General features: G+C 38.4%; 2 protein-coding genes across 2 annotated transcripts; one reads left to right on the plus strand and one right to left on the minus strand.

Moving 5' to 3' along the window:
• Positions 1-14,532: 14,532 nt before the first annotated feature.
• LOC104118693 (U-box domain-containing protein 40-like) lies at positions 14,533-16,456 on the minus strand. The gene has a single exon (XM_009629997.3). It carries the CDS (start codon positions 16,257-16,259, stop codon positions 14,817-14,819), a length of 1,443 nt encoding a protein of 480 aa, XP_009628292.1. The 5' UTR covers positions 16,260-16,456; the 3' UTR covers positions 14,533-14,816.
• Positions 16,457-18,962: 2,506 nt separating this feature from the next.
• On the plus strand, positions 18,963-20,475 carry LOC138898990 (uncharacterized). The gene is made up of 3 exons (XM_070185100.1): positions 18,963-19,059; positions 19,210-19,302; positions 19,988-20,475. The coding sequence occupies exons 1-3, from the start codon at positions 18,963-18,965 to the stop codon at positions 20,473-20,475; spliced, it is 678 nt and encodes a 225-aa protein (XP_070041201.1).
• Positions 20,476-72,089: the final 51,614 nt, after the last annotated feature.

Below are 72,089 nucleotides of genomic sequence, written 5' to 3' on the forward strand. Positions count from 1 at the left end.
TATGTGGATCGGAAGGTTCGCGACGTTGCATTCATGGTTGGGGAGCGGGTCTTGCTCCGGGTTTCGCCCATGAAAGGTGTTATGAGGTTTAGAAAGAAGGGCAAGTTGATCCCTAGATATATCGGGACTTTTGTCATACTTGAGAGGGTTGGAGAGGTGGCTTATAGACTTGCACTACCACCTAGTCTCTCTGCAGTTCATCTAGTGTTCCATGTTTCCATGCTCCGGAAGTATCACAGCTATCCATCTCATGTGTTAGACTTCGGCTAAGTCCAATTGGACAAGGACCTATGTTATGTTAAGGAGCCAGTGGCCATTTTGGACAGGCAGGTTCAAAAGTTGAGGTCCAAGAACATCGCTTCAGTGAATGTTCAGTGGAGGGGTCATCCAGTTGAGGAGGCGACTTGGGAGACCGAGCATGATATGCGCAGTTGTTATCCTTATCTTTTCACCACTTCAGGTATGTCTCTATACTCATTCGAGGATGAACGTTTGTTTTAAGAGGACGAGGATGTAACGACCCAACCGGTCGTTTAGAGAGTATTAGCCCCGATCCCTTAAACCGGGGTGCTTGGTGTCGGGTTTGGGACAGTTTCAAAGTGGAAATGGGACACATAGTCCTTAAAAATGGAATTTTACGTTGTAGGAGTCGATCGTAGTTTGATTTGTGTCAAGAAGGCTTCGGAATGGAGTTTCGATGGTTTTAATAGCTCTGTAGGGTGATTTTGGTCTTAGGAGCGTGTCCGGATGTTGATTTGGAGGTTCGTAGGTCACTTTGATGTTAATTGGAAAAAGTTGGGAAGTTGTATGATTTTTGGAAAGTTTGACCGGGAGTGGACTTTTTGATATCGGGGTCAAATTCCGATTTTGGAATTTGGAGTAGGTTCGTAATGTCAATTGTGACTTGTGTCTAAAATTAGAGGTCAATCAGACTTGATTTGATAGGTTTCCGCATCGGATGTAGAAGTTAGAAGCTCTAAGGTTCATTAGGCTTGAATTGATATGCAATTCATATTTTTTGCATTGTTTGATGTGATTTGAAGGGTCGATTAAGTTTGCATGATGTTTTAGGGCTTGTTGGCATATTCAGACAGGGGACCCAGTGTGATTCGGATTGAATCCGGAACAAATTTTGGACTTGTGAAAATGCTAAAGCTCCCAGTTCTGGTGTCATCGCACCTACAGAGTGATTGGCCGCAGGTGCGAACTCACATGTGTGAGCAATGGAGAGCAGAAGTGGAAATGGGAAGTCGAGGCAGGACTCGTAGGTGCGGAACAGTTTCTGCAGAAGAGGCTTCGCTTCTGCGGTGGGGAGATATGCAAAAGCGACTGGGTCGCAGGTGCGACACATTTTGCTGCAGGTGCGCACGCGAAGTGCGGCTCTATTCTCGCAGAAGCGGACCCAGGGGACTTAAGTGAAGTCCGCACCTGCGATGGAAATTCTACAGGTGCGGAGCCGCAGATGTGGTTGTAGGTTCGCAGATGCGTAATCGCTGGGCAGAAAAGGGCTAAGTTCAAGGGTTTGATTTCATTATCCATTTTTGGACCTAGAGAACTCGGTTTGTGGCGCTTTTTCGAGGGTTTTGCAAGGAATTCGGTTAGGTAAGGATTCTTAAGTCATTTTTGATTAATTCCCACGAATCTATTGTTATTTCCTTCAATTAATTAGTGTTTCTAGTTGGAAATTTGGAGAAAAATTTGGAAAACTTCTTTGGCTAAAATTTGGGGATCTGGAAGGTGATTTGAGGTCGGATTTGAGTAAGTCTTATATGGTTGGACTCGATATCGAATGAGTGTTCAGATTTTATAATTTTGGTCGGGTTCCCAGATGCGGGCCCAGGTCTACTTTTTGGGGCGATTTTTTAATCCTTTGCTAAAGTCGTAGTTTCATTATTTAAATTAGTTTCTTATTGTTATTTTTATATTATGTAATTATTTTGGATAGATTCGAGCCGATCGGAGTTGGAAAATTGAGGAAAAGGCCTTCTTATTGATTGATTAAGCGAGGTTTGAGGTAAGTGACTTGTCTAACCTTGTGTGGGGGAAATTCCCATTAAGATTTGGTTGAGATTATTGTTTGGTTGTGGCACGAGGTTTCTGCCGTGCACAGTGTTATTGAGGCACGAGGTTTCTGCCATGCGGAGTGTTATTGTGGCACGAGATTTTTGCCGTGCGGAGTGTTATTGTGGCATGAGGTTTATGTCGTGCAGAGTGTTATTGTGGCACGAGGTTTCTGCCGTGTGGAGTGTTATTATGGCACGAGGTTTTTGTCGTGCGGTTATCATTGTTTGCACGAGGTTTTTGCCTTGCTGTTGTGAGATATTTACTTTTGGGACTATGAGGTGGTACCTCGGGATTGCCCATGTTGTTTACCTCTATTTGCTGCATTGTTGTTGTTGTTGTTGTTGCTGCTGTTGTTGTTCCTTAACTTGTAAGATTGTGCTTCCTTACGTGTTGTAATTGCCCTCTTTGATTTCGGGTTGTTATATTCTATGAATTTCTATTGTTACATATCTCTGTCATTTCATTACATCATTATAACTTTCACTGCAACTGATGAGGCTCACACCATACATCAAACTAACCTATCAACAGAAAGAACCGAGGTTGACGTATGGCAGCTGTTGGAACAAAGTCCGATATGGATATGAATGAGTCGAATGACTTAACCCTCGGTCTATCTTCTGCCTTGTTTTTCCTATTATTTCCAGTAAAGCCCTGACCTGACCTCGCCACAACCCTACCGAGGTTAGGCTTGGAACTTACTGGGTACCGTTGTGGTGTACTCATACTGCTCTTCTGCACATCTTTTTGTGCAGATCCAGGTTCTTCCTACCTGACCAGATATCAGTGAGCTAGCCCGTGTGTGGAGACTTCAAGGTATATCTGCCAGTGTCCGTAGACCTCGAAGTCCCCCTATATCCTTATTATGTTGTCTTCCTTATTCTTTTTAGACTCTGATGTATAGAGATATTTAGCATTTCTCTTTAGAGCTTGTGAGTTATTTCTACCGGGTTTTGGGAGTTGCAACTATTTTGAATTACAATTTTTATTTATTTCGGATGATGAGGTTTGAGTTTCAGCTTTATATTCAGTTATTTCGCATAATTTTTAGGCTTATCTAGTTTTAGAGACTAGATGCCGTCACGACATCCTACCGAAAAAAATTGGGGTCGTGACGCTTATTTGTAATTAGCTAATCATTACTTTCTTCCTACAATCATTACCAATTATTATTAATTCTTCTCTCCAATTTTCTGAACTTGCTGGATTTAATATAAATTTTGCTGATTCTTGTATCCTCTAAATAAATAGAGGTAGGCTTGTTTAATTTTGGAAAAATATTTCACATTGATGAAATAGTTTCTTAGGATAGTGCCTAGCACGACTATTGGTATATTTTTGCTCACAAATATTATTGCAGTATTATTGTTATTTTCCCATGTTATTTCCCAACATTCTAATCGAAATGTGTACTCATGACTTTTGCTCTAACAAATGTATACACGAAAGACATAAACTCACATACACATATCAATATTATAAGTATAGCATCTGATCACATTTTAGATCAATAATGCCCACCTACTTTAAAAGGAAGATGTAACATGTAAATGAAAAGATTCAGAAATACCTGTTATTTGTGAAAACCAGTTTCATGATGACTCCAAGTAGAACTATTATATCTGTCATGATCCAAAACCCACTATAGGCAAGCCAACAATGAATTATTACCTTAATTATTCATTTTATTATTTTTAAAATCATAAGTCTTATTAAGTAAAGGATTCAATGCATTTAAAAATCACAAATACTTAAAATATTAGTAAGATATAAAATAACAGATGACAATAGTAAGCCAAACCATAACAATCACGGGAGTATCCCAAAACCCGGTATCACAAGTGCATGAGCATTTACTAAGGAGTACAATAATAACACAACATCTATCCGAAATATAAATAAGACAGGATAGAGTAGATAGTACGATGGAGACTCTGTGGGTTGCGATGCGTAGCCTGGAATACAGTTCACCAAAAGTCTCCTCGGCAACTGCACCTATGCGACAAGATGGCCACCAAATGAACATGTCAGATCCTTCACATTTAGTGCAGAAGTGTAGCATGAGTACGTAAATCAACGGGTACCCAGTAAGTATCTAGCCTAACCCCGAAGAAGTAGTGACGAGGGGTCGACATCGACACTTACTAGAGGTCTAATAAAGCAGTATGATAAATCATAAACAGATATGAAGCACAACTGTAATAATGTGGTAAGACTGTAATTTACATAATCTTCCAAAATTTCTTTTAAAGATATAAAATTTTCAATCTCATATTCTATCTCAACAGCTCAGATATATAAAGTGTCAGTATCGAACGGATAAGGAATACCATATAAAATGCCAGGCATCGGTAGAAGAAAAATCTCGTAAATATTTGGACTGCTAGCGATATAACGCACGATTATGCCGAGGTTATACGGCCCAATCCAGAGTGGTGTGTACACTGCCGAGAGTCGACCGACACGAATCAGAGATGCATCTCAATATACTGCCGGGGCGTTCGGCCCGCTCTACAAGAAAGGAAGAAACTTATCGAATTACGAGTCACGTGCTTACAATACAAGTACATGAGCATAAAGTGGATATACCCTTTACCGTTTATCAAATAATTTGCCAACAACTAATATATATTCCTAAATTAATTTCAATTATAAATTCACTTAATTAAGCTAGCAAAATGAGTTCAAATAATTAAAATATTACATGATAAAGTCCTAAGTCTACCCGGACATAAACATGCTTTAGCTACGTACGGACTCTCGTCACCTCGTGCGTACGTAACACCCACAACTAGTAGCACATAACAATTACATCACCTAGGGGGTAGTTTTCCCCTCACAAGGTTAGACAGGAGACTTACCTCTCTCCAAAATTTTATAACCGGCTCCAATGCCTCTCTAACTCTTTAATTCAAAGCCAAACGATTCAAAACTAGTCAAAAAATGTGTAAATCAATCAAAATATACTCCAGAGCATATAATTTAACAATTTATAATAATTCTCAACTCCGCTTGACAAGTCAACCCTCGGGTTCACGTGTCCGGATTTCGAAAATTCTTGAAGATAATCATTACCCATAACGCCACGAACCCAAATATATAATTTATTCCTAATTCCATGTCCAATTTCGTGGTCAAAATTCAAAAATACCAAATTCTAGGTTTTCTACCAAAACTCCCATAATTTCTACCCATATCCATGTTTAAATCCATATATAACTCATGTACTTAGCTCACAATGTGTAGAAGTTCCTTACCTCAAGGTAGATGATGAAGTTGGCTCCTCCAAATAACCCCAAAAATCGCTCAAGCAAGAGAGGAATGAGTGAAATGAACAAACACCCCGATTGAGCAACACATATTCTGTCCAAGCGTCTTCGCACCTGAGGGCACCCCAGCCGCATCTGTGACTCTGCTTATGAGGAAAAATGTCCGCTCCTGCGGAAGTCACATAGGCCTCGACAAGCCGCACCTGCGGCCCAAAGCTCGCACCTGCGAGGATGCTTTTGCGGCCCTCCCCTCGTTTCTGCGCATCCGCGCCTGGGTGATCCCATCTGCTTCTGCGAAGCCATCCATGCCTCTCCAACTCCGCATGTGCGGGCTCGCAGTTGCGAAAATCTTCCTCGCACCTACGACCATTGCCCAACTAACCCAGAACCGCTTCTCTGACCCCTTGGCCGCTTTTGCGGTCTCGCACCTGCGGCCATAAACCTCGCAGGTGCGATCACACCAGAAGCCTTAAGCTTCAGTAATTCCTTAAGTCCAAAACTCAACCTGATTCCAATCCGATTCGCACCCGAGGCCCCCGGGACCCTATCCAACTATACCAACGCATCCTAAAATATGGCACGAACTTAGTCAAAGCCTCAAATCACGCCAAACAACATCAAAATTATGAATTGACGATCGAAACCTTTCTTTGAACTTTCAAACTTTAAACTTCGCCGAACGCTTCCGAATTATACTTAAACATCCTGGAATGACGCCAAACTTTACGTGGAAGTCATAAATCATGATGCGAACTAATTCCAAGGCTTGAAACCCAAAACAGACATCGATAACACCAAAGTTTACTTCAAACCAAACTTAGGAAATTCTAAAACCTTCAAAATGCTAATTTTTCATATTAAGCACTGAAATGCTCCCGTATCACCTGATACTCAACTCGAACATACGCCCAAGTCCGAAATCATCATACGAACCTATTGGAACCTTCAAATCCCGATTCCGAGGTCGTTTACTCAAAATTCAAACCTTAGTCAACTCTTCCAACTTAAAGCATCCGAATTAGAGTTTCTATCCGAATCAACTCTGAGCTTCCTGAAATTTAATTCTGACCACACGTACAAGTCATAATACCTGAAGTGAAGTTACTCAAGGCCTCAAACTGCCGAACGACGTGCTAGAGCTCAAAACGACCGGTTAGGTCATTACATTTTCCCCCACTTAAACATACGTTCGTCCTCGAACGTGCCAAGAACCGTTCCGGAGTTGTCCAAAATCACTGTTTAACACCTCCTGCAGCTACCCGTGCCACCACAACCCATGTGAGCAAACTAGCTTGAGCCAAACAAAATATCCTACCTATAACCTTAGCTAACAAGCCTTAGAACCAAATTATAACATCCGAAATTCTCCACGAGACCCGAATCTAACATACAAACACCGCATCAATCACTACACACTATTCCAAAACATGATCATACACCTATGCTGAAATCACACCATGCACCACATAAGTCTTTTGCCCATAATAACATCCTCCGATCACAATAGCTGAAATTGGACGAATCTGATGCCCGCAATACATCTCATAATACATATAAGCCCCGTTCCAACTCTTGCAATACTGCCATGACGAAAGAGATGTGTAGAAACATATACCCACCTGCCAAATCCATAAATCATGGAGTCTCCACCTGACAAGAACCTTTACCTCATTCTGAACTTAATAACGATATTTTCTCTTTGATATACCCTACATAAATCTGATCGCACTAATCTCAGGTCAATAACCTCGTCTCACCCAGTACAAGCTGCTCGAGCAATAAGCTACCTCAAACACCGTCTAAAATCTCATACAATGCCATCAAAGCTCCAACAAGCTACAACTCGAATGTGACCCATAGGGAGGAACGAACTCTGGCAAAGAACCATCTAGCCCGCATAACGAATAAAATGGCCAAACCAATGTTATGGCTCTATCTTAGAGATGAGAAATAAGGCACACAAAATAAGTATAAGGAACCGTACTTAACATCTTACTATTGCGGCGTGCAACACGATCCAACTATGACACTATTGCGGCGTACGACCTGATACAAACATGACACTGTTACGGCGTGCAACCCGATCCGAATATAACATTATTGTAGGGCGCAACCCGATCCACACAACATACCCGTGGTGGCGTGCCACCCAATCCAAACAATATACCCGTGGCGGCGTGCCACTCGATCCACACAACAATCAATAAGGAAACACCAATCAAGCCATAATGCTTATACTTACGAAATGCCCGAATATCGACCACAAGCACGCCAAGTGCATAATACAACCCTGGGGAGATGGATAGTGCCATAAGCTACAAAAACCCAAGCACGACTAAGGTGCAATAAATGACCTGCATCTCGAGGGCCATCTTGCTCATATAACACCACAAGCTTTACGGGATCACAACACATGTGCGGATAATCAAGCCGTCTCACAACCCACCTAGCACAATAGAGTATTACATGGAATAGCTGATGACGGGAATAACATCCAACGCCCGAAGACTCCTCCATAAGCAACACTACACTGAATGAACACATCTAGCCTGATGTAGAGCACACATTCACATTAGACCCACCAACGGACCTCAAGCTGATTCCGATCATCCCATATTGGGCCAACAACATTTCAAGGATGCACAATAGCCCTATTATTGATACACACGAGCAGTCGTCCAATCTGGAACAAACTCCCATAGTCCACAACCAAAGAAATAGAGCGCCTTTCAGGCATAAACTCTCACATTAGCGATAGTACAAGAATCTTTATACTTGGTTTTAAATCCTTAACAATTAAGTGACTAACATGTCAAGCTCATACGATCTTCCCGTGGGTTATATTCCCATGACCTTCCGCACCACGTAGCAAAGCCTGCACATCCATACCTCCAACCGTACAAGTCATGTAAAGCAATTTAAGAATCCGCAAATCAATACACAATGCCTCTCACACAAGACATCGTTCTCAGGCGACACTATGATGGCGTCGGCAAACTCTGAACATCTGAAATCCTCCCTGCTCATCCGAGCCCGTGACATTCTTATCAACACCCAACCATAACCTTGATCCTCAACTTACTATTTCCATACCGCTCACTGCACCTAACGCGTTGCTACGCGAGAATCCAAGAATTCATCATAACCCCTGAACTACTAGTAGAATAAACACTTTATTGGCTAAAAACCTTTCACTTAACTCATTTCAGAAGAACCATTGTAACACACAACTGAATTCCTACGACCGCAGAAAATACAAACCTCAAGTCATGGTCTAAACTGCCATAACTCTTCCGGGATCCATTTACACAACAAGGCCATAGGAATCGAATACCTCCCAAATCAAGCAAATTATGGTGGCTGTCAAGACCGCACATACAACCACAAACCACCTGTATAACTTAACACGCCGAAGGAACTGATCATTGCCATAATCATGATGATTCAAACCATTACTAACCGATCCCACTTCTTCCAATTTACTCTTGATTTGCCTTATAAATAATAATAGCTCCATTCAAAACATAATGAAACCCAACAACACTCATCCTGAATGACCCAATTCACGAGACCACATCATCCCAATACCCACGAACCATCTCATACCCTCTCCATGCATCCAATAGCATCTCCAACTGGTACACCAATTCTGAAAGATCCTCTAAGAATCCGAAGCCATTTTCTCCCATGTCTCTAACATCGTACCGCAGACCCCTGGTGATAACATAGAAACACTCCAAGTCCCTTTTATAACCCACTGCAAAACTCAATCCTTAACCACACAATGGACCAACAAAATCCTTAGACATCGCGCTTACATTCTTGAACCCATTAGAACCACTGTTGAGAGTAACCCACTCTGACTTGGTCCCAAATATATAACCCAACTCTAGTGTGCTGATAGTACATGAACACTCCCAAAGAAGCAACCAGATGAATTATTTTCCTCGTACATCGCATCCACAATAAGCACAAACTCTGAGTCTTTCCAAAAACCTGCATATGAATCGATAAGGCAAAATATAGCACACATTCATCAAGTTCTTTGCTCGAATTACGCTTGATGTTTTCTTTCCTTAGTCATAAATAATCCACCAATGCACCGATAACAAGAAACCGCACAAGCAGACAACCACGCGATCCAATTGTAGACGGTAGGCTCCCCCACTTAGCTTTAAGCTACAAGGAAATAAATCTAGAAAGATTCCTCCTTCCCAATTGCCATGATCTCGCATCATTAACCCGCCAAATCTCTCAAAATCTCTTGTTAAACTTTTCATAAAACATCCCGAATTATCAGCCACAATTGCCTATTCGACCTCCCGCTGGGTAGTAAGTAGAACTTCTCGTAGAAGCTTCATCATAAATCACGCAATTGCTGACCTCCTCGTAGAAGCTTCATCAGAAATCATGCAACCGCTGACCTGCTCACAGGAGATAGCCCACCTGTGAAATTCCATACCGACATCTTCCAACGATGCTGCACCGGGTACAACTACCACGAAATTAGTAAACCCTCCTAAACCCATGCTCGCCCGCCAGCTGTAAGAGTCTGTTCATTCCCCATTGACATCAACTGAAAGTCCGACAATACATTCCAAACTTGAAGTCACATCGTATCCCATAACGATAATCAAGCTCTTACTCCCCTCTTCATTCCAAGTAAACTCCTTTCCGTCATATTCAACCTTCCTTGGCATACCACCATTCCAAATGAAATGTATAGGCTTAGTCATTTCCCACCATGATCTCCAAATCGCTCTAAACTTCCTCAAAACATGTGGCTATCCTACCACAGAATCAGTACGCTACTCTACCATTCCCACTTCGCTAAACTCATCCCCTTAAGCAACTTCTCGACCTCTGTTGTTCATACTTGACCTGCTAGCAATTTAACCCCCGTAAGACACCTCCTACCATGTCCTTCCTCTTCCTTTGCTGCCAAAATATTGCCTCAAATGATAATCCATCTTTGTAGCACTCGAACGGGTAAATTGCCACCAACTCTGAGACTCCATAAAGATCATCTCCCCCGAGCCATCAATATTAGAAGTGCCAATTAGATTTTGAAGCTAACATACACCGCCATATCTGATAGCCGCTGCTTAGGCACCATTCTACAACACCCAGCCCCGAAGCCAAATCAAAGAAGACCATAACATCGAAGAGCCTTAATGTGTTCAAACAAGGACGACGACACCACATCACAAAGGAGAATTTTCACCAAGTTCGAAAATATCCGATCTCGCTACTCCGTCAACCGAGGCATGAACATCCATAGTCCAATTGCTTTTTCTCCACTAGAGCTAAATGTCGAACCCCTAAACCATACACTGAGAAATTCTCCTTTCGAGTCATTCACTGCCTCGACACATAAACAAGCACCCTACTATTACACTAACACTATGCGATAACAACGCATGAACATCATAATAATCTATGTATAGCCTCGAAACCATAGGAAATACTAATATTGGGCTGAAACGATAGTTCCGCAAGGCGACGATAATAGCCTGACCGAATACGTAGGGAGAAAGATCATACACCACGTCTGCAGTACCACTACAAATTCTCGATGCCCAATTTATAACAAGTGCTCCACGTCGCATAAGATTGAGTAGGAAGGAAATGAAGGCATAAGCTTCAATGGAATCAAATCGCACGACAATGAATCAAAAAGGGAGATGCTCCTAATAGCCTTGTAGCCTCTTGAAGATAAGTATAGATATCTCTGTACCGATCCGCAAGACTCTACTAGACTTGCTCATGACTCGTGAGACCCAAGTGAACCTAGAGCTCTGATACCAAGTTGTCACGACCCAAAACCCACTATAGGTCGTGATGGCACCCAACATCGATGTTAGGCAAGCCAACGGTGAACTATTAGCTTAAATATTTATTTTATTATTTTTAAAATCATAAGTATTATTAAGTAAAGGATTCAATGCATTTAAAAATCATGGATACTTAAAATATTAGTAAGATATAAAATAAAAGATGACAATATTAAGACGAACCATAACAATCATGGGAGTATCCCCAAAACCCGGTGTCACAAGTGCATGGGCATTTACTAAGGAATATAATAATAATACAACATTTGTCTGAAATATAAATAAGGCAGGATAGAGTAAATAGTACGATAGAGACTCTGTGGGTTGCGATGCATAGCCTGGAATATAGCTCACTAAATGTCTCCTCAGCAAATGCGCCTACGCGCCAAGATGACCACCAAATGAACATGTCAGATCTTGCACATTTAGTGCAGAAGTGTATCATGAATATGTAAATAAACACGTACCCAATAAGTATCTAGCCTAACCCCAGACAAGTAGTGACGATGGGTCGACATCAACACTTACTAGAGGTCCAATAAAGTAGTATGATAAATCATAAACGGATATGAAGCACAACAGTAATAATGGGGTAAGACTGTAATTTACATAATCTTCAAAAATTTCTTTTAAAGATATAAATTTCTCAATCTCATATTCTATGTCAACAGCTCAGATATATCAAGTGTCAATATCAAACAGATAAGGAATACCATATAAAATGCTAGGCATCAGTAGAAGGAAAATCTGGTGAATATTCAGACTGTTAGCGATATAACGCACGATTATGCTGAGGTCGTATGGCTCGATCCAAAGTGGTATGTACACTGCCGACGGTCAACCGGCATGAACCAGAGATTCATCTCAATATACTGCCGAGGCGTTTGGCCCACTCCACAAGAAAGGAAAGAACTTATCGAATTACGAGTCACATGCTTACAATACAAGTACATGAGCATAAAGTAGATACACCCTTTACCGTTTATCAAATATTTTGCCAACAACTAATATATATTCCTAAATCAATTTCAATAATAAATTCACTTAATTAACCTAGCTAAATGAGTTCAAATATTACATGATAAAGTCCTAAGTCTACCCAAACATAACATACTTTAGCTACGTACGGACTCTTATCACCTCGTGCGTACATAGCACCCAACCCTAGTAGCACATAATAATTACACCATCTAGAGGGTAGTTTCCATCTCACAAGCTTAGACAGGAGACTTACCTCACTCCGAAGTTCCATAACCGGCTCCAATGCCTCTCTAACTCTTCAATTCAAAGTCAAACGATCCGAAACTAGTCAAACAATGTATAAATCAATCAAAATATACTCCAATACGTATAATTTAACAATTTATAATAATTCTCAACTTCGCTCGAAAAGTCAACAAAGTCAACCCTCGGGCTCACGTGCCCGGATTCCGAAAATTCTTGAAGATAATCATTACCAATAACGCCACGAACCCAAATATATAATTTATTCCTAATTCCATGTCCAATTTCGTGGTCAAAATCCAAAAATACTAAATTTTAGGTTTTTTACCAAAAATCCTACAATTTCTACCCATATCCATATTTAAATTCATATATAACTCGTGTACTTAGCTCACCATGTGTAAAAGTTCCTTACCTCAAGGTAGATGATGAAGTTGGCTCCTCCAAATTGCCGTACAAATTGCCCAACCAAGAGAGGAATGAGTAAAATGAGCAAAATTCTCGATTGAGCAACATATATTCTGCCCATGCGTCTTTGCACCTGCGGGCACCCTAGACGCACCTACGGCTCCGCTTCTGCGGAAAAATGTCCGCTCCTGCGGAAGTCACTTAGTCCCCGACCAGCTGCACTTGCGGCCCAAAGCTCGCACCTGCGAGGGCGCTTCTGCGCCTGCGTGATCCCATCCGCTTCTGCGAAGCCAGCCACGCCTCTCCTACTCCGCATCTGCGGGCTCGCAGATGCGGAAATCCTACTCGCACTTGCGACCACTGCTTAGCTAACCCAGAATCGCTTCTCCGACCCCTTGGCTGCTTTTGCGGTTTCGTACCTACGACCATAAACTTCGCAGGTGAGATCACACCAGAAGCCTTAAGCTTCAGCAATTCTTTAAGTCCAAAACTCAACCTGATTCCAATCTGATTCGCACCCGAGGCCCCCGAGACCCATCCAACCATACCAACGCATCCTAAAAGATGATACAAACTTAGTTGAAATCTCAAATCACGCCAAACAACATCAAAATTATGAATCGACGATCGAAACCTTTCTTTGAACTTTCAAACTTTAAGCTTCGCCGAACGCGTCCGAATTACACTTAAACATTTCAGAATGATGCCAAACTTCACGAGTAAGTCATAAATCACGATGCTAATCTTTTCCAAGGCTCGGAACCCAAAACGGACATCGATAACACCATAGTCCAATTCAAACCCGACGTAGGAAATTCTAAAATCTTCAAAATGCCAACTTTCCATATTAAGCGCCAAAATACCCCCGGATCACCCGATACTCAATCCGAACATACGCCCAAGTCCGAAATCATCTTACGAACCTATTGAAACCTTCAAATTCCGATTCTGAGGTCGTTTACTCAAAAATCAAACCTTAGTCAACTCTTCCAACTTAAAGCTTCCGAACTAGAATTTCTATTCGAATCGACTGAGCTTCCCGAAATTCAATTCCGACCACACGTACAAGTCATAATACCTGAAGTGAAGCTACTCAAAGTCTCAAACCGCCGAACGACACGCTAGAGCTCAAAACGACCAGTCGGGTTGTTACAATATCTATTGCAGCAATATAAGCACTATAAGATCTTTTTCAATTGGCATCGTCTGCAAAGAGTCACCATTATTAATTTGCATTCACAAGGGGGAAAAGAAAAAGAAAAAGAAAGAGGTAAACACATTTCAGAAGTATCACAATAGTAGCTGCAGCAAGCTCTTGAGAGAAGTACAAAATGCTAGAGTACTCTATTCCTAGTAAAGCTTAAGATTAAGTCGTAATAAGCAAACCTCCATAGAAGTACCGAATAGCAGCTTCTCGGTGTAGCTTCAATGTCTAGTAACAACAAGTCAAAAAAAAATACTCCTTTCAAGTAGTTAGATAGTGGGAAGGCTTTGCTCTATTCTTTTTCTCTTTCATTGTTGAACCACCAGGATGATTGAATCTAAACATACGTGAAATTCAGGAGTTCATTTTGCCTCTAGTTAGCAGTAAATACATACTATTACAGACCCTTCAAGAAACTAACAAAGAGAAAAGAGCATTATATGTTCCATTTTTTCACAACCAGAGGAAAGCTGATCAACTCAACAACAAGCACAGCTAACAAAACAGAGCGGACGTAAACCACAAAAGATTCACAGAATAAGCCTTATTCACACAAGAATGAAGAACACAATCTGGTATTCAAGGATGGCCAAACAATAGTAGAAGATAATGGGCACATGTTACAAACATTTTCCGAAAACCATAACACACTGTTCAAAATCTTTTCTTTACACTTTCAACAATCAAGAAACTGTTATTTACTTTGTCAAATCGACACATTGTCTCAAAAGACACCACAAGCAAACCTAAAATCCACTATGTGAATAGACAAACTTCATGTCCAGAAAAAAGCACCCAATTAAGGGAAAAGAACTATGCAGAACTTGTATCACCATGAGAATTAAGCAACTCCTCCCAGTCAATTTCTTCCTCCTCTTCGTCTTTCTCCCTCAACGCCTCCAATATCTTCCTAACTTTATCCTTGGCTTTCTCACTTTCCAAAATTTCCTCAAGTGTTATCAACAAGTCCTCTGCAGCAGCCTCTTTTGCCAATCCTTTAAACCTAAGTCCACCATGACTTAGTCCATATAATGCAGTAACACAACTCTCACGAATAGATTCTGCATCAAACTCTCCCTTTCTCAACATACCCACAAAACACTCCACAGCACCCCCATCAAGCATAGATCCTCTCCCCTCTAAACTCGCTGCCATGTTACATAAAATTGACAGAATTCGACCCGTCATATGACCCGTTCTCACCATGCCTAATAGCGATTGAACCGCCCCAAGTTTCACCAACTTAGCCCTGTTACTCTGAACCAAAGAAAGATGATACAGTGCCAAAGCCGAATCATGCCGCATCCGTTCCGACTCAGAACGGAGAGAGTGAAGCAGAGGAGGCAGTGCCCCCAAAACACCAATTGCAGTTTTGTTCTGATCATCCAAAGCTAAACTGAAAAGTGCACCTGCAGCATGTTCTTGTGATTCAGGGAATCCTCCTTTTAACACGTCAATTAACGGCGGAACAATTCCAGAACGAACAATCTTCACCTTGTTTCCATTTTCTAAGGAGAGGTTCACTAGCGCTGCTATGGAGTTCACCTGTACTGAAGCATATCTCGAGGAGATGAGAGAACGAAGAGCTGAGAGCAAACGAGGAGTGCAGAGCTGAAAACGGGTTTCTTCCCGGGTCCGGGTCAGCTTTCTAAGTGAGATCACAGCTTCTTCTTGTTCAAACACTTGGGAGCTCTTCAGTTTGACGATGAGTTCATCTTCTTCACAAGAGTTAGGGTTTGTGGGGTCCATTTCGGAGGAGGACGCTGAAGAGTAACAGCAGGGTCGAGTTAGAGGACTTGTAGGAGTCACGGACTCCTCAGAAGTAGTAGAAATTTGACGATTCAACTGTGCCGACACAGACTCGATGAACCGGTTCATAACATCACAATTCTTGCTATTATTGGTGTTTTGGGTAGCCATTAATGTACGGACGAGATTCTCAGTAGAGATGAAATCGAGGGGTATAGGAGGATGGATATGGGAAGAAGAGCACCAGTTGAGAATGGTGGATTTGAGGGCGAGATTAGGGATGATAGTGGAGAAATTGGGGATAGACTTATCAGGTAAAATGGGTGTGAAAGAGAGGGATTTACAGGCAAGAACAGAGTGACGTTCGAAGGTATGGCCTGAAGAGACAATTATAGGATCAGCCATGAGAGAACCAGAAATTGGACAGATGAATTCCTTTGGAGGGTGTTTTACTTTTATTGGAGATTTGTGGAAGGAGATTCTCCATCTTTGCTTTCCACTTCCCATTTTGATGTTGCAGCAATGGACTCGTTAATGAAATTTTAGTGTAACTGAAGAATTGATGTGTTTGAGTTTGAGGAGAAAAGGAAACATGATATGAAATTTCAGTATGGTAGAATAGTCAGGGGAAAAGGAATTGAAGACTCAAGCTGCTAATCATTCAACTAAAGTGCCAATTCTTAACTTGATTACTTTGTAGGAGTAATTTTTATTTCTCTTCTATTTCTTCTTATTATTTTATTTTAACAACTTTATTTCATTTTCAACAGGGAAGGCTCTTAAAGGGTTGTACCATGGAGTACCTAATTGCACCACAATGATAAGACTGAAAATGGCCAAATATACTCTTCTACTATTACAGAAGGTTTAAATGTATCACTCATTATACTTTGAGTCCAAACATACTCATGTCGTTATATAATATACCAATTTTTCGTTAAGTTTGTCCAAAGTGGATATCCAATCCTACGTGACACTGACATTTGATGAGGTAGATGTTACATGGCTTGTCACCTTAGCGCTCCTAACCCATTTTACCCCTTCCTTCTATTTTTTTCCGCCACTAAAATTTTTTTTTCCTCCACCACTATTGCCACCATTACCGCTATCATAAAAAATATTGTATTTCAAATGTTAGTCTTTTATATATGGATTAGGGGCGTTGAGGGTGGATGCCATGTGGCATCCACCTCATCAAATATCAGTGTCACGTAGGATTGGATGTCCACCTTAGACAAGCTTAATAGAAGACTATAGTATTACAACAAGGATATATTTGGACCCAAAATATAACAAATGGTATATTTAAATCTTTTCTCATAGTACATGAGTATATTTGGCCCTTTGCCGATGAAAAAAGTTTATCCCTCGCTCACAATTTAGGTGATGCATTTATCTATTTAGTAAAATTTAACCATTAATAAGATGATTTGCAACTTACTATTATATTATAGATCACAAAGTTTAACAATGTCTTTTTCTTTCTTAAATTTTTGTACTAAGTCAAATAATATGAAATAAAATGGGACAAAACGAACACAACAAAGAAATAATTTAAATATATGTTTATCATGAAAAGAAGAAATATTTGTAAAATTGACATTGATTAGCCCTCCCTGCAATTCTTGGGAATTTTTACATAAATAGTCGGCCATATTAATTATTTACGTTTTAGCCATATATATAAATTATACATTGATTATATACAATTATACATAATTCATAAGCTATTTTTAGTATAAGTGTTAGATTGGGCGACTATTTGAGTTAATTCTTCCAATTCAATTCTTTAGCTAAAAAACTTGATCTAGAGTATTTGGGATTTTATTATTTCCGGAACGCCCTTTAATATTCAAATTGATATTCTTTCACGTACTCCCTATATCATTAATGTCGCAAAAAGAGAGTGAAAGAGAAGGTACACCAAATTAATCCCCTTTTGGCCAATAAATTAAGATTATGAAGGACCTTGCATATATTACTGAAACTGCACATAGATTTGTGATATTAAAATCTGAAGTTGATGCAAAAGGGACTCAGACACCCTAGCAATGAGTCTTCAGCACTCGTTCAAGCAAATGTAACACAATCATTGTTCTCTTCTTTAAAGGCCTCTTAACTTAATTGCTAAGCTTCTTTCTTCCTTTTCTTGCCTGCACTCCACTTTGAAATCTTCCATAGACAAAATCCTCTTCTTCTTTTTTTCTTTTTTTTTTTCGCATTTTTAGGTTTAGAGTAATTAAGACGAACAAAATCAAAAATAATTGAGGAATGTATAATTATATTCATGTACATTATGCATATAACTGTATATAATTAATATATAATCTACGTATACTGTCTAAAAAAAGTAAAAAATATCAAATTATCTAGCTAGCTATTTGTATAAAAAATTCTTTAATTAATATTCGAAGTTCACTAACATGTTTAATTCGGATTAATGCGAAATTGGTCTACTAAGAAAGATAAAGCACTCCTATCAAAAGTTTTTTATTTTTAAGACTTGAACCCGGGATCTCGGAGTACAGAGAGATCTAAACTATCACACAACACAATTTGATCATTTGGTATACTCATAGGCTCGACTAATCTAAAATATTTAAAAGATAAATGAATGGTTCAATAATATAAATCTTTCGGGGATCGTTTGGTTCGATGTATTCAGATAAATAATCATTGTATAAAAGAGTTGTAATAGTGATATAATGTTCGGTTTATATTTTCTATTGATATGTAGTTAATCTTATATAAAGTTAAAAACCAATTTGGTGTATTATCTTATACAACCACCAACGTGGAATCCATGTATATAAGTTTTGTATGAATAAAGCAACAAAAAGACAATACTATCTTTGGTCTTTTCCTAGAAAGCTGTGAAGGTCAAGTCTCCGAGGTTATAACTGTAATCTCATTATCTTTTAGTTTAAAACATAAACAAATAATTTAAATGGTATCTTGTTTATCCAAGTTTAGTACAATGAACCAATATCGAAATGAATAATTTTGTATTGCTAATTTCAATATTACCAGTCCCTACATTACTAATCTTGTACTATAATCCACATATAACTTCTTGGAACCAATCTTTTCTGAATTTGGCTGCTCAATGAGGCAAAACAAAAGGAAAAGAGAGGGCGAGAAAACAAAGAATAATGAAAACTATAATTGTAATAATACCCTCTACATTGTTATGAAAATATTATATTGGGAATGTCTATTCATTACTCTACTATAGATAATTTTGATGAAGAAGATTATCCATTTAGTACTCTGTTGAAGTTTATCTACAAGCAGCTGATGCAGGCAGGTTGCAAGCAACTCAATGAAATAATTTGCAGCACCTTCTTATTCAACAGACAGGTTGCAAGAAGCTCATGCAGACAACTTACAAGCAGCTCATGCAGGCAGGTTGCAAGCAACTCAATGAAATGATTTGCATCAACTTCTTATTAAACAGGCAGGTTACAAGCAGCTTATGCAAACAACTTACAAGCAGCTAAAGAAAAGCCTTGCAACTGCTTCATTTCTTCTATAAATAGAGGAGTTTTCAGTTCATTATGAACATAAGTTTAAAAGTTGAATAATATATCAGTTTCTCTCAATACTTGTCTCTACTTTACAGTCTTTATTTATAACACGTTATCAGCACGAGATTCTTCCATCTCGAGGAAATACTTTGAAAGTATCAGAGGTACGAACTTTCTTTTTCTAAATAATGTCAAATCTTTCTAAACTTGAATTTGTAGCCCTGGATATATCGGGCAAAAGCTACATGTCTTGGGTGCTTGATGCCGAAATTCATCTTGATGCGATGGGTCTAGCAGACACTATCAAGGACAAAAATCAGGTATCAAACCAAGACCGTGCCAAAGCAATGATATTCCTGCGTCGTCACCTTGATGAGGGACTAAAATTGGAATATCTTACTGTTAAAGATCCAGTCATACTGTGGAATAATTTGAAAGATAGATATGACCACCTGAAGATGGTCGTTCTTCCACAGGCACAATATGATTGGACTCATTTAAGGCTACAAGATTTTAAATCTATCAGTGAGTATAACTCTGTTATGTTCAGAATTATTTCTCAATTAAAATTATGTGGTGATAATAATAGTGATCATGATATGTTGGAGAAAACTTTTACCACTTTTCATGTCTCGAATATGCTCCTGCAGCAATATCGAGAGATGGGATTCAAAAAGTATTCTGAACTTATCTCACATCTTCTTGTAGCCGAGCAACATAATGGGCTATTAATAAAAAATCATGAAAGTCGACCAACTGGTTCTCATCCATTCCCTGAAGTGAATAAGATGAACTTTCACCAAGCTAAGCGTGGAAGAGGCCGTGGCCCCAGTCGTGGTCATGGTCATGGTCGGAAAAGAAACTCTAATCATGGTAATAATGATGCACCAAAGAACCCTCCTCACCACCAGCAGTGGAAAGGGAAGGAACAAAAGCATGAAGCGGTGCAAGCAGCAAAGCCAGAAAATATATGTTATAGATGTGGAGGAAAAGGGCATTGGTCACGTACCTATCGTACACCAAAGCACCTGGTTGAGCTTTATCAAGCCTCCCTGAAGAAGGCAGAGAAAAATGCTGAAGCAAATTTTATTTCTGAAGATAATTTAGACTTCATGCATTTGGATGTTGCTGATTACTTTTCACTTCCAGAAGGAGAAATAAGTCATATGATCGGTGGTGAATCTGTAGAAATATAAATATTTTAATTCTGGTTATTTGTAATAGATAGTATGATTATGTAATTGTTGTACATAAATAAAAGTTATGCTTTGATAATGATGTTTACTATAACATATTTTATTTACGTCATTTTGAAGAATATAGATAATCCTCAAATTATGTTTGGATCAAAGACCAATCATGAAGATATTTGTGTAATTGATAGTGGAATAACTCATGCCATATTCAAGGATCAGAAATACTTTTCTTATTTGCATAAGGAAAAAGCAAATATTTCAACAATTTCTGGTAATATAAGTTTGATTGAAGGCTCTAGAAGAGCAATTATATTTCTGTCTAAGGGAACAAAACTTATAATAAACAATGCATTATTCTCCTCCAAGTCCCGAAGAAACTTGTTGAGTTTTATAGATATCCGTCGAAATGGGTATCATGTTGAGACGACAAATGAAATTAATATAGAATATCTTTGTATTACAAAGAATGTTTCTGGCCAGAAGTGCATTGTAGAAAAGTTACCAACTTTATCTTCTGGCTTATACTATTCAAAGATTAGTACAGTTGAAGCACACTCTATCATAAACCAGAAGTTTACTGATTCAAATATTTTTGTGCTTTGGCATGGCCGTTTGGGACATTCTGGATCAATAATGATGAGACGAATTACTGAAAATTCGATTGGGCATCCATTAAAGAACCTGAAGATTCTTACAAATAATAAATTTTCTTGTGATGTTTGTTATCAAGGCAAAATGATCACTAGACCATCACCAATGAAGGTTGGCATTGAATCCCCTGCCTTTTTAGAACGTATACATGGGGATATATGTGGACCTATTCACCCACCAAGTGGGCTGTTTATATATTTTATGGTCCTAATAGATGCAAGATGGTCTCATGTGTGCCTACTATCATCTCGCAACCTGGTGTTTGCAAAGCTATTAGCCCAAATAATTCGATTAAGGGCACAATTCCCAGGTTATCCTATAAAGGCTATTCGCCTTGATAATGCTGGAGAATTCTCATCTCAAGATTTTGATGATTACTGCCTATCAGTTGGGATAAAAATTGAACATCATGTAGCTTATGTTCATACTCAAAATGGCATTGCAGAGTCATTTATTAAACGCCTGCAATTGATAGCAAGACCACTACTTATGAAAACAAAATTGCCCACTACTATTTGGGGCCATGCTATCTTGCATGCAGCATCACTTATCCGTCTTAGACCGACACATTACAATAAATGTTCTCCGTCACAATTAGTTTTTGGTCATGAACCAGATATTGCCCATATACGAATTTTTGGATGTGCTGTATATGTGCCAGTAACACCACCACATCACAGTAAGATGGGTCCACAGAGAAGGATAGGAATATATGTTGGGTTTGAATCACCCTCTATTATTCGCTATCTTAAACCATTGATGGAAGATTTATTTACTGTTCGATTTGCAGATTGTCGGTTTGATAAAACAAATTTCCCACAATTAGGGGGAGAGATAAAGGAAATCAAAAGAAATATTGTGTGGAAAATTTTATCATTATCTCATTTTGATCCACGTACCCCTATATGTAATTAAGAGGTCCATAAGGTCATTCATTTATAAAATATAGCAAATTAAATGCCAGACGCATTTACTTATTTGAAAAGGATAACTAAGTCACATATCCTTGCAGAGAATGTGCCTATACGAATTGATGTCCCAACATGACCATCTACTAGCATGAGAACTAGTGAACCTAAAGCATGCCTGAAGCGTGGTAGGCCTTTGGGTTCTAAGTATCGAAATCCTCGAAAAAGAAAATCGACAAATGATCAAAACAATACTATAAAGGGATCTCCTGAAGAGACCCAAGATCTGATTAGTTATGAGATTCCTGAAGAAATCACTAAACCCGAGACTCAAGTGAGCAAGGAACTTTTAATAAGTTCTACTGGTAATGGGATTAATTTAAATCGATCTTAAATAGTGGTGGATAATATTTTTTCTTATAATGTTGCACTTAACATTATGCAAGATAGTGAGGATTTTGAACCCCGATCTGTCGAAGGATGTCGACAAAGATCTGATTGGCCAAAATGGTAAGGGGCAATTCAATCAGAATTGAACGCACTTTCTAAAAGAGAAGTCTTTAGACCGTTAGTCCAAACACCTGCTGGTATAAAACCAGTTGGTCATAAATGGGTTTTTGTGCGAAAAAGGAATGACAAAAATGAAGTTGAAAGATACAAGGCTCGCCTTGTCGCACAAGGATTCTCACAACGACCTGGAGTCGATTATGAAGAAACATATTTACCCGTTATGGATGCCATAACATTTTGATATCTCATCAGTTTAGCCTTACCTGAAATGGTTGAAATACATATGATGGATGTGGTTACAGCTTATCTGTACGGGTCACTTCATAATGATATTTACATGAAAATCCCTGAAGGATTTAAAATACTTGAAGCAAATTCAAAATCTCGGGAAATGTATTCAATCAGATTACAAATATCTTTGTACGGTTTAAATCAATCTGGGTGCATGTGGTATAATCACCTTAGTGAATATTTGTTGAAAAAGGGTTACATAAATGATGTTATTTGTCCATGTATTTTTATAAAAAAAAATGGCATCAAAATTTGTTATACTTGTTGTTTATGTTGATGACATAAATCTTATTGGAACTCCAGAAGAGCTCCAAAAGGCAATTGAATATCTTAAGAAAGAATTTGAGATGAAAGATCTTGGAAAGATAATGTTTTGACTTGGACTGCAAATTGAACATTTAGCAGACGGGATCTTTATGCATCAATCTGCCTATATAGAAAGGGTCTTAAAATGCTTTTACATGGACAAAGTGCACCCATTGAGTACACCAATGGTTGTTCGATCACTTGAAGTGAATAAGGACCCGTTCCGACCTCCAGAAGAGGATGGGGAACTCATTGGTCCTGAAACACCCTATCTCAGTACAATTGTTGCACTTATGTATCTTGCTAATGCTACAAGGCCTTACATAGCATTTTATATTAATTTACTAGCAAGATATAACTCTTCTCCTACACAGAGACATTGGAATGGGATTAAGCATATTTTGCGATATTTAAAGGGAACTCTTGACATGAGTTTGTTTTATGCTAACAAAGGTAGTGTAGATCTTGTTGGTTATACAGATGCATGTTATTTATCTGATCCCCATAAAGCTCGATCTCAAACCAGGTACGTGTTTATATGTGGAGGTACTGTCATATCATGGCTCTCCACAAAGCAATTAATTGTTGCTACCTTTTCAAATCATGCTGAGATAATAGCTATTCATGAAGCAAGTAGGAAATGCGTATGGTTGAGATCAGTGATTCATTTTATTCCCGAAAAGTATGATTTGGAATGTGATAAAAGATCCACAATTTTATACGAAGACAATGTTGCATGCATAGCCCAACTAAAGGGAGGATTTATAAAAGGAGATAGAACGAAGCACATTTCGCCAAAATTATTCTACACACATGATCTTCAGAAAAATGATGACATCGATGTGCAACAAATCCGTTCAAGTGACAATCCAACAGATTTGTTCACTAAATCTTTGCCAACTTCAACTTTTGAGAAGATGGTATACAAGATTGGAATACGGAGACTCAAATATTTGAAAGAAGGTTTTCATCAGGGGGAGTGAAATACGCTATGTACTCTTTTTTCCTTACTAAGCTTTTTTCCATAGGGTTTTTCTTGTAAGGTTTTTAATGAGGCATCTAAAAATGCGTATTACTAAATATGTGTACTCTTTTTCCTTCACTAGGATTTTTCCCACTGGTTTTTTCTAGTAAGATTTTAACGAGGCACATTATCTTTTAATGAACATCCAAGGGGGAGTGTTATGAAAATATTATATTGTGGATGTCCATTCATTACTCCGCTATAGATAATCTTCCTGAAGAAGATTATCCATTTAGTACTCTGTTGAAGTTTATCTACAAGCAGCTGATGCAGGCAGGTTGCAATCAACTCAATGAAATGATTTGCAGCGGCTTCTTATTAAACAGGCAGGTTGCAAGCAACTCATGCAGACAACTTATAAGCAGCTGATGCAGGCAGGTTGCAAGCAACTCAATGAAATGATTTGCAGCAGCTTCTTATTAAACAGGTAGGTTGCAAGCAGCTCATGCAGACAGCTTACAAGCAGCTAAAGAAAAGCCTTGCAGCTGCTTCCTGAAAAGCCTCGCAGCTGCTTCCTTTCTTTTATAAATAGAGAAGTTTTTTGAAAATTATGTTTTGGAAATTAAATGATTTTCTTAATTATTTTTTGGTGTTAAATTAGGTAGCATAAAATATTTTAAAAAATATATATAATTTAGACAAAAACTATAAGAAACAAAATAGGTAAAGGCGGAGGAGGGTAGTAGGTCGAGGTCTAGGAGCCAGAGTGGGGGTGGCGATATTGGGAGGGAGGGGCGGGGGTAGCATGGGAGAGGGGAGGGGGTAGGTGGGTTAGGGGTAGGGGCAGTGGCTTAGCTACCCTACGCCAAGGGTGGTCAAGCACACACCCTTTGCGGAACAAATATATTGTGTATATAAGTTAAATACTACTTTATATGGTTATATATTATAGTTTGAACACCCTTAACACAGTTGAATAAGGCAATCTAGTGGTTCAAGATGTTCAAAGTGACATAGTGTTCACGGGTTCAAAGTTCTGCTCATTTTGTTTGCCAAAACTAAACGGAGACCACGATGTGTGGTCTATTTGATTCTTTTTCAATCTAAAATTTTTTCTAATAAAATAACTCTTAAAACTTAAAAATTATGTAGAGATAAAAAATTAATCTTAAAAGTATTTTTTTTTACTAAAAGTTATTTCTTAAATAAATTTTATTTAAAAGTCAAGCTCTACAAAAAATTTCTCAACAAAAGCTCTCTGCGAACTACAAATCCTCTTATCTATCTCTTTCCTTTGGTTTTATACTTACTTTTATTAGGAAAATTTTTAGTATTGTCTTTTTGTTATTTTAATGTTGATTTATAAACTATAGTTCTATTAAAAGCTTTTTTTATCGTTTAGCTAAATGTTGCATAGTTTGATTTAAAAAATATGGTACACCATTCATCGACAAAAAAAATTATTGACTTGTTTAAAGTCTGAACACTCTTGGTAAAATTTCTGGCTATGCTACTATCACAGTCTACTAGTCAACTGTATTTTAATCTTTATGCAATAGGGAGATAAATTGCAGATATAAAGTACGAGAAAATATATTTTTGAAATTGGACATATCTTCTTGAAATCCAAGTAAAAATTCAATATGAAATAAAAATGAATACAGTTTGGGTTTTTTCAGTTTTCGTGTGTAGAACTAAAAAAAAAATGAATTCAGTTAAACATGTTATGAAGTTTGAACAAAAAATATTGAATTTTAGGATACACTGTCTTAAAGTTTGAACCCACAGTTCGAACTTCAAAACATAGTGTAGTGAAGTCTCAATTGTGGAGTTGGATATTCGAACTTCAGGACACTGGAGAGGAAGCGCAGAAAAAGTGGGACTCTACTGCTTTTTTCAAGTTGTGGCTATGTTTTAAATTCATTGTAAACACTAGCTACATTTTCCGTTAGCTAAAACTTTGCGGTCCCCACATCAACTTAAACTCTGCTGGACTTCTTTACTTGTTCTGCAGCCGCAGAGGGAATTCTGCGGTTCACACTTTCTTCCGTGGCCGCAGAAATACCTCTGCGACTGCACATCTTATGTTCTGCGCCCCTTTTTGCCTTATGAGTCGGAACACTCCTTTTAAAGTCAGATTTCATCATGGGATCCCAAACTTCCAATATTCCTGCAATTTGCATACTATCATTAGTTTTGGAAACATAAATCAATATTATGGACTAGAACAAAAGAAAAAAGGTGCTAAAAAGTGGTCAAAATCCACACTTATCAACTCCCCCAAACTTAAGTCTTTGCTTGTCCTCAAGCAAATAAATTATTTCTCACCTTCTTAGAGTTAAAGGTCATTTCAGCAAGTCAATTGTGAGCCATTCATACATCAGTTGGGACCAACAATTACCCACACTACTCATGTATTATCAACAAGGTGACAAGTCAAATATTCATGCACATATAATTCTAATGTGACATTTGAGCTTCAAGAATTGACTTTACTCATCAAAGACTCTTGTTCTATCATGTAGGTCATGGTAGACTCCAAACTCTTCCTCCTCTACTTTTCATTTGCCAAGATCACTTAAAAAGTTAGTACTCAATCTTAAGATTCATTAAAGGTTCGCTCTTCTCTCACAAGAGAATGTCACAAGTACGGCTTCAAATACCATAGGCTTGTCCCTCATGTAGATCACCACTAATGTAAGCTCACTCAGTTTGAAATCAAGTAGGACTTCTTTCGGGTTTTAATGAAGGCTTTTAGATTAGGGTAGGATACCATATGGGTAAGTGGTTGCACCTTTCCTTAAGCACTCCATATTTTCATTTCTCGGCTCACAATTACCAATTCTTTGAGGCATTTTCTTTTAATTGAGGGCTAGAGAGACTTGACATCACTCTTTCTTATTCATTTCATTCTTTTTCTCCCTTTTTGATTGCTCATGTTAGGGATCATTACCTCTTTTTGAATTCATCAACCCTTCCACGTATTCTCTTTTTTTCTGCATTTTTCTTTTTGTTCTTTTCTTTTTTTGCCTTCTCTTTTCATAGAGATCATTTATTTTCTCTTTTTGTTCCTTGATACCCTTTTCAATTTTCTCATCTCTCTCCCAAACTTATGCTTTAAGCCACTTATTTCATAAGAGTGTTAAGGAAAGTCCGGGTGCCAAGAGAGGGTCATGACAAAACTAGTAAAGGCTTATAACTGGTTTTCAAATGAGAAAGGCTAGAGGCTCAAAGGGGGTTGACTCGGGATAACGACATTGGTTGGCAAAGCTCAAACGGGTCAATGAGAGCCTACAATCACTTCTCAAACCAAGAAAAACTTAGGATTTTGCCTTGAAACACATTCGGGGCAAGTTCTAGACCATTCGCATGGATACTTGGACTAGCAACAATTCATCTCACCCCTCACACAACTAAATTATAAAAGAGGATAGAGCCGAGAGCCTACAGTGACCACATTCAAGTTTAAAGATCACTATGGTCCAATAAACAACTCGATGATCACCAAAGTCAACTCAAGAGTCACAAAGTCACTAACTAAAGCTATTTCTTTCAAAAACCTTGTCTCTAACCATAAGCACGTAGTTAAGTGTGTTGATACCAAATGAAGCATGATTAACTCTTTTTCGAGAATGACTTGATTCAGCCTTTTTATTCATTACTACTACTACTACTACTACTATTATTACCACCTAATAACAAAAAAGGACACATTCCCTTAAGAAGGTTGTAACGCCATCCATCGTTTGGATGAGTCACCCGATTCACACAAAATCTGCGTTTGGAAAGAACCGTGGCGTTAAGAAAATCAAAGGCTTATTATATACTAAAGCATAAAAAGAAGACAAACAAGAACTAATATGGGGGGGGGGGGGATAAAGAAGCTAATGAGGAATAACTACTAAAGATAGATAAATATACATAAGAAAAGAGAGAAAAGATCGATAAATACAAATAAAAAAAAGAGAGAGAATCATCAAATTATTATAGACCAAATGTATCCAAAGTGTGTCAATGTATCAAATAAACTCCACCTTCAAATAAAAGTAAGCATTGTCTCCAATGCTTAGCAAAATAAGAGTAAACGAAGAGAGGGTGAAGAAAACTCCCAAAGGATCCTTGGACATCTCAGTGTCCCCAGAAATATCATCTCCCTCAAGATCAGCTAATTGTATCTCATCATCATTAAATCTAGGTGTGACTGGGTTGTCGAACATCACACGCACTGCCTCAGCAGTGTCGGTGGCAAGATTTGGATCCTCAGACTGGCCACCTGGTGCTACCGATGCAGATGGTGCTGAAGTATCTGGGGCGGACTGATGCGGGTCAAGCAGCATATCAAAAGGAAGGTCTCCGGCTGTGGCAAGTCTAGTCACCACCTTTCGGAGCTTGTCCACTGATTTCTTACTTTCCTATGACTTTCTCATCTTATTTACTACTTTACTAGCTCCTCAATAATTGAGCCGTGTTGTACCAAGGTGTCCATAATCGTCTTCTGATTCTCTAGAATCTTCTTCAGCATCTCATCAATATTAGAAGGAGCTTGTGGTGCTTGGGTAATGGACTGCACTGCAACAGTACTAAACAAGTCAGATAGCTTAGAAGTAGTTGTATACATTTAGTTGTTGAGATTCTCCAATGTCTAGGAGACTCACAGAGTAGATAATGGAATTGTGGGCACGGGCACTGCTTCAAAGCTACTCTAGGGGCTGTGGTAGGAGCTGAGGATGATGACGGAGGCATAGCAGTGGCACTGGTAGAAGGCTCAATAGAAGTGGATGAAAGATCAGCTCTCTCAGAATCTACCACTGTTGGCTCATCAGACTGGCCTGTCGTGGTAGAAGGCTGGACTTTCTTCTTTGAGTTGCTTACATCCATCAGTGAATACCAGTCGAATGGCTTCTTCGGCTTCACCTTGGTGTCAAAATCTCTCAACTCTACCTTTGCATCAATGAGGTACTCTGTGATAGTGTTTGGATAAGGGTAGGTCGAGATATCCTGCCATGCAATCACTGAAATGTTGGCCGACATTACAGCACCCACATTGATTGTTACCCGGCCATGATGGAAGCCACAAAAACTGCCCGAGGAATAGGAAGGTGAGTCTCGTTCTGGCATGGATCCAATATGCTGCAAAAAAAGGTCTGCCACCCCTTTGCCTCAAAACATAAAGTGCTCCGCTGAATGGGAACCCCAGCGGTAATCCATGGTGGTGGTGGCCCTGGTGGTGCTAAGATCTCAACCAGCCTAGGTCAGACTTCCTCCTTCATTGCGCACTTCTCCAGATACTCCTTTGGCTCAAGATCCTCAAAGCCCAAGTATGCGTTTAGCGTATGCTGATCAAACCTCACCTTGAGGTTGCACACTTTGGTCACCTTCGTCCCTTTCTTTATATGAGCAACATTGGTATAGAACTCTCGGACAAGGTATTCTTTGGCATCCTCCACTCTCTCGGCAGAGAAGACTGTTAGTTGCAATTCATTATTCAACACATTCAGGACTATTGTAGGTAAGTGAGAGACAATTGGACACCGTGGGGATATGCAAGCAATACATGTCTGCAGGTTAAGGGATCTGCGGGCCGCACATTATTGATGTGCGCCGCAGAAGGAAATCACGATCCATAGAATTTTATTGTGCGGTCGCAGAAGGGAAGTGCAGTCCCTACATTTTAACTTGCGAGCGCACTTATGAGTCTCAAAAATATGGACACACTGATGACAGAGAAATGGCCAATCTCTGGCTGCAGAGGGAAATCTGCGATCCGTACAATTTAACTTGCGGCCATAGATTCCTTCTTCACTGAGTTGCCCTAATTCAACATATGCAGACCGCACAAAATGAAGTACGGTCGCAGATTTCAAAAGTTACGAACATACTAGTTTTCTACTTATGGTTTTTCAATTTCTTGCACAACTAGTCATGTCAATATGGTAAAAACATGAAATTACACTAACTCAACCCCATTAGAGTATGTATCAAGTTTATCCAGTTCAGATCTATCCCACATGGACACATAATTGAACTCTAATAACAGATGACCTAAAAAAGAACTAAAAATCAAACTAACACAAAATATTTAACATGAAATTGAAGCATACCAGATAGAGTGAGTGCAATGGGTTGATGATAAAGGTGGTTGTGTGTGATAGTGAAAAATCTCCAAGAAAATTCAACAGAGTAATAATGTTTTGTTCAGAGAGGGAAAAGTGTGAAATGAACCCTATTCTTTTATTTATACCAACCATTTTGAGAAGGGAAAAGAATCAATCGCGACCGCACATTTTCCCGTGCGGTCCGTACTCTTTCACCTGGGTGTCCATTCTCAGAACTTCAATGTGCGGTCCACACATTGAAAGGTGCGGTCGTAGATTTCCTGTGCGGTCGCAAATCGACCTCTGCACTGACAAGATCAAACTTTAGAGAGTTGGTATTTTGACACTTTTGTAACATTTCAAATGTGCAGTCCGAAAGAGAAATGTGCGGCCGCAATGCTCTTCTGCTATGACACATATAGTGTGCGGTCCGCATAATTTTTGAACACTTAGTCATATTTTTGTCCACCTTTCTTGTAAGTCACACTCAGCCCTGTAACACACTTCAAATCAAGTTAGAACACAAATAACACCTAACTACAAAAGAAAAAGAACACGGGTTTCCTCCCAAGAAGCGCCTGATTTAACGCCGCAACACAACGTAAAATACCCTCAAGTGAAATGAATGACCGCCACCACGTGGATATCTCCAACCTTGGCTAAGTAGTGCTTCACTCGGTGACCATTGACTCGGAATACTTCTTTGTTTTTGTTCTTCTAGTCTAATGCACCAAAAGGTGTCACACCAACAATTTCAAAAGGACCACTCCACTTGGATTTTAGCTTCCCGGGAAACATCCTCAACCTTGAGTTGAACAACAATACAAGATCGCCCACCTTGATTTATTTGTTCCAAATGTATGTATCATGAACATATTTCATCTTTTCTTTGTACAAGGACGAACTCGCACAAGTATGGTACCGTAACTCATCCAATTCATTCAAATGTGCAACCCTCAAGTTAGCGGCTACATCCCAATCAAGATTCAACTTCTTTAAGGCCCATATTGCCTCGTGCTCTAGTTCCACCAGAAGATGAAAAGCTTTTTCAAACACCAACCGGTATGGCGACATTCCGATAGGTGTTTTATAATCCGTCTGATAAGCCCATAATGCATCATCAAGCTTCTTGGACCAATCCGTCCGATTAGCATTCACCGTTTTGGACAAGATACTCTTTATCTCCCTGTTGGATACTTTCACTTTCCTACTAGCTTGTGGGTGATAGGGAATCATGACTTTGTGAGTAACACCATATTTGCTAAGTAAAGTTTCAAAAGCCTTATTGCAAAAATGTGACCCCCCATCTCTTATAATTGCACGTGGAGTACCAAACCTTGTGAAAATATTCTTCAAAAAATCCACTACACTTCTCGCCTCATTTTTGGGTAAAGTGACGGCCTCAAACCATTTGGACACATAATCCACCGCGATCAAGATATAGGTGTTTCCACAAGAATTCACAAAATGGCCCATTAAGTCAATGCCCCACACATCAAAAATATCAATCCTCCAAGATGGTGGTGAGAGTGGGCCCATTGAGATTCCACCTGCACATTGACATTCAGCACATCTTTTCACTAACTCACTAGCTTCGTTATAAAGAGTGGGCCAATAGAAACTACAACTAAGTACTTTGGTTGCCTTTCTTGCTCTACCATGATGACCACCATATGACTAAGAATGACAAGCCCCAATAATATCACCTTGCTCTTCTTCCGGTACACATTTCCTAATCACCTTATCCGTACAAATTCAAAAAAGGTATGGTTCATCCCAATAATAATCTTGACAATCCCTTTTGAGCTTCTTCCTTTGGCTTGAAGAGAACTCATCCGAAATGATTCCACACACAAGAAAATTTTCTAAGTCCGCGAACCATGGTACCTCTTTCATTGAAATTTCCAAAACTTGTTCATCGGGGAAGGAGTCATTGATTTCAAGGCCATCATGCGGCCTCCCCTCCTCCTCCAAACGAGACAAGTAGTCTGCCACTTGGTTTTCACTACCTTTTCTATCTTGGCTGTCAATATCAAATTCTTGTAACAAGAGCACCCATCTCATTTTATGTTCTGCGCTCCTTCTTGCCTCGTGAGTCGGAACACTCCTTTTTAAGTCGGATTTTATCATGGGAGCCCAAACTTCCAACATTCCTGTAATTTATATACTTTCATTAGTTTTAGGAACATAAATCAATACTTTCGGACTAGAACAAAAGCAAAAAGGTTCTAATAAGTGGTAAATCCACACTTATCAGGTACCTCTTGATGAATATTCAAACACATAAAGTCCTTCAACCTGGTTGTTCTTCTATGTTGAACTTCCTTACTGTAGGTTGTTCACAATTTGCTTGGTTTTTTGTATGAGCTATAGTAGATACACTTTGACTGTTTTTTTGTACTTGTGTCTCCCCCTCAATCATACTATTATTTTGAAAATCATGAACTGGCTGAGGATTATAGGCTTCTTTTGTAGTATCAACTACTGAAGATGGATTACATGTATCTGCGTTAGTATAGTCTATATTAGTGTGTGTGTTAGTCCTTATGATCTGAAATAGTCTCAAAGAGGAATTTTGAATTGTCCATATATGAGCCTATAATTAGTGTAGTGTCTACAAACAAATGTGTTGAGGAAAAAGATGTTCTTCTAAATGAAAAAATGTCTTCTTTGAATATAACATCCTCGTTGATAAAGAAGGATCTATTATCTAGATCATATAATACATAACCTTTTTGAACTTCAGAATATCCCATATGCACAGACACTTTTGATCTAGACAGTAGCTTGTCCTGTTCCTGAACCATTCTTGCAAAACACAAGCAGCCTAGCACCCATAATTGACTTAGTGATAATTTTCTGTTATGTAGTCTTTCATAAGGAGATACATTTTCAATTACTAAGCTAGGTAACCTATTAATTAGATAAACTGCAGCAAGGATTCAATGACCCCAGAATTTGATAGGGATGTGTGCTTGTAGTCTTATAGCTCTTGGTACTTCTAAAATATGCCTGTGCTTTCTTTGAGCTACTCCATTCTTTTGAGGGGCGTAAGTAAATATTCTTTGATGTATCATCCCAAGGTTCTTGAACAATTGTTCACAAAGAGAATTTACAAAAATTTACAAACTTTTTGCCATTGTCTACTCTGATAATCTTGATGACCTTATTAAATTGAGTCATGACAAAGCTGAAGAAATATTGTAAACACAGATGTACATCTGATTTCTGTTTGAGTAGGAACACCCATGTCATTCTACTGTAATCATCTATAATTGTTAGAAAGTACTTGTTGCCATAAAAAGTAGATACTCTATAAGGACCCTATAGGTCTACATAAATCATATCAAAATAGCATACACTTCTGATATTACTAGAAGGAAACTGCAATCCAGTTTGTTTAGTACAAGGACAAATTGTGCATTTATCTACTTTGTCTCTGATATTATGCAAACTAATAGGCAGTATTTTCTTAAGCTCTAAAACATACACATGTCCAAATCTCTGATGCCACAACTCCACATTTATCTGATTTACTTCACTTGTAGTCAATTCCTTTGCAACATACACAATATTCTGATTATTTTTTGCCATTTGAGCTAATAGTATGTACAATCCTCTTTCTTCTTTACCAATATCTCTCACCTTCTCAGTGAAGAGATCTTGGAAAATATAAAAGTCAGGAAAGAAGGTTGCTGCACATTGAAGCTCTTTAGTCATTTTAGAAACTGAAAGAAGATTATACTTAAATCGAGGCACATGAAATACATTAGTTATAGTGCTTTTGTCATAAATTGAGCTTGCCTCTGTGTATGTGTGTGACTAGAGACACATCACCATTAGGTAATAGAACCTTCTTAGGATTGACTGTCTATACTATTGTAGACTTATTCAGAAGGTTAGTATCAGACACCATATGATTGGTTGCACCAGTGTCTATAATCCATTCCTGTGAGCTAGTTAAAACCAATAATGTTGTATTATTACTTGTTACATTTGCAGCTAAATCTGCATTGTTGGTGATTGTTGTGTTCAGTAACTGAACAATATGATCATATTGATCCTTTGTGAAGGAATAATTTCCTAGTTGACTTGCAACAACTCCCAACTCTTGATTATAGGAACTTGATTTCCACAAGCAGACTGGTTCATGGCATTAGTATTCTGACCATATGTGAATGTAGGTGCTACAGGATTCTGATTCTGATTGTTATTATTTTCAGTCAGAACATTAGCATTGTGAGCAACATTATACCCTCTTTTCTTCGGTCTGAAATCTTGAGGATACCATACAAGTTTATAATAGTTTTCTTTTGTATGGCCTTTCAATTTGCAGTATTCACATTGAACATTAAAGTTCTTCTTGAACCTTTGATTTTTCCACCTCCACCATTTCTGGTATACATAGAAACTTCTAAGTTCCCTACTGTATTAGCTCCAAGAATTCCTGAATTGGCTGCTATAGAGTTTTGGCTTTCATCACTCACTATCAAGGCATAGGCATGATTCACAGTAGGTAGAGATGTCTTCATCAAGATTTGGCTTCTTGCTTGTGAATTAGAGTCGTTTAATCCCATTAGAAATTAGTACAGCCTCAACTTTTGCAGGTAGTTAACAAAATCTCTTGTCTTGGGACAATCACATCCTGGTGCACGGACTAAAGCTTCAAATTCCTCCCAGAGATCCTTTAGCTTTGAAAAGTAAACTGAGATAGATGCTGAGCCTTGAGTTAATGTGGCTATTTCTTTATGCAAATTAAAGGTTCTTCAGCCATCAACTTTATTAAATCTCTCAGCTAATTCTTCCCAAACTATTTGTGCATTAGAGGCGTACATAATTTCCCCAAGAAGGGTTTTGGCCACTGAGTTCATTAGCCAAGATATAACAATGGCATTTACTCTTTCCCAGTGATTTCTCATAGAATCTGGGAATTTATCTTTACTGCATGTACCATCTATCATACCTAACTTGTTCCTACCCAATAAAGCTACACGCATAGACCTATTCCAAATAGAGTAATTTTTAATACTTGTTAGATAAAATAAAATGATTTGAATTCCGTTAATATAAACAGGTGAGAGGAACAATGGATGATTATAATCGATTCTTGTCACTTGATTCGTCTGATTTTCAGAATTGAGTCCAGAATTGAGATTGGAGTTTCTTCAATTGACCCCATTTTTGTTTTCTTGTTTTTTTCTCAAGAATTGAACACCTAGTTGTGATAGATGAAGAACAACAGAAGAACATAATTTCAACCAAGAGAATTTCAGAGAAGAATAATTGCGAAAGAAAATTTCAAATCAAGAGCTTCGATTTTTCGAGCAAAGCTCTGATACCATATTGTAAATTGAGGAAGAAGAGAAAGATAGAGAATACAAATATGATAGGGAGAGAAAGAAATGATTTTATTAAAGTGTACAAATTTGAATACACGACACACAATAGCCCCTTTATACTTAGCTAATACTAACCTCTAAACTAACAACTACTGATTACTTGTAACTATTTTTAAATAATTTATTACATAATTATTAATTTTCCCTTATATCATTTAACACAACATGAGTTCAAGTGGGAGGAATAAATAAAGACACTGGAGAAGGGGGATTGGGGAAGGCGTTAGGTGGAGGGGAGGGTGTCGAGCTTCCACAAGTACATGCGAATCGATGGATAGAAAATCAAGATGTGATTGTCGCTATGGTTGATCTTGTTAGATGCATCGGATTCATCTCATCCACAACACGAGTTAAAATGGGTCGTCATTCGGGGGAAGATGCACTTGATGATTGGGTGGTATGTGTCTTATGGCCATGGAGGGGATATAGGATGGAATACCTATCATAGAATGGCAAAGTCTTAAATCTACTAGAAACCACATGGATTTAATTCTTGCACCGAGTCAACATGATAATTGTAAACGAAGGAGGAGGCGAAACTATTGGACTGACAATCGAGTATATGGGAAATAACAAGATATAATTTGATACCAAGTTGTTTAGGAGATACATAGTTGATTCTCGATTATTTGACGTATCCCTTCGATATGCATGGACAGGGGCGTAGCTACCCTATGTCAAGGGTGGTCAAGCGCACACCCATCGGAAAAAAATTATATTGCGTATATAAGTTAAGTACTAATTTATACATGGTTATATATTATATTTTGAACATCCTTAATACAGTTGAGTAAGCAGTCTTGTGGTTCAAGATGTTCAAAGTGACATGTTGTTCACGGGTTCAAAGTTTTGCTTTTATTTTGATGTTGGACATATTTTCATATGTTTTGACACTAATTTACCTGTATTTTTACCGCTATTTGATTATATTTGATATTGAATATGCCCAACTTAGTTTGATTATGGAGTTTTATACTTATTTGAGGTGTTAATAAATAATGTAGGTACATTGACGAGAGATTGTGGAACAAAAATAATGAAATTGGAGAAAATTATTTGTTGGAGCATTCAAACGAGTTCATACTAATTGGAATGGGAGTTGCCTTATGTTAATGGTTTAAACAATGATCAAATAGGATGCAATGAGATGAAATGCCTGAAGGGAAATTAAATAAAGAGAGACAAAGACACTACCTGGAAAGGAAAAGTTAGGCAAAAGCCACTTTGGAGGAAGAGTAAATTGGCAGCACACTAACAACGAATTGGAAAGGTTTTGGGCAACGCGATATTGTTACCTTGCATTTGCGCTCGTGAGGCGCAACCTGTTGTGAGACTTTTACCTCGCGTTTGAGCTCGCGAGGCGCGACCTGTCACGAGATGCGTCGCACAATTTGCGTAGCCACGCGTGGTCCGGGTTTCAAGCCTATTTCGTCTCCTTTTTAGTTTTGGACATAGTTATTTCATCTAGGCCTTTTCCCTACATCTAGGCCTTTGCCATTTTTACACAATTTTTGACTGAAGGGAGAACAAGCCATTTTGGAGGCAAGAACTTCACGTGGAACAACTTTTGAAGGAGAAAATCATCGAGTTCTTCATTCCTTCATCTTTTCTTTGTAATTTGTTTATGAAAAATACTTGAAAATTTGTTACTACGAACATGAGTGGCTAAGCACTCTAATTTCTAGGGTTTTTATTGACATGATTATTAACGTTTATTAATTACATCATCGTTAATTCGGATTATCATATTGTGATTGTTTCTTTAATTCTAGTTATAACTTGCAAATTATTGTAGAAACCAATTCACCCTACTATCTATGCTATGCTTGGGAAAGCCGTGTTTATATTAGAGTAGAATTAAACAGAGCTTATTTCTGAACCCGTGGCTCGGGGACCGATTTCGCGGTTAGGATAGGAATATACCTAACATTCTTGCTTTGTTAAAAAATGTATTATATTCGTTCATGATAGACTCAATACCATAGGAATATATAATTGATATATTGTGGATAGGCGAGTAGTATTGTGGGAACACGCTATTCATATAAACGATCCGGTCAATTAGTAACCATTGATAATCTGGATTAACAAGTGTGGTTATTGAACTTAATAGGATTGATAAACCGACCACAACCCTGGAATATTCATCTCCTCTGAGCAAAATCTAAAACACACGTTTACATCCCTGATAAATTAGCTAATTACTTGTTCAATATCTGCAAAAGTAGTTTAGTAGATAAATAACAATTTTGATTATCTCTGACAGTTAATTGATTTTAGTTTGCTTAGTTAACGATTAATCTAAGTCTCTGTAGGTTCGACATCTGACCTTCGATTAACTTTATTACTTGACGGCCACGTATACTTGCATGTACTTGGGGAACCAATAAGTTTTTGGCGCCACTGTCGGGGACTTAGTTATTGATTATTTATTTAAGTTAAGCTTTTATTCGTTATTTGTTTAAGATTTATTTTTTAGTTTGCTTTATTTGTGATAACGCAGGCTTTTCTCTTGAATGCGGAGGAGTAAAAGTGCGAACAACCTCCTTCCTCTTGATCCTGAAATAGAATGAACACTTCACATGGTAAGGAGGGAAGTCAAAGCTAGAACTAGAACAGAAGGAGAGTTGGGCATCGTAGTTCAACCTGAACCACTTGAGATGGCAGGTAACGAAGAACGACTAGTGATCGTGGACACAAGGCCTAATCTTGCTAATATGACTCAGGCTATAGTGAAGCCTAATATCAAGGATCAGTTTGTGACGTTGAGAAATGGAAAAGAGTTGGTAGAAGTGCCTAAGAAGAAAAAGAAGTCGTCTGGGCTCGAAGAAGAAAGAGTGCCAAAATTCATAGAGGTAGATGAGAGAAACAAAATAGAGTCTATATCGGAGAGAGTGCCACCCTCTTTTCCTCAAAGATTGAGAAAGAAGAATGATGACCACATGTTTCAAAAATTTCTAGATATGCTGAAGCAGATACACTTGAACATCCCTTTGGTGGACATGCTCCATGATGTCCCAAAATATACAAAATATATTAAGGATATAATGGCAAATAAAAGGAGGTTAACTGAATTTAAGACCGTCGCACTTACTGAGGAGTGCACTTCCAGGATTCAACATAAGCTTCCAAAAAAGCTTAAGGATCCGGGTAGTTTTACCACCCCCGTGAGGATTGGTGAAATTGATGTGGGTAGATCCTTGTGTGATTTGGGTGCAAGTATCAATCTGATGTCGTTGTCAATGTTCAAACAATTGGGCTTAGGAGCTCCGAGACCCACCACGGTGATGCTACAGTTAGCTAATAGATCTTATGTTTATCCTGGGGGGTAATTGAGGACGTCTTGCTGCAGATTAGGAAGTTTAATTTCCCTGCAGATTTTATCATCCTGGACTAGGAGGCTGATGAGTTAGTTCCTATCATCTTGGGACGACCTCTCTTGGCCACTGAAGATGCAATTATTAAAGTCCAGGAAGGTAAGATGATCACGAGGGTGGACAATGAAGAAGCAATCTTCAATGTATATCGAGCCATTCAGTTGCCTAGTCATTACGAGGACCTAGCCATGATTTCTGTTATGGAGATAAATGAACCAGTCGTAGAGGCAAAATCGTTTAAAGAAGATGCACTAGAAAAGGCATTGATGTTGTTAAATCACTTAGAACTTGAAGAAGATGTTGAGGAGATGTTGCAAATTATGGATGCATCTTGCAAATACATAAGAGAAAGATCCCAATTTGAGCCTCTGGATAGGCCAATCGGCCTGCCCCCTAAAACCTCAGTTGAGGAGGCCCTAAAACTGGAACTTAAACCCTTACCATCTCATCTTAATTATGTATATTTGGAAGTTCTAACACTTTACCTGTGATTGTTTCTTCTCATTTGTATAACTTGCAGGAAGAAAAGCTATTAAAGGTGATGAGGGAGCAAAGCATGCCATTAGTTGGACAATGTCTGACAAAAAGGGTATTAGCCCTGCATTCTACATGCACAAAATACTCATGGAGGAGGGACAAAAGCCTAGCGTGGAACATCAATGCTTCCTAAATCCAATCATAAAAGAGGTGGTAAGAAAAGACGTGATTAAGTGGCTCGACGCAGGTATAGTATTTCCTATCTCCGATAGTAAGTAGGCAAGCCCTGTCCAGTGTGTACCTAAAAAGGGGGGTATGACTGTTGTAGTGAATGAACAAAATGAATTAGTCCCAACTAGGACTGTGACTGGTTGGCGAATATGCTTAGATTATAGGAAGTTGAATAATGCTACACGAAAAGATCACTTCCCTCTCCCCTTCATTGATCAAATACTTGACAGGTTAGCCGGACAAGAATACTATTATTTCCTTGACGGCTATTTGGGGTATAATCATATTGCTATTGCCCCATAATAACAAGAAAAGACCACTTTTACATGCCCTTATGGAACTTATGCATTTAAGAGAATGTCATTCGGGTTATGTAATGCACCTGCGACTTTCAAAGGTGTATGATAGATATTTTTACCAATATGGTGGAACGGTTTGTGGAGGTCTTTATGGATGATTTTTCTGTGTTTGGTCCTTCTTTTGATGCATTCTTGACCAATCTTGCTAAAGTGCTTGCTAGATGCGAGGAGACCAATCTGGTACTGAATTGGGAAAAATGCCATTTTATGGTACGTGAAGGTATAGTGCTGAGGCACAAGGTGTCCAAATATGGACTGGAAGATGACAAGGCTAAGGTGGAAGCAATTGAAAAGTTTCCACCACCAATTTCAGTGAAAAGAGATAGGAGTTTTCTAGGGTATGCAGGTTTTTATCGCCGATTTATAAAGGAATTCTCAAATATTTCCTCTCCTTTATGCAGGTTGTTAGAGAAGGATGTGACATTCAAGTTTGACGATGCTTGTCTGAAAGCATTCGAGGATCTGAAAAAGAAGTTAGTGAGTACACAAATCATAGTGGCTCCTGACTGGATCAAGCCATTCGAGCTGATGTGTGACGCTAGTGATGGTGCAATTGGAGCCGTATTGGGCTAAAGGAGGAGCATCACTCTATTTACTACACAAGAAAGACTCTCACTCCTGCTCAAATAAATTATACTGTGAGAGAAAATGAGTTGCTTGTTGTAGTGTGGGCGTTCGATAAATTTCAAGATTATTTGGTTGGCACCAAAGTCATCGTCTACACAGACCATGCAGCCATCAAGTATTTGTTCGAAAAGAAAGATGCTAAACCAAGTCTAATCCGTTGGGTTTTTCTCTTGTAGGAATTTGACTTGGAGATCCAATAGCGTAAAGGAATAGAGAATTAAGTGGCTGATCATTTGTCCAGGTTAGAAACTCATAATCATGTAGCTGAGGGAGATGTCATCAAGGAAACCTTATTGGATGAGAAATTGTTGGCCGTTACTGCTGGGTAGGTGCCATGGTATGCAGATTTTGTAAGCTATCTGGTAAGTGAAAAAATGCCGCCTGGCCTTGAACCTCATGCTAAAAATAAGTTCTTGCGAGATGTGAGATCATATGTGTAGGATGAGCCGTTTCTGTTCAAATCTTGTACTGATCAGTTAATGAGAAGATGTGTTCTCGTATCTGAAATAAATAGTATCTTACATGACTGTCATGCGTCGCCTTATGGTGGTCTTTATGCGGGTGACAAAACGGCAGTCAAGGTGTTGCAATCGGGTTTCTATTGGCCTAGGTTGTTTAAAGATGCGCATGAGTTTGTGAGGAGGTGTGATAGGTGCCTGAAAACAGGAACAATTACGAAAAGGCATGAGATGTCATTGCATGGTAGTATGGAGGTTGAAATTTTTTATATGTAGGGAATTGATTTTATGAGTTCATTTCCCTCGTCCAATGGGTGTAAGTACATTTTGGTGGCCATTGACTATGTGTCGAAGTGGGTGGAGGCTATTGCTCTTCCTACCAATGATGCCAATGTTGTGGTTAACTTTGTAAAAAAGCATATCTTTACAAGGTTCGACACTCCGAGAGTGATGATAAGTGAGGGGGCACCCATTTCTTTAACAAGCTATTGGACGATGTCTTAGCGAAATACGGGGTCAAACATAAGGTTGCAACCGCCTACCATCCTCAGACTAGTGGACAAGTTAAAGTGTCAAATAGAGAGATAAAGCAGATTCTGGAGAAGACAATTAGTGCAAGTAGAAAAGATTGAGCTACAAAGCTTGATGATGCTATTTGGACCGCCTACAAAACTCCAATCAGAGCCTCCCTTTACAAGATGGTTTATGGGAAGGCATGCCATTTACCGGTGGAACTTGAGCACAAGGCATATTAGGCTATAAAGAAGCTGAACTTTGATGCATAATTAGCGGGTGAAAAATGGTTGATGCAATCGAACGAGCTTGATGAGTTTTGCTTGCACGCGTATGAGAATGCCAAGTAATATAAAGAAAAGACCAAGCGCTGGCAAAATAAGAATATCCACAATCGCGAGTTCGAACCGGGCCAATTGGTTCTCTTGTTCAATTCGAGGTTGAGACTCTTTCCGGGGAAGCTCAAATCGAGATGGTCGGGCCTGTTTGAGGTAGTGGGAGTCACTCCACATGGTACAATTGAGCTGCGTGTCGTATATGGCGTGAGAACGTTCTTAATGAACGGATAAAGAGTAAAGCACTATTATAGAGGTGACTTTGATCGTCAGAAGTCAAAGGTGTTACTTGCCAATGATTAGAAGAGATTTTGCGTCGTGCCGCGAAGTTAAATCAGGTACTTGTTGAGAGGCAACACAACTTTACTTCTTTCTTTTTTTTTGTTTTTATTATATTATTTTTGTAGTGTCTGTTTTTATTTTGTAGGATTATAAGCATAGGAAGCGAAGCCATTGGATGAGAGCAAAAGCGAGCTAGATGGTAAAAACTAAGTGTGGGGTACCCGCACAAAGGACCATGCCTGGGGAAGTCTGAGTACCCCGTGAGCCGCTATTTTTCAGCCTTTGGCCTTTCAGGGGGTTTCTTATCAACCCTCGTTATTATTTTGCTTTATTTGTGCATTAGGGACACTGCACTCTTTTAAGTATGGGGTGGGAGAATTCCTCTAAATAATTAGTAGTAGTATGTTAGAAAAATGTTACTTCTTATTTTTATTTAAGCTTCTTATTTTTGTTTTCTTAGCTGTGTAGTATTTTAGTAGGTTTATTTTATTTTAATTTTAAATAAAAATTAAAAAATTAAAAATTATTTTTTAGAAAAATTAGACTTTTCCCGATGATGGATCTCTTAGACAGTTTTCTTGAGGGATTAAAGTCTAAACAAAAATCCAAAAATTTGTCTTTTAGTTTCCTTTAGGTAGAAATAATCCCTCGTGATTTTTCTTTGTGCCTCGGTTCTTTTTCATGGGATGTAATTTGAACCGCGTAGTAGTTTTTTTTTAGTGTAGGACTTAGGAAAAAAATGATGTTTTAAGACTTGTTGGTATGTTTGGTTGAAGTCCCGGGGGACCTCGGATTGATTTCGGGTAGTTAACGGATCAAGGTTTGAAGTTGAAGAGCTGCTGAAGTTTGAGGACAACTGGTGTAATCGCACCTGCGGAGTGGGCACCGCAGGTGCGAGCTCGCAGAAGCGGGAAGGGATCCGCAGAAGGGGGCCAGAAAGGAATTGGCAGAGGTCGCAGGTGCGAGGTCCCTTCCGCACCTGCGAGGCCGCAGATGCGGCAAAGAGGACGCAAAAGCGGAGTGTGAAGGAGTTGAGGGGCGTAGGCTGCTTTCGCAGAAGCGAATCATGGGCCGCATAAGCACCTCCGCAGGTGCGAGACCTAGAGAGCATATACTAGCCCAGGGGAGTTAAGTGACTTCCGCAGGTGCAGAGTTTTCACTGTAAAAGCGGGATCGCAGGTGCGTTTTGACTGGGAAGAACATATAAACATAACGGTTAGCGTTTTTCTTCATTATCTAACAGTTTTAGCTCGGATTTTGGAGGTTTTTGAGCAGATTTTCAAGGGGATTCTTGAGGTAAGTTCCTTCCATAATTATGTTTTCCCACTGATTTTTCACCTAGACGGTGTGTTTTTTAGGTGTAATTTGGGGGTTTGAGGCTAGGAATTTGGAGAGTTGATTTTGGGGATTTGAATGACCAATTGGTGTCGAATTTTGATAAATTTGGTATGAATAGACTCGTGAGTGAATGTGCTTTCGGGTTTTCTGACTTTTGTTGGTTTTCGAGACGTGGGCCCGGGGGGACCCGGTTTGAGCCGATTTCGGATTTTTGAGTTATAACTTTATAATTTCTTGTATAATTGATTCCTTTAGCCCGTATTGATTGTATTTTACTTCTTGTGGCTAGATTCGGGTCATTTGGAGGCCGACTTGCGAGGCAAAGGCATATTGGAGTAGGGATTTTCTCGGATTGAGGTAAGTAACACTTCTAAACTTGGTTCTGAGAGTTCGAAACCCCGAACTTATGTGTTATGTGATTGGTCTTAAGGAGACGCACGTGCTAAGTGACGGGCGTGCGGGCGCGCACCTTGAGAATTGTGACCTGGTCGATTCCATGACACTGTCTAGTGGTTCTATCTTGTTGATATCCGTGTTTTCATCATGTGATAAAGTAATTGAGCTATCACTCATGCTAGATATCATGTTTAGGCTTTATGCCAGTACTGTTGGGACCTATAGTGGCCGTTTCTTGCTGTTGTCTTACTGATTTCATTGATATTTTGTACTCAGTCATATTCATTCATTTCATATCATATCTCAGTCTCTGTTGTTAATTATTGATACATCATATCATTATTTTCGGGCTAGTATCATGACATTGTGAGCCCGTGAGAGAGAGAGACTGGAGAGATTGATGACTGAGTGAGGCCGAGGGCCTGATTATGAGTGATATTTATGGGATCGGGCTGCACGCCATAGCGGTTATTATATCGAGGGACGGATCTTCCCTAGACATGGATCTTGTCTGAAGCATTGTATACCTGGAGATGGATCTTTTCCGCGGGTTGGATCGGCCCTACTTGGTACTGGGTTATGGATGGTCAGTGATGTATATATTTTAGGATGGATCTTCCCTGGGTTGTATAGGCCATATACAATACCGAGTGATTGAGCATTTGAGAGTGTGAGTACATGAGGTTATCAGCATGGTGCATCACATACAACATGTGCATTGGCATGTAGAAGTAGAGGAGTTATAATCTTCATATAATTCAGATTTGATCCATTTTTACTGTTTTGAGATATCTATCGAACTTGAAAGCATGTCTACATTTTTGCACTGTTATTTTCTATATTGAACTATGACGGTTGAGTTCGTCACTACTTTCGGTCCAAAGTTTGGATTTGTTACTTATTGAGTTGATTATACTCACACTACACCCTGCACCTCGTGTGCAGATCTAGGTGCTTCCGGTTACGGCGGCTGCTGAGTGAGGAGTCAAGATCTCGGAGACTATCGAGGTAGCTGCATGGCGTTCGCAGGCCTTGACCCTCCTTCATTATCTTTATTTGTATTTCAGTTCTTATTCCTCAGATATTGTATCCTGGTATTTGTAGTAAGCTGTATCCTGGTATAGATGCTCATGTACTCGGCGACACCCCGATTTTTGGGAAATATTCGTATTGCGTTGTGGTTTTATTTCAGTTTTTTTAAGGGTTTTTCTTAAATAGTAACTGCTTTCATTTAATTTTAAAGTTTTTATTTGGTTGAACTGGTTGAGTAGTTGGCTTTCCTAGTTCCACGATAGGCTTCATCACGATAGTTAATTTTGGGTCGTGACATGTGTGCCATGTGTGAAGTGAGATTTTTGTGTAGTCCATGTCATTGTAGTTGTGTCTAGAACTTTCCCGGTATGTGAGTCGAATCGAAAGTTTAGGTGAGGCTCGGTTTGAAAAATGACTTTAGGTTGTCTTTGTTCTTTTTGAGCTTAATGCATATCACAAATAAAATTTGTCCCTAGTTAACCCTTTTGAGCTTATAGATTTTTATTTGTCACCCACATTACAAACCTATTCTCGTTTGTTCTTAACTGACATTATTTTGATCATTTTACCTCTTAAAGCACTTTAATTGTGAAATGAGCGTTAAAATAAGTAAGAAAGGAATTTGGGTGGCTTTCCAGTGGAATCAATGAAAGGAAGAAAGGTGCACTTGTTTTGTAAAAGAATACACCACTACCGAAAATTGTAAAGAAAAACAATCTGAAAAAAAAAGAGAAGGAAAAATATAGATGAATAAATTGGCATCTTGTTCTTACTAGTGGGTATGAATTAAAGTAGTTCTTAAAGAAAGAGGAAACGTTGTTAGGGATGATTTTAGTTGTGAAATTAAAATTGGGATTGAAGAATTTGCGCTTACAGTTGATTATGTGATGTGTTAAAGTGCTTAGGAGGGTTAGCCACAATTGCTAAATATATCCTTCCCGTCCCTTAGCCCACATTACAACCGTAAAAAAGTCCTAATTGATTTTAGACCGAATGAGCCTAAACCAGTAGAGATTTACATTAAGGGCAAGCCTATGGTACCAATTGCATGCATGTGACTTCTTTTGTAAGAGTGAGCGATTTTCTTTGATATATATGAGTCCTTAAAATATATTTGAGAATTTGATTTGAATGTGTGGATTTAACTTACTCTTTTGTTCTTGTTGTGAGGACACATGGTTTCATGAGGGATAGGTAACATTATTAGACTTCTCTACGATGTTGAGTGTTCAATCCATGAGTGCATTGTGACATTAAGTCGGTTTTTAATGCTAGGATTGTTATAAGCATGTTGTCTTTGTCGCGAATATTTTTGAAGAATGACATAAATAAAGGGAAGTGTAAGAAAGCATATGCTAAATTTTAGTTGTTGCTATCAACTATGGACATAAGGGTAGTGTGCTTTGAATAGTAGGAGCTTAATTTTGTTTCGTCTATTATAGTTGTGGTTTGTTCGAGGACGAATAAAGGTTTAAGTGTGAGGTGGTAATATTGGACATATTTTCATATGTTTTGACACTAATTTACCTGCATATTTACCGCTCTTTGATTATATTTGATATTGAATATGTCCAACTTAGTTTGATTATGGAGTTTTATACTTATTTGAGGTGTTAATAAATAATGTAGGTACATTAACGAGAAATTGTGGAACAAAAATAACGAAATTGGAGGAAATTATTTGTTGGAGCATTCAAACGAGTTTATACTAATTGGAATGGTAGTTGCCTTATGTTAATGGGTTAAACAATGATCAATTAAGATGCAATGAGATGAAATGCATGAAGGAAAATTAAAGAAAGAGAGACAAAGACACTACCTGGAAAGGAAAAGTTAGGCAAAAGCCACTTTGGAGGAAGAATAAATTGGCAGCACACTAACAGCGAATTGGAAAAGTTCCGGCTTTGAGCTCGCGAGGCGTGGCCTGTCGCGAGATGGGTAGCGCATTTTGCGTGGCGATGCATGGTCCGGGTTTCAAGCCTATTTCGTCTCATTTTTTATTTTGGGCTTAGTTATTTTGTCTAGGCATTTTCTCTACACCTATAAATAATCTTTAAACACTATTTTTACATAATTTTTGACTGAAGGGAGAACAAGCCATTTAGGAGGCATGAACTTCACGTGGAACAACTTTTGAAGGAGAAAATTATCGAGTTCTTCCTTCCTTCATCTTTTCTTTGTAATTTGTTTATGCAAAATACTTAGAAATTTATTACTACGAACATGAGTAGCTAACCACTCTAGTTTCTAGGGTTGTGGTTGACATGATTATTAATGTTTATTAATTACATCTTCGTTAATTCGGATTATCATCTTGTGGTTATTTTTTTAATTCTAGTTTTAACTTGTGAATTGTTATAGCTACCAATTTACCCTACTGTCTATGCTATGCTTGGGAAAGCCATGTTTAAATTAGAGTAGAATTAAAGAGAGCTTGTTTCTGAACCCGTTGCTCGGAAAACGATTTCGCTGTTAGGATAGAAATATACCTAACAGTCTTGCTTAGTTAAAAATCGTATTATATTCGTTCATGATAGATTCAATATCATAGGAATATATGATTGATATATTGTGGATATGCGAGTAGTATTGTGGGAACATGCTATTCATATAAACGATCCGGTCAATTAGCAATCATTGATAATCTGGATTAACAAGTATGGTTATTGAACTTAATAGGAGTAAGGCCCACAAAATTCCACACTGGGCTGGTGGCTGTTATAATTTATTGTTGTAAACTTGTAAAAAGAAGTATCTGCGTCAAGATTTGTCCATATAAAAATTTTAGCGGCTAAATATATCATTTTCCAATTTTGTACCATGGTAAATGGTTAATAGCTCAACGCTTCGTTCTCATAGATTGTTATGCTTATTTTTACCATTACACACACAAAGTTCATTATCTATATTTGCATAGTTGTGACAAAATTGGGGTTTACAATAATTACATACATAAAGTGAAACTATGAAGTGTATAGACTTGTTCTTGTCCTTTCATCATATGTAAGAGCATTGCTCGATTTAATAAGTTTGAGTGACAAAATGAGTTTTATTTAGACAAGTCACGGCCAGAAGCGAATTCAGAATTTAAATTTTATTGGTTTGCCTTTAAGATTTTTAATATTGAACTCATTATACTTTTAGAGTTATGAGTTCATATCTACTCTTTGTTGTAATTTTTCATACATGCATGTTATTATCATAATAAGTAGGAGTATAAGAAATTTAATACTTCACACTCGTTCGATAACTTAAAATTTTAAATATTTCTTATACGAAAGAATTTTTTTTCTTTTCAAGTTTTGTTAGGTGGGTAGAGAGCATATAGAATAAACTAGACCAGAGAAGGTATGCTTTTGAAGGAACTTTATAAAAGCAAGGGATTCCTACTTTACAAATGATAAGGGGCCTTTTTGTTTTGTTATGGTGACTAGTGATAATGACTTGGAGTATTACCATGTTATAAGTTTGTGGGTAAATCTTACTTTTCTTGATGTCCCTCTCTACACTGCAATTGCTCTCTTCTAAAATTTATCAATGATGTTTATCATGAATGATTGCACATGCATCTCGTCTTAGAAATTTTAAAATTGACATGTGGAAGTGGAACAAGTGTATATATACGAAATCTTAAATTTATTTATTCGATTTATCTAAATTTTTCTATTCACATAAAGTAACTAAAGTTTTTTTACAAACATGTAAAATTTTAGAATTGACATATGGAACAACGAGAAGTGTATATATATAAAATTTTAAACTTATTTACTGGTTTATCTAAGTTTTTCTATTTACGAAAAATAACTAAAGCTTTTACAAATTATATACAAAATCTAGTAAAAATTTATAATTTATCTACAATTTAAATACAAATTTTTTATAGAGAATTTGGTCAAAAACTATAATTTACAAATAGTTTCAAAGCTTCAAAGCTTTCACTCTCGCCTTCAACGTTGTTTTTTTTTATTTTTAATTTTAAATAAAGTGATTTACCTTCAGCATTGTTAGCATGATGTAAAAAATGATGTGATTGAATACATGGACCAATTCTACGGGATTTGATTTTTTATTTTTTTTAAGGAAGCTTTAGTTCGTCCCTTTTTTGAATTAAATTCATCCTTCATAATTTAAAAACGAAGATAGGGGTGCAGCGAAAAGTTTCTGGGCTACAAGCTGGTAAGAGTGCGTAGGCCTATCTCTATATACGTGGGAATGAGTTGGGTGGAATGGGGGAGGAAGAAGAGGGAGAAAAAATAGGGAGGATTAGATATTATACATTATTTTTTGTATATAATTGATAAATTGTATATCAACTTGTAATTAAATTAATATTTTAATATTGAGGGTAATAAGTTTTAAAAGTATTATAGATAAGTAAAAATTTTAAAACATTATATTGTTCAAGATCCAAAAGTATATAGAGATGATCTTGTTACTGTACAACACGCATATATAAGTTTAATTCAATATATCTTCGACATAGAATAAGACAAGAAAATATTTTCATGCAGTTCTGTAAATCATTCTTTTTGATAAATAAAGAATTTTATTACTAAGTAAACGTCATGTAAGAACTCTCAAAACGTTATGTAAATCATTCTTTCTTTCTAGTTGATATAGATAGTCATATTCGTATCTTAGATTGCTCGATAAGAGAAGGAAAGTTAGAACCTCAAATTTAGATACTCACCAATTGCTAACTTGTATTTATACCATGACCAGGGGCGGATAATAGTACTGAATTCAATTGAATTCATAATTGTCAATGTAAAATATGAATTTATATGTAAAAATCGATTAAAATTGCAACAAAGAGTAGATATAAACCCATAATTCTAAAAGTATAATGAGTTCAATACTAAAAATCTTAAAGGTTGAACTAATAAAATTTAAATTCTGGATCCACTTCTGGCCGTGACTTGTCTAAATAAAACTCATTTTGTCACTCAAACTTATTAAATCGAGCAATGCTCTTACATATGATGAAAGGACAAAGAACAAGTCTATACACTTCATAGTTTCACTTTATGTCTGTAATTATTGTAAACCCCAATTTTGTCACAACTATGCAAATATGGATAATGAACTTTGTGTGTGTAATGGTAAAAATAAGCATAACAATCTATGAGAACGAAGCGTTGAGCTATTAACCATTTACCATGGTACAAAATTGGAAAATGACATATTTAGCCGCTAAAACTTTTCATATGGACAAATCTTGACGCAAATACTTCTTTTTACAAGTTTACAACAATAAATGTATAACAGCCACCAGCTCAGTGTGGAATTTTGTGGGCCTTACTCCTATTTTTTGGGAAAATGACACTGTATAGCCGCGGTAAAAATAATATCCAGAAAAAGTATAAATTTTGTATATTTTTTTGTATATATATACATTCTGTATGTTATATACAATAATTATACAATTTTTATATATTTTTTCGGTTACCAAATATAAATAGTTTCTTGTGCGGAAATTACCGACCAACTTTGATCGGTCAATTAAATTCAAAAAATATATATATTGCAAAAAACAAAACCGACCAAAGTTAGTTGGTATTTTAATTATGTAATCAAAAGATTCACCATCTGGGAATCGAACCGGGGTCTGTACTGTGGCAAGATACTATTCTACCACTAGACCATTGGTGCATTTTGTTGTAAGACTGTCTTTTATTTAATTTATACTCTTTAATTGTATTTTCGCACGAAAATAACCGACCAAAGTTGGTCGGTTTTATTAAAAAATAAAATTACCGACCAAAGTTGGTCGGTTTTTTAAATGACCGGCCGAATTAACCGACCAATTTTGGTCGGTTTTTTTTAATATTAATTTTTACTTATTTTAATTGAAAAACCGACCAAAGTTGGTCGATTTCGTAAAAAAAATATTTTGAAAAATCGACCAACTTTGGTCGGTTGGTCAGTCGACCTTGGTCGATTTTTGCCAAAGTAGTAAAATTTTACACTTTTAAATCCATGAAAATGTACAAAATTATAGTTTATAAGAGACATGAAAGGCGTTGTTCATATACAGAATCGTAAGTATCAACTAGTATACCCCAAACCCCGGTGTCACAAGTGTATGGGCATTTTCTAAGGAGTACAATAATAATACAACAGTTGTCCAGAATGTAAATAAGACAGGGTAAAATAAATGGTACGATGGAGATTCGGTGGACTGCGATGCGTAGCCTGGAATGTAGCTCACATAAAGTCTCATCAACAGGTGTGCCTATGCGCCAAGATGATCACCAAATAAATCTGCCAGATCCTGCACATTTAGTGCAAAAGTACATCATGGGTACGTAAATCAACGCGTACCCAGTAAGTATCTAGCCTAACCCCGGAGAAGTAGTGACGAGGGGTCGACATCGACACTTACTAGAGGTCCAATAAAGCAATATAATAAAACAATAAGCAGATGTGAAGCACACATCCATAGTGGGGTAAATCTGTAAGTTACCTAATCTTCCAAATATTTCTTTTAAAATATGAATTCTAATCTTGTATTCTACCTCATCAGCTCCAATGTATCAAGTACCAGTAACAAACGGATAAGAAGTACCATGTAAAATGCCGGTCATCAGTGGAAGGATAATCTCTTGTGTGTTCGGACTACCAGCGATATAACACATGATTATGCCAAGGTCGTTCGGCCCGATCCAGAATAATGTGTACACTGCTGAGGGTCGAGCGGCACGAACCATATATGCATCTATTATACTGTCGAGGTATTCGGCCCGCTCCACAAGAAAGGAAAAAAATTAATGAATTACGAGACACTTGCTTACAATAGAGCGCATTATCACAATAATAAATATACCCCTTTACATTTATCGAATATCTTGGCAACAACTCAAGGTAATAAAGCTCGATCTAATATATTTATATGTTTCTAAATCAATTTCAGTTAAAATTTTAATTAATTAAGCTAGCAAAATGAGTCCAACCAATTCAAATATTACATGATAAAGTCCTAAGTCTACCCGGACATAAACATGCTTTAGCTACGTATGAACTCTCGTCACCTCGTGCATACGTAACACCCACAACTAGTTGCACATAACAATAAATATCACCTAGGGGTAGTTGCCCCCTCACAAGGTTAGACAGGAGATGATAGCTCCACGGACAAGGATAAATCTTTAGAAGCACCAAAAAATCCATTCACAAGGTCTCAAGCTAAGGAGAAGCAAGACAAGGTTGTTGGGCTTCAATGGGATATCAAGAAGGCGCTAATGGTGGAAGAAGAGCTTAAGAATTATGGAGAGGACTTAGCTAAGTGCTACACTCATTTCATGGTCCAAGTACAAGTCCAAGAGGTGGTAGATTGGGGTCCAAACACCAGCCAATGAGGGTCTAAATTAGGCACCTAAATCAACCTACAAAGGAGCTAACTTGACGCCCAAGTCAGCTCAAGGAGGGGCGGCCAAGATATAGGAGAAGGAGTCAAAGTTCCTTATTTTGTTTTTAAGTTTGTTAGGACATATTTGATACTTTCCTAGGTAGATAAGGCTTTGTTTCTATTTTTCTAAGATTATTGGAATTACTCTCCAAGATTGACTTAGTTTTTATTTCCTAGAGTTTTACCTTTTCCTATGATAGTTGGACTTGTTGTCCAAAGTAGTTTAGGACTTTATTTCCTTAATTTTTAGGTAGAATTTCGTGACCCCCTCCCTATATAAAGGGGTGTCTTATTTCCTTTCAGACTTAGACTATTATCAATAAAAATTATGAGAATTGTCTTGCACTCTTGTGTGTGGCTACTCTTGGATTTATTCTTCAACCTTTAAGACTCAACTTAAGGTGTTAAGATTAAACTCTTTTGAAATCTTAGATCACTTCTAGGTATTCAAGAAAGGTGATAAGTTTAGGCTTATTGTTGTTCTTGTTATTCTAAAGGGTCGGGTTTCACAATCTATCTCTTGTTTTTAATTCTCTACCAAAGGCGATTAGTTCTTTGTTAGCTAATTTTTGTTGTTAGGATTCAACTTCAAGAATAGACTTCTTGAATTCAAGAAACTCTTTCTTGAATTCAATCTATCTTTAATTTTCCGTTGTTTTTTTGTTTCTTTATTTTCTTTTAGCTTCCGCACGTTTTTTGATTTTCTTTAATAAATCTTGGACCCCTATCGTGTTCTTATCAAGTGGTATCAGAGCATAGACTAATCAAGATTTCAATCTTGATAATCTTGGGAGGTTCTTGAGCAAAACAAAAAAAATAAAAAAAACAACAAAAAAAAAACACTAAAATCAGCCCCAAAAAGTGTTATTAGTCATTATTACTTTAGAATTCAATTATTATTTGGTTTCCAATTCAAGAAAGGAACAAGAAGAGGGGATCCTTGTTCTTGAAGATTAAGGAAACTCCTTCCCTTATTCTTGTGGGTTTTGGGTTTCCTAAAATTCTTTCCTTTTTCATTTCTACTAACCAATTCCTATTATTCCTAGGTTTGGTCATTCACTTTTCTTTCTTTTTCTAACTCCATATTCTTATAACTAAGGGTTGTGACTAGTAAGGTTTATTAATAAATCTAAAGATTAATGACCAAGAGTTGCATTAAGTAGAAAAGGCAAGAGAGGTGAGAACATCAGAGGAAAAAAGCCAAATTGAGAGATATATATTGCTTTGTTCAGGATGTCTCATACAGGTAGTGATGATGAACAAATGGTTCTTCAAGAAGTCGAAATCAAAGGAAGGAATGATTTCACCTTGCAAGCTATGAACAAACAATTTGAAAGGTGGAATTTGCAATTTCAAGAGATGAGGGACACCATTGCTGAGCAAAATATTACAATAGCTGAACTTAGGAGGGGAAATAACGCTAGACCCCAAGCTAGGAGAAATGTACCCCCTGCTCCCATTATAAATCAAGAAAACCCTATCGATGATATTAATGATGATATTGATTTTGATAGGTTAGGAAGAGATATGAGGGAACAAAGAGGAAGACTAGAAGATGATAATATAAGTAGTATAAAGATGAAGATGCCAACTTTCAAGGGAACAAGGGATCCAGACTTGTACCTTGATTGGGACAGAAAAGTTGAAGCCATCTTTGACTACCACAACTATTCTGAGGGTAAGAAAGTTAAACTTGTTGCTGTTGAGCTTTTTGACTATGCAGCAATCTGGTGGAAAAAGATTTCTAGGGACAGATTGCAAGAAGGACAAGCACTCGTTGCTACGTGGGCTGAGATGAAGAGGGTAATGAGGAAGAGATTTGTGCCATCACACTTTCAAAGAGATCTACAACAACATCTTCAAACTTTGAGGAAAGGGTCCATGTCTGTAGATGAGTATTTTAAGGCTATGGATATGGCTATGATCCAAGCTAATTTGTATGAAGGAAGAGGAGGCTACAATGGCTAGGTTTTTGAATGGTTTAAATAGGGAAATAGCCGATGTAGTCGAATTACAACAATATGTAACTTTAGATGTGTTAGTTGAATTAGCTGTAAAGGTAGAAGGACAAAATAAAAGGAGACAACAATCTAGCTCATGGAGAAGCCGGCCAACTACTATTCCAAAGAAGCAATGGCCGAAATCTGAGGAGACACCTACTCTTAAGTTTTACTGAAACTTTGGGTCAAATGTAACCGCGATTTTCTCCCAATATACTTAGATTTATGGGGTGTTCCACCCTTCAAATTAAATATCTATGAGTCTATTTTTCAACGCATTAAAGCGTTTTTCAATACGACATCGGAGTAGAGAGATATGGGCATGTTTACGATACTGCGCAAGCTGCTAGGTGACAAGTAGGTGTGTCACCTACTTGCTTAAATGAAAGCCCAAAAATGGGCCATTTCGGGTCGTCCAAAGAGGCCTTTTAAGGGCCTATTTTCTTCATATATTAGACTTAAAATAGAGCATAATAACCAGACATAAGCTCTGCAAAGAATCCTCCCAAATATTTCCCACAAACCCTAATTGATTTTCTCTCCCTTTCAAGTTCCAATTGGAGGTAAAACTTAGAGTTTGAAGAACCAAGATAGGAGCTGAGTTATCCAACAAATAAGGTGAGTTTACTGCTCTCTTTCATCCATTTTTTCTTCTGTAAATTCATGGTAAGTCGTTCTATACTTGTAAGAACTCACGGGACGGTGATCGGAAGCCGTGAGTTCGAGTTATTCACTTGTAGCGGACTGTTTTGTGGACTGTTTTGTGTTGCTGTTGGGCTGCGTGTTTTACTACTATTTTGTGGAGTTTTGGAGGAGGAAGGGGGTTTATAAACACCATATAAATGTAGGGTGGTTGGCTGGTCGTTCGTCATAACATTTTCGGGTCGTTTGACACTACTACGGTGGTCGTTTTGTGTACGAAGAGATTGGGGTGTGTTGGGCTGTTTTGTAGTATTTGATGGTGTATATAGGGCTAGAAAATGATGTATATATGTTGTTATTGTTCTGTTCTTGTATTGTTGGTGTTATCTTGAATTTGGAGGAAGGGCATATTATAGGGGAGATGCTGCCTGTTTTAATACAAAATAGGTCAATCGTTCGTTGTGCGATAGTTGTACCTTTCGTAACTTAACGATAGTATTATTATCATTCTTGTAGATTAAGGTGTGAAGAGGTGAGTTCAACTTGGTGATTGGAAAGATTGTGATAAGGTATGTTAAGGCTAAGCCTTCCTTCATTTTGGCATGATCTCGTAGCTACATGTGTTAATAATGAGACATAAAGAGAAGTTCGTATTCATGAATTTATTCACATTATTCTAGTCTCATAAGTTACAATATTATTCCTTATCGGGACTTCATATTCAGTTTAGTTTTGTCTTTATTCAGTCAAGAGAGCAGAGGGTCTATATATATATACAGTATTACACTATTTTCACCACCATCGAGCTATAATCGGTGGGCAGGCCCCTATTGGGCAACCTCTGATCAGATGGAAAGTTATATACCGAGCCTACTGTGGCCGAGCGCCTATGAGCGAGCCCAGCATGGTCGAGATACATAGCCTAGTATGGCCGAGCGCCTATGAGCGAGCCTACTATGGCAGAGCAGTTATATATACCGAGCCTTATAAGGCCGTACAATTATTTTACTTACTATATTGAAGGAGTTGAGTCAGTATCAGCAGGTAAGTATATCTCCAGATCATCTTTGACTCCCAGTTAATTTCAGTTATCATATTATCAGTTCAGTTTCAGATTTCAGTTATTTTATTGCCTTACATACTCGGTACATTATTTCGTACTGACGTCCCTTTTTTGGGGGCGCTGCATTTCATGCGTGCAGGTTCAGACAGACAGACGGGTAGACCTCCTCAGTAGGTGTTTCCCGAGTTCCGCCTGATCGGTAAGCTCCACGTCTTTCGGAGTTGCCAGGTCTAGAGTTTTGTGTACATCTTATGTATATCTGTATATATGTTATGGGTAGGTCGGGGCCCTGTTCCGATCACAGTACATCTATCAGTAGAGGCTTGTAGGCATATCCTGTTGGTTAGTGCAGTATGTTGGGTTTGTATAAATTGGTGGTTTGTCAGTTGTAGTAGCTATGACGGCCTTGTCGGCCTAGCTTTATATTGATATTTAGTTAGCGCTAGTTTCCATTCAGTTTTATATTTTGCTTCGCAAATTGTCTTGCAAGGTGGCCCCATGGCCAAAGTATGACATTATGTGTTCAGAGTCCCTTAGTCGCAATTTGGTACGCCAGGTTAGGTGAGGCACAGGGTGCTTGTCTCGCTCCTAGGTTCGGGGCGTGACAAACTTGGTATCAGAGCAGTTCTGTCCTAGGGAGTCTACAAGCCGTGTCTAGTAGGGTCTTGTTTATAGATGTGTTGTGCACCACATTATATAAGCAAGGAACTACAGGGCATTTAGGAGTTGGTTACACTTCTTTGAAATCTAAATCGTGCTATAGAACTGAGTTATAGGAAATTTGAATTAAACTTATGTGTTGGTGTTTGCATGCACAGATGACGGTGACTAGGAAGACTACGGCTAGCCAGAGGAGAGATACAGTAGTAGGTGAGGGGACCAGCAGGGTACCCCCAGTAGATGGGGCCCAGTCTGAGGCTCAAGGGGAGACCCCTACTCAGCCATTACCGGCTCCTCCACCAACTACGAAGATTCCTAGGGAAACCGCACATCCAGTTCCCCCTCCACTTCAATCAGATCAGGACTTAAGGAGTGCGGTGCATTTGTTGACACAGTTGGTAGCTACCCAGCAACATGCTAAGTCATCATCTAGTGCAGGAACTTCTGAGGGGTCTGGGAGTTCAAGGGTCCGAGAGTTTATTGCTTTGAGTACCCCAGAGTTCACGGGGACAGATCAGAGGGAGGACCCGCAGGATTTCATAGATCATCTTCACAGGATCTTTCGTGTTATGCATGCCACGGAGAAAGAGGCAGTTGAGCTAGCAGCTTTTCGACTCCGAGATATAGCCATCCTTTGGTATGAGGGATGGGAGAGGTCCAGGGGACGCGATGCACCTCCAGCTATTTGGGAGAATTTTTCAAATGCCTTCCTTGACCAGTACTTACCACGCGAGATCCGACAGGCTCGAGTTGATCAGTTTCTAGCCCTTAAGCAGGGTAATATGAGTGTTCGAGAGTATAGTCTCCATTTTGACTCATTGGCCAGATATGCACCATCCATAGTTGCTACTATGCGGGACAGGATTCACAGGTTTATAGCAGGGTTAGCCCTAGAGTTAACCGAGGCATGTGCCACCGCTGCATTGCAGGATAGTATGGATATCTCCCGGATTCAGGCATTCGCCCAGAATATAGAAAGGGGTAGGCGTCGGCAGCAGGGTACAAAGAGGGCTGAGCAAGGGCAACGTAAGAGGATGAGATTTCCCAGGTCTCAGGAGCAATCTCAGGGTAGTTATAGGACCCAGTACTTCGGACGGCCACCTAGGCCTCCGCCACCTCGGTTACAGGGTTACAGGTATGACCGCTATACTCAGTCAGGACCAGGTGAGAGCTCACGGGTATCGGGTTTGCAGCGACAGTGAGGATCTGCGCAGACATGGTCATTTCCTCCACGGTGTGACATCTGTGGTAGAGGACACTTGGGCCAATGCCGAGCAGGTTCTGATGCTTGTTATATATGTAGGCGTCCAGGGCATATGATGCGAGATTGCCCAAATAGAGATTCGGGGGGAATGGCATAACCAGCGAGTTCAGCAACAGGATCATCTATGTCCGTGCATACTTCAGGGCGCGAGTCTCAATCTTCGGCTGGTAGAGGTTGGGGCAGAGGTAGAGGTTCCAGTTCAAGTGGTAATCAGAACCGTATCTATGCTTTAGCGGGTCGACAGGACCAGGAGTCTTCACCAGACGTTGTGACAGGTATATTAACCATTTTCTCTCACGATGCTTATGCTTTGATAAACCCAGGGTCTACTTTATCATATATTACCCCATTTGTCGCGAGGAAGTTTGGTATAGTTCCTGAAATACTAAGTGATCCTTTTGCGGTATCTACACCGGTCGGAGAATCGATTATTTCTAGACGGGTTTACCGAGGTTGTACAGTAACAATTTGTAGTCGTCAGACCTCAGCTGACCTAGTTGAGCTAGAGATGATGGATTTTGATGCTATCATGGGCATGGACTGGTTGGCAGCTTGTTATGCCACAGTTGATTGCCGAGCAAAGGCAGCCAAATTTCATTTTCCGGGTGAGCCAGTCCTTGAATGGGTAGGTAATACACCAACACCCAGAGGTAGGTTTATTTCCTATCTGAAGGCGAGGAAAATGATCGCAAAAGGGTGCATTTATCATATTGTGCGAGTTAGAGATGCAGATGCTGAGATACCTACACTTCAGTCTATTCCCATAGTCAAAGAGTATGCAGATGTGTTTCTAGATGAGCTTCCAGGTATTCCTCCAGAGCGAGAGATTGATTTTAGCATCGATTTGCTTCCAGGAACTCAACCAATATTCGTCCCTCCGTATAGAATAGCACCTGCCGAATTGAAGGAGTTGAAGGAGCAGTTAAAAGATTTGCTGGAGAAAGGTTACATTAGGCCCAGTACCTCACCTTGGGGTGCACCAGTACTATTTGTGCGGAAGAAAGACGGCTCGCTGAGGATGTGTATCGATTATAGGCAGCTGAACAAGGTAACTATTAAGAATAAGTATCCACTTCCAAGGATCGATGACTTGTTTGATCAGTTGCAGGGGGCTAGATGCTTTTCAAAGATAGATTTGAGGTCGGGGTACCACCAAGTCAGAGTTCGGGAAAAAGATATTCCGAAGACAGCCTTCAGGACCCGATATGGCCACTTCGAGTTCCTTGTCATGTCCTTCGGGTTGACTAATGCACCCGCTGTATTTATGGACTTGATGAATAGCCTATTCCGACCATTTTTAGATCTGTTCGTGATAGTATTTATTGATGATATTCTGGTTTATTCCCATTCAGAGGATGAGCATGCGGACCACCTGTGAGCGGTACTCCAAACCCTCCATGATCGTAAGTTGTATGCTAAGTTTTCTAAATGTGAGTTCTGGTTGAAGTCTGTAGCATTCTTGGGGCATATTGTATCAGATGAAGGGATAAAGGTGGACACTCAGAAGATTGAGGCCGTGAAATCTTGGCCTAGACCTACCACTCCGACAGAGGTTCGTAGCTTTCTAGGCTTAGCAGGATACTATCGGAGGTTCGTAGAGGGTTTTTCTTCCCTTTCGGCACCATTGACGAAGTTGACACAGAAAGAAACTAAGTTTCAATGGACAGAGGCTTGTGAGCGGAGTTTCCAAGAGCTTAAGAACAGGTTGACCTCAGCTCCAGTTCTAACACTTCCAGAGGGTCTAGAGGGTTATGCCGTGTATTGTGATGCATCAGGTGTCGGGTTAGGATGTGTCCTGATGCAACATGGGAAGGTAATTGCGTATGCTTCAAGGCAGTTGAGGAAGCACGAGAGGAATTATCCGTCCCACGACCTCGAGTTAGTTGCGGTTGTCCATGCACTTAAGATATGGAGACATTATTTATATGGTGTTCATGTTGATGTATTTACTGATCATAAAAGCCTACAATATATTTTCAAGCAGAAAGAGTTGAATTTGTGAAAGAGGTGATGGCTTGAGTTATTGAAAGATTATGATGTTAACATTCTCTACCATCCAGGGAAAGCTAATGTTGTAGCAGATGCCTTAAGTCGCCGATCTATGGGTAGCTTAGCACATGTAGAGCCCGAGAAAAGACAATTAGCTAGAGAGATTCATCAATTGGCTTCATTGGGGGTTCGGTTAAGTAGATTCTGAGGATGGTGGAGTTGTAATCCAAAACACTGCAAAATCATCCCTCATAGCTGAAGTCAAGGAAAGGCAGTACGAGGACCCAGAGTTGGTCGAGTTGAGAGAGCGAGTTCCGCAGCAGAAGAAGCCATTGTTAGAGCTCAAGGGAGATGGGGTTCTCAGATACAGGGGTCGTTTGTGTGTTCCAGATGTAGCAGGGCTACGAGACAAGATTATGTCAGAGGCACATTATTCATGGTATTCCATCCATCCTGGATCGACGAAGATGTATCATGACATTAAGGATGTGTACTGGTGGAATGATATGAAGAAGAACATTGCTGAGTTTGTCGCCCAATGTACTAGTTGCCAGCAAGTGAAGATAGAGCACCAGAAGCCTGGAGGGCTAATGCAGACTATAGAGATCCCGACATAGAAATGGGAGGCGATAAACATGGACTTTATCACGGGTTTACCTCGTTCTAATCGTAAGTTCGATTCCATATGGGTGATAGTCGATAGGCTCACAAAATCAGCTCACTTCCTACCGGTCAGATCTACATATACAGCAGAAGATTATGCAAAGTTATATATTAAGGAGATAGTGCGGTTACACGGAGTACTAGTTTCTATTATATCTGACCGTAGGGCTCAGTTTACAGCACATTTTTGGGGGTCATTTCAGAGAGGTCTAGGGACTCAGGTGAATCTCAGCACAGCTTTTCATCCACAGACTGATGGACAAGCCGAGCGCACAATTCAGACGCTCGAGGATATGTTACGAGTATGTGTGTTGGATTTTAAAAGAAGTTAGGATGAACATCTACCTCTTATCGAGTTTGCATATAATAACAGTTACCACTCCAGTATCCAGATGGCTCCGTACGAGGCTTTGTATGGGCGTAAGTACAGATCTCCTATAGGGTGGTTTGATGTTGGAGAATCTGGGTTACATGGGCCAGACCTGGTTCAGCAGGCCATAGAGAAAGTAAAGGTTATCCAGGAGCGACTGTTGACAGCTCAGAGTCGTCAGAAGTCATATTCTGACGTACGGCGACGAGACTTAGAGTTCAGGATTAATGACTGGGTATTCTTAAAGGTATCACCTATGAAGGGCGTGATGAGGTTTGGCAAGAAAGGCAAGCTTAGCCCACGGTATATTGGGCCTTATAGGATCATTCGGAGAGTGGGCCAAGTAGCTTATGAGTTAGAGTTGCCCTCAGAATTGGAGTCTGTCCATCCGGTTTTTCACGTATCTATGCTACGGAAGTGCATTGGCGATCCTACCCGAGTGGTGCCCACGGATGATGTACAGATTACAGAGGACTTGTCATACGAGGAAATTCCAGTTGCCATCCTAGACCGACAAATCCGCAATCTACGAAATAAGGAGGTAGCTTCCGTAAAGGTTTTATGGAGGAGCAAGAATGTAGAAGAGATGACGTGGGAATCGGAGGAAGAAATGAAGTCTAAATACCCCCACCTATTTCAAACTGAAGATATGGTTCGAGATGGGATGCTACAACATAGCTCTATGTAGGCTAGCAGGTCATCAGGTAAGCTTTTATTTTTTCACTTTCAATATTTATGATTTACGGTCGGTGAGGCAAATTGCTGCTATTTATAAAGATTGGCCATGTGTGGCATGCATAGTATGTTTCTGGCTACGTGCAGGTTGGTTTTAACCTAGTGTACGAAGGATACTCTGGCAAAAGTTTCCAAAGTCTCTAAGAGTAAACATTCGAGGACGAATGTTTCCAAGGGGGGAATGATGTTACACCCTATATTTTCGTACATAAAAATGCTTCGTAAGCAAACTAATGTAGGACCAAAAAATGATCTATGAGTCTATTTTTAAACTCATTAAATCGTTTGTCAATACGACATCGGAGTAGAGAGATATGGGCATTTTTACGATACTGCGCAAGCTGCTAGGTGACAAGTAGGTGTGTCACCTACTTGCTTAAATGAAAGCCCAAAAATGGGCCATTTCGGGTCGTCCAAAGAGGCCTTTTAAGGGCCTATTTTCTTCATATATTAGACTTAAAATAGAGCATAATAACCAGACATAAGCTCTGCAAAGAATCCTCCCAAAAATTTCCCACAAACCCTAATTGATTTTCTCTCCCTTTCAAGTTCCAATTGGAGGTAAAACTTAGAGTTTGAAGAACCAAGATAGGAGCTGAGTTATCCAACAAATAAGGTGAGTTTACTTCTCTCTTTCATCCATTTTTTCTGCTGTAAATTCATAGTAAGTCATTCTATACTTGTAAGAACTTACAGGACGGTGATCGGAAGCCGTGAGTTCGAGTTATTCACTTGTAGCGGACTGTTTTGTGGACTGTTTTGTGTTGCTGTTGGGCTACGTGTTTTACTACTATTTTGTGGAGTTTTGGAGGAGGAAGGGGGTTTATAAACACCATATAAATGTAGGGTGGTTGGCTGGTCGTTCGTCATAACATTTTCGGGTCGTTTGACACTACTACGGTGGTCGTTTTGTGTACGAAGAGATTGGGGTGTGTTGGGCTGTTTTGTAGTATTTGATGGTGTATATAGGGCTGGAAAATGATGTATATATGTTGTTATTGTTCTGTTCTTGTATTGTTGGTGTTATCTTGAATTTGGAGGAAGGGCATATTATAGGGGAGATGCTGCCCGTTTTAATACAAAATAGGTCAGTCGTTCGTTGTGCGATAGTTGTACCTTTCGTAACTTAACGATAGTATTATTATCATTCTTGTAGATTAAGGTGTGAAGAGGTGAGTTCAACTTGGTGATTGGAAAGATTGTGATAAGGTATGTTAAGGCTAAGCCTTCCTTCATTTTGGCATGATCTCGTAGCTACATGTGTTAATAATGAGACATAAAGAGAAGTTCGTATTCATGAATTTATTCACATTATTCTAGTCTCATAAGTTACAATATTATTCCTTATCGGGACTTCATATTCAGTTTAGTTTTGTCTTTATTCAGTCAAGAGAGCAGAGGGTCTATATATATATACAGTATTACACTATTTTCACCACCATCGAGCTATAATCGGTGGGCAGGCCCCTATTGGGCAACCTCTGATCAGATGGAAAGTTATATACCGAGCCTACTATGGCCGAGCGCCTATGAGCGAGCCCAGCATGGTCGAGATACATAGCCTAGTATGGCCGAGCGCCTATGAGCGAGCCTACTATGGCAGAGCAGTTATATATACCGAGCCTTATAAGGCCGTACAATTATTTTACTTACTATATTGAAGGAGTTGAGTCAGTATCAGCAGGTAAGTATATCTCCAGATCATCTTTGACTCCCAGTTAATTTCAGTTATCATATTATCAGTTCAGTTTCAGATTTCAGTTATTTTATTGCCTTACATACTCGGTACATTATTTCGTACTGACATCCCTTTTTTGGGGACGCTGCATTTCATGCGTGCAGGTTCAGATAGACAGACGGGTAGACCTCCTCAGTAGGTGTTTCCCGAGTTCCGCCTGATCGGTAAGCTCCACGTCTTTCGGAGTTGCTAGGTCTAGAGTTTTGTGTACATCTTATGTATATCTGTATATATGTTATGGGTAGGTCGGGGCCCTGTTCCGATCACAGTACATCTATCAGTAGAGGCTTGTAGGCATATCCTGTTGGTTAGTGCAGTATGTTGGGTTTGTATAAATTGGTGGTTTGTCAGCTGTAGTAGCTATGACGGCCTTGTCGGCCTAGCTTTATATTGATATTTAGTTAGCGCTAGTTTCCATTCAGTTTTATATTTTGCTTCGCAAATTGTCTTGCAAGGTGGCCCCATGGCCAAAGTATGACATTATGTGTTCAGAGTCCCTTAGTCGCAATTTGGTACGCCAGGTTAGGTGAGGCACAGGGTGCTTGTCTCGCTCCTAGGTTCGGGGCGTGACATGCGCGCTATTAATAAAATAACAGTAAAGTATCGACATCGTATTCCCCGTTTAGATGATATGCTTGACCAATTGCATGGTTCTCAAATATTCTCTAAAATTTATTTGAAGAGTGGATATCACCAAATTAGAATGAATCCTGGAGATGAGTGAAAAACTGCCTTTAAAACTAAATATGAATTGTATGAATGGTTAGTGATGCCGTTTGGGTTAACTAATGCACCTAGTACATTCATGCGGTTAATGAACCATATCTTTAAGAATTTTCATGAAAAATTTGTAGTCGTTTATTTTGATGATATTCTGATCTTTTCTAAATCTTTAGAAGAGCATGTCGAACATTTGAAACAAGTTTGTAATGTGCTTAGGAAGCAACAATTATATGCAAATTTATCCAAGTGCACGTTTGTGTAGATAAAGTAGTTTTCTTGGGTTTTGTTGTGAGTTCTAGAGGTGTAGAGGTAGATGAAGATAAAATCAAGACGATTAAATATTGGCCTACACCTAAGAGCATTACTGAAGTTAGAAGTTTTCATGGACTTGCTAGCTTTTATAGGAGATTTGTTAGAGATTTTAGTTCAATTGCTACACCTTTAACTGAAGTCATTAAGAAGGATAAGGTCTTTAATTGGGAAAAAGAACAAGAGCATGCATTTAATATTTTGAAGGATAAATTATGTTCTGCTCCTTTGTTACAATTACCTGATTTTAATAAATCCTTTGAAATTGAATGTGATGCATCTGGTAGAGGTATTGGGGCTGTTTTAATGCAAGATTCTAAACCAATCGCTTATTTTAATGAGAAGTTGAATGGGGCTGCTTTGAATTATTCTACTTATGATAAAGAATTATATGCCTTGGTAAGGGCTCTTGCTACATGGCAGCATTATTTATGGCCAAAGGAGTTTGTGATAAAAACTGACCATAAGTCTTTAAGATACTTGAAAATCCAAGGTAAATTGAGTAGAAGACATGCCAAATGGGTTGAATTCATTGAGACATTTCCTTATGTGATTAGCTACAAGCAAGGTAAAGACAATATAGTTGCTGATGCGCTTTCAAGAAGGTACGCTCTTGTTTCTACTCTTATTTCTAAATTGATGGGATTTGATCATATTAAGGATTTATATGTTGATGATTCTGATTTTGATGTAGCATTTTCGACATGTTTAAATGGGCCTTTTGAGAAGTATAATCTGAAAGATAGGTTTCTTTTTAAAGAGAATAAGCTTTGTGTCCCTAATTGTTCTTTGCGGGAAGTTTTTGTGAGAGAAGCACATTGTGGGGGGCTTATGGGATACTTTGGTGTGCCTAAAACACTTGACATCCTTGCTGAAAATTTCTTTTGGCCTAATACGAGAAAAGATGTAGAAAGATTTTATGCTCAATGTCTTGAATGCAAACAAGCTAAATCTAAAGTGTTGCTACATGGTTTATACACGCCATTACATGTGCCTATTTCACCTTGGATTGATATTTCTATGGACTTTGTGTTAGGATTGCCTAGAACAAGGTATGGTAAGGATAGCATCTTTGTTGTGGTAGATAGGTTCTCAAAAATGGCTTGCTTTATTCCTTGTTTAAAGACTAATGATGCTTCTCATGTTGCTGATTTATTTGTTAGAGAAGTTGTTAAATTGCATGGTATACCTCGAACTATTGTTAGTGATAGGGATGCTAAGTTTCTAAGCCACTTTTGGCGTGTGCTTTGGGGAAAATTGGGAACAAAATTGTTGTTTTCTACTTCTTGTCATCCACAAACTGATGGGCAAACTGAGGTAGTAAATAGAACCTTGGGAAATATGTTAAAGGCTGTTCTAAAAAGAAAATTAACTTCTTGGGAGGATCACTTGCCTATGGTAGAATTTGCTTACAATCGAACTGTCCATTCATCTACTGGTTATTCTCCTTTTGAAGTTGCTTATGGATTTAACCCCCTTACACCCCTTGACTTATTGCCTTTGCCTACTAATGAGATGGTTAGTCTTGATGGAAAAAAGAAAGCTGATTTGATGAAGACTATTCATGAGCATATGAGACTTGCAATTGAGAGGAAGAATGAGCAAACAGCTTTACGAAGAAATAAAGGTCGAAAACCAGCTATCTTTGAGCCTAGTGATTTGGTTTGGGTTCTTACGAGGAAGGAGAGATTTCCTTCAAAAAGGAAGACAAAATTGCACCCTAGAGGAGATGGGCCATTTAAAGTACTTGAAAGGATTGGAGATAATGCTTAAAAATTGGACCTTCCAGGTGAGTTTCAAGTAAGTGCTACTTTCAATGTTGCTGACTTATCCTTATTTGATGTAGGTTCAAATTCGAGGACGAATTATTTTCAAGAGGAGGGGAATGATAGCTCCACGGATAAGGATAAAGCTTTAGAAGCACCAAAAAAGCCATTCACAAGGTCTCAAGCTAAGGAGAAGCAAGACAAGGTTGTTGGGCTTTAATGGGAGATCAAGAAGGCGCTAATGGTGGAAGAAGAGCTCAAGAATTATGGAGAGTACTTAGCTAAGTGCTACACTCATTTCATGGTCCAAGTCCAAGTCCAAGAGGTGGTAGATTGGGGTCCAAGCACCAGCCAAGGAGGGTCTAAATTAGGCACCTAAATCAACCTACAAAGGAGCTAACTTGGCGCCCAAGTCAGCTCAAGGAGGGGCGGCCAAGACATAGGAGAAAGAGTCAAAGTTCCTTATTTTGTTTTCTAGTTTGTTAGGACATATTTGATGCTTTCCTAGGTACATAAGGCTTTGTTTCTATTTTCCTAAGATTATTGGAATTACTCTCCAAGATTGACTTAGTTTTTATTTCCTAGAATTTTACCTTTTCCTATGATAGTTGGACTTGTTGTCCAAAGTAGTTTAGGACTTTATTTCCTTAATTTTTAGGTAGAATTTCGTGACCCCCTCCCTATATAAAGGGGTGTCTTCTTTCCTTTAGACTTAGACTATTATCAATAAAAATTGTGAGAATTTTCTTGCACTCTTGTGTGTGGCTACTCTTGGATTTATTCTTCAACCGTCAAGACTCAACTTAAGGTGGTAAGATTAAACTCTTTTGAAATCTTAGATCACTTCTAGGTATTCAAGAAAGGTGATAAGTTTAGGCTTATTGTTGTTCTTGTTATTCTAAAGGGTTGGGTTTCACAATCTATCTCTTGTTTTTAATTCTCTACCAAAGACGATTAGTTCTTTGTTAGCTAATTGTTATTGTTAGGATTCAACTTCAAGAATAGATTTCTTGAATTCAAGAAACTCTTTCTTGAATTCAATCTATCTTTAATTTTCCGTTGTTTTTTTGTTTCTTTATTTTCTTTTAGCTTTCGCTAACCAAAATCGCTCTTGCGCTTTCCTCACGGCTTTTGCGGCGTCATATTTGCGTCACTTTTTCTGCAGGTGCGATTACACCAGTACTCAGGCCCTTCAGTAATACAACAAAGCTCCAAAGTGATCCGCGACTTGTCCGAAACACATCCGAGGCCCCCGGGATCTCGTACGAACTTACCAACAAGTTTCATAACATAACATGGACTTACTCGAGGCCTCGAATCGCACCAAACAACATCAAAATTGTGAATCGACGATCGAAACCTTTCTTTAAATTTTCAAACTTTTAAACTTAGACGAACGCGTCCGAAACATACCAAAACACTCTGGAATGATGCCAAACTTTGCGTACAAGTCATAAATCACAATACGAATCTATTCCATGGCTCGGAATCCTAAACGGACATCGATGGCACCAAAGTCCACTTCAAACAAAACTTAGGCAATTATAAAACCTTCAAAATGCCAACTTTCTACAATAAGCTCCAAAATGCTTCCGGACCACCCCGATACTCAACCCGAATATACGCCAAAGTACGAAATCATTATACGAACCTACTCAAACCTTCAAATCCCGGTTCCGAGATCGTTTACTCAAAAGTCAAATTTTAGTTAATTTTTCCACTCCACGAACTTCAATTCTGAGCACACGTACATGTCATAATACCTGAAATGAAGCTACTCAAGGCCTCAAACCACTGAACGACGTACTAGAGCTCAAAACGACTGGTCGGGTCGTAAAATTCTCTCCCACTTAAATATACGTTCGTCCTCGAATGTGCTAAGGACTTCTCCAGAGTTTTCCAAAATTATTGTTTAATACCTCGTGCACCTACCATTGCCACCACAACCCAGTTGAACACATTAGCTCGAGTCAGACTGAAGTTCCTCCCTTTTATTTAGTCAATAAGCCTTAGAACCAAATTCCAACCTTTGAATTTCTCTACAAGACCTGATTCAAACATGCGAACACCGTATGAATCACCACACACTGTACCAAAACATGATCATGCACCTATGTTGAAATCACACCATGCACTGCATAAGTCGGTTGTCCATAATAATATCCTTCGACCACAATAGCTGAAATTTCATGAATCTGATACCCGCAATACACCTCATGATGTATATAAGTCTTATTCCAACTCTCGAAATACTGCCACAACGACAGAGATGTGTGAAAACTAATAACCACCTGCCGAATCAATAAATCATGGAGTCTCTCCTCCTGACAAGGACCATTACCTCATTCTGAACTGAATAACAATATTTTCTCTTTAATATACCCTACATAACTCTGATCGCATTGATCCCAGGTCCAATAACCTTGTCTCATCCAGTACAAGCTTCCCAGGCAATAAGCCATCTTAGACACTGCCGAAAATCTCATATGACGCCCACAATGAGCCAACAAGCTACAAACTCGAATGTGATACATAAGGAAAAACGAACATTGGAAAAGGACTACCCAGCCGATAAAACGGTCGAATAGATGTTGTGAATCTACCTTAGGGATGAAAAACAAGGCACACAAAATTTTCAGTTTGAATTTTTAATTTTTGGTTTAAATAAATGATAATCCAAATCCAATCCCAATCCAATATAAGTTCGGATTGTATTGGATTGAAATTTTTTAAGTTCGATTTCAGATTAATCGGTTTAGATATTTGAAATTTTGGGTTTGAGCCTATAAGTTGAGTTGCTTTTTCTTCTTACAAAAATGAACATCAAAATGAAGTATTCATGTTAATTTGCCTTGATAGTTCCTCATTTTCACCGCAATTATCCAAATAAAGTGTTCATACAACTAATAAATCAAACCATTATCAAAAAAATACAACAGAGACATTAATAATGCCGTAGAATTAACAATTATAGAACCATGTCCAAATAAAAAGTATTATGAGAATTACTTAGTATTAGTATTGAATATATGAGCTAGTATTGGACATATGGATAATGGACTAATGTCTAATGGATAGCATCAAATACAAGGTATAAAATTTTCAGACTTTTGGATATCCAAATGGAAGTACCAAATCCAACGTCCAATTCGAAATAAAAAATTTTAAAAATTAAATCCGAAATCTAATCCATAATTCAAAAAATTCGAATATCAGTTTTGATTTCGAATTTGCCTAAACTATATGCTCCACCCTAACCAAAAAGGAAGAATACATAGACAAGCGGTCAAACTTGGAACCAACGACCAGTTAGACACCTTATCTAATCTTGTAACCACTTAGACACTTTTACTCGGTAGATATATTCCTCTAGGACATATGGAAACTCGGCGGACTACATGCATGAGAAACACTCATGGCCAGTAGCAGAGCCACATGTATATACACTATATATTAATACTATAGTAAAAAATCATAGTTCCGCCGGTGCTCATAGCTGACATGTCAAATAAGCCATTATGACATGTGTAAAGTTGACCAAAAACTGACAAATGTAATTTAAAAAATTCCAAAAAGCAATTCTAAGCTTCCATTTACTTTCAGTCATGCACACGATTTCCCAGAGCCTTAAAAAGTTCAATAAATAGAACACAAAGTTGAGAGTATTGCAATTTATCATTAGGGTTTCCGGTTTAGGCCTGTCAATTTTGCTCCTTCATCTAATTTTTCTCTCTACTTAGCCTTACGAAATCTTGTTCGACTAGGTAGATTTTTGTTTCTTTTTACCTTATTACTTACCAATTTTTCAATTAGTATCACGACAGACAATAGACAACCGCAAGAGAAGCAAAATCAATGCTGTTGTCAGCGTTAATGGCAGTGTAAATAAATATAAGCCAGATCTTATACACTGTTCTTTCATATGGAGTTTGAACTGTCACAATTACACAAAATGCGCTGAAGTTTAAATTGTGCTAGTTAGTAAATCAAATAAGTTATGATAAAATTTTGAACTCGAATTATAAATCTAAAATACTAAAGCATTGTGGATAATTTTCAAGTCGCATGCAAGCATCTAATAAGCTGTATTGTGTGTAATAGATTTGTATGCTGAAGACTGAGGTGTAAGAAACAAAAGAACTTAATAACAGTAGATCATATGTGATTGCGTTAGGCAATAATGAACAAAATGGTGCAGTGTAACTGATTGGCATGAGGCACACTCCAAACGTTGTTAACTTGTGTTAGCAATTTCTAATCCCCTTTCTTATCTTACAAGTTCAAATTATCAGTGTATATATCTCTCTCTTCATATGTTTTTTGCGATCGGCGATGTTGGTATCAATTTGTGCATACTTCGTAAACTTTAATTAATATTTACACCTTTCACTAGCATAAATATCAAATAAATTTGCTTACCAACACTTAAATGAAAGGTAATCACGTGTTTTTTTTTCTACCCACTAATTGGGTGATTGCTTTTATAAGGAAAAACGTGTCAACGAGAATACATATAGTTGGTCTTAATTTGCTTTGGACCGAGGTGCAGATGTTGGATAAAACTTTACCCACGCCTCATTCTTACATCAAACCAATAAATGTAAAATATATGTATTGCATACACACACCTGTTCTTTAATCATGATTAACTAATGTTTATTATATTTTTCACTTTAATTTTTTGAGTTATTTGATTTGGTGTAAAAACATTTAAGTGCCCGTAAATTTTTACAATTGTGTTGTTGATTGGGCGACCATCGTTGTCAAAAATTTTAAATATACCTTGTTGGAAATGGTAATAACCAAAAGTCACATTTTGGGCATTCTAGTCAATTATCTGTACCATGCAAGTGCACAAATAACCATTCTCAAGGATGTTATTTAGAGATTAGCCAATACTTATTTTATCCTAAAATTTTAAATTAAAAATCTCAACTTCAGGACAATTTATGACATTTTTGTCCTGAAAAATTAAACTGAAAAATTGAAATTCATGATCTGACTAATTCCTAAATAGCAACCCTTTAGAGTGGTTGTCTGATGTCATTTCTACCCATAATCATCGCTTCGATAACGGGTTAAGATTTTAAGTGGCACACGTAAGAATTAATTGTGATCATCATGGTACAACCTGCTAAACAAATTAAGGATATTGCTTCAGATTATTCATCTACGTACTAGGTTAATTTTGATCCTTAAATGCTTTCTGGGTTTTACAGTTTATGCGAATCACTTTAGTGTACAAAATGCTGCACTAAATTCTTTATTTTGAGTTCAACCTTTATAGTCTCGTGGTGTAAGGTTTTTGCTCGTTATTTAGTTAATTAACAATCAACTCCAGGTTATCGTCTCTTGCTTAGTTAATACTGCTAATTAGTAACCTTGAAAATAACCTTGGTATACAAGTTGAACTATAATGGTAGTATATACTTTACACCAGAGGCGGATCCTTTTGGTTCCTACAACGATTACAATAACAGTTGTAATGACTCGACCGGTCGTTTTGAGAATTTGCATCCCGTTCGGTGGCTTAAGGTCTCGAGAAACTTCGTATTATGTGTTAAGACTTGCGTGTGTGGTCGAGTTCGGTTTTCGAATGATTCGGGATTTGATTTAGAGGAACAATTCTTATTTTAGAAGCTTAAGCGGTAAGAATTGACTGGAGTTTGACTTTTGTGTAAAAGACTCCAGAATGATATTTTGACGATTCCAATAGTTTCGTATGGTAATTTTGG

The sequence above is a fragment of the Nicotiana tomentosiformis genome, chromosome 9 (genome assembly GCF_000390325.3).
Source record: "Nicotiana tomentosiformis chromosome 9, ASM39032v3, whole genome shotgun sequence".
In the NCBI taxonomy this organism is placed as follows: domain Eukaryota; kingdom Viridiplantae; phylum Streptophyta; class Magnoliopsida; order Solanales; family Solanaceae; genus Nicotiana; species Nicotiana tomentosiformis.

What these genes read in the sequence shown, in the direction of transcription:
- LOC104118693 (XM_009629997.3), bottom strand. Translation starts at nt 16,259, where the DNA reads ATGGGAAGTGGAAAGCAAAGATGGAGAATCTCCTTCCACAAATCTCCA.
- LOC138898990 (XM_070185100.1), top strand. Translation starts at nt 18,963, where the DNA reads ATGTCTATTCATTACTCTACTATAGATAATTTTGATGAAGAAGATTAT. An exon ending in CAAGCAGCTGATGCAGGCAG is followed by an intron (nt 19,060 to 19,209) that starts GTTGCAAGCAAC and finishes CTTATTAAACAG; the next exon opens with GCAGGTTACAAGCAGCTTAT. An exon ending in TATAAATAGAGGAGTTTTCA is followed by an intron (nt 19,303 to 19,987) that starts GTTCATTATGAA and finishes ATCTTCTTGTAG; the next exon opens with CCGAGCAACATAATGGGCTA.